The 60,948-nt window shown below is 41.8% G+C and overlaps 2 protein-coding genes and 1 long non-coding RNA gene across 4 annotated transcripts in view; all 3 read right to left on the bottom strand.

The window, feature by feature from the left end:
- Positions 1-936: 936 nt before the first annotated feature.
- On the bottom strand, positions 937-32,193 carry CYB5R4 (cytochrome b5 reductase 4). Of its 2 annotated transcripts, XM_083497563.1 has the most exons (16): positions 31,902-32,193; positions 28,758-28,911; positions 23,946-24,046; positions 23,238-23,322; positions 20,429-20,470; positions 13,501-13,555; positions 13,003-13,060; positions 11,978-12,071; positions 10,600-10,632; positions 8,893-9,015; positions 8,114-8,254; positions 6,877-7,029; positions 6,100-6,250; positions 4,465-4,551; positions 3,087-3,251; positions 937-1,543 (listed from the first exon to the last, which is right to left on the bottom strand). In XM_083497563.1, exons 1-16 carry the CDS (start codon positions 31,974-31,976, stop codon positions 1,489-1,491), a joined length of 1,572 nt encoding a protein of 523 aa, XP_083353689.1. In that variant the 5' UTR covers positions 31,977-32,193; the 3' UTR covers positions 937-1,488. The 2 variants fall into 2 exon arrangements, with proteins under 2 accessions (XP_083353689.1, XP_083353690.1); XM_083497564.1 differs by lacking the exon at positions 20,429-20,470 and having other exon boundaries at positions 31,902-32,113.
- A 2,535-nt stretch (positions 32,194-34,728) lies between these two features.
- Positions 34,729-38,464, bottom strand: RIPPLY2 (ripply transcriptional repressor 2). The gene is made up of 4 exons (XM_083497244.1): positions 37,984-38,464; positions 37,763-37,838; positions 36,350-36,408; positions 34,729-35,033 (listed from the first exon to the last, which is right to left on the bottom strand). The coding sequence occupies exons 1-4, from the start codon at positions 38,061-38,063 to the stop codon at positions 34,868-34,870; spliced, it is 381 nt and encodes a 126-aa protein (XP_083353370.1). The 5' UTR covers positions 38,064-38,464; the 3' UTR covers positions 34,729-34,867.
- Positions 38,465-51,815: 13,351 nt separating this feature from the next.
- LOC310704178 overlaps positions 51,816-60,948 on the bottom strand; it is a 15,025-nt gene continuing 5,892 nt past the window's right edge. Inside the window, exons 3-4 of the long non-coding RNA XR_014524626.1 lie at positions 57,408-57,471; positions 51,816-51,919 (exon numbers count right to left, since the gene is read on the bottom strand). This is a non-coding gene — a long non-coding RNA (uncharacterized lncRNA). The remainder of the gene's footprint in view (positions 51,920-57,407; positions 57,472-60,948) is intronic.

Genomic DNA, 60,948 nt, shown 5'->3' with positions numbered 1-60,948 from the left:
ATGCCATCACTTAAAATTCCAATGAAGGCATTTACCTTGGTGATTTTCAAGGTAGTGTCTTTAAGTGACTGTTGCTTGTCTGAAAAGCAGAAAGAAGTTAATCTTGCAGACCTATGTTGAAAATTGCATATTGTATTAATACAGGTTGAGGCAGCAGTGTGACGCAGCCGCAAAAAAAGCTATTATAGGCTGCATCAACAGAAGTATAATGGCCAGATCAAGGGAAATAGTAGTACTGCTCAATTCTGCCTTGGTCAGACCACACATGGAGTACTGTGTCCAATTGTGGGCACCACAGTTCATGGAGGATATTGACAAACTGAGATGTGTGCAGAGGGGACTGACCAAGATGATCAAGGTCGGGAACAGTTAAGGGAGTTGGATGCTTACCCTGGATAAGAGGATGTTGCGAGGAGATACAATAGCCATCTTCAAATATCTAAAGAGCTGTCACATGAAAGATGGAGCAAGCTTGGTTTCCCCTGCTCCGGAGGGTAGGATCTGAACCAATGGCTTCAAGTGACAAGAAAGGAGATTCCAACTAAACAGCAGGAAGAACTTTCTGGTGCTAAGAGCTCTTTGACAGTGGAACGGACTTCTTCAAGAGGTGGTGGACTCTCCCTCATTGGAGGCTTTTAAGCAGAGGTTGGATGGCCATCTGTCATGGATGCTTTAGCTGAGATACCTGCATTGCAGGGGGTTGGGACTACAGGGCCGCTTCCAACTCTACAATTATGCTTCTAGGTTAATAGTAGTTATGAGCATAGATAGCCACTTGAACTATGTGCTGATGACATTAAACTACCTGGGGAACAGGTGGGTGGAGGGTCAGTGGATGCTGGTGGGGAGGAGGCTGGTGTTTTTGAGTTCTGTACATTTTTGTGGTTGTTCTGAAATGCAATAAAATTATATTAAAAATAATAATGAACAAGTTGATGTATTTAAACGCAACCATCTTGTTTTTATTAACATGATACAAAAAGTGATTTAGTATATAAAACCAATATTTTGCGTATAAATTATAAGAACACTCGTTATTTACAATACTACAGTGTTATGACACCTGTAAGATTGTTTTCCTGAGTTAACTGTATAACATATAACTTCATATTATATTGCCGAGACTTTGGAAAGTGGTGAAGTTATAATTTAAAATAAGGTCTCTAGTGCCTATACAGACATAGTAACCAGTGCAAAGGGATGCTACTAAATCGTACTTGATGGAGGACAAAGTTCATATCTGTGCAATACATACACGTGCTAGTTTACTTACCCCTTAAAATATTCTGGTTAAGTTTGATATAGTAACAAAAATAAATACAATTTCAAAACAGCAGAATATAAAAGAACCCACTCTCACCTAAATATGATAAGAGTTCAAGTAATCACATAAAAAGAACAAGATATTCATGCATAATATTTTCTTGGATTTTTTTAAAAAAACCAATGTTTTTGAAGTGCACAACCTAGGGTCTTAATGCTGCATATTTAAGCTGTAAAACAGTGTGTTTCTTTAGAGGAATACCCAAGATCTTGCAGAAACCTGGAATGAAACAAACACATATACACAAAATAATGTACAGAGGGAAAACACGAATATTAAAGTAGCATTACATTATATATATATACATATACATATACATATACATATACATATATATATGAGTATTCCTATTATAAAACTGGGATTTGTTTGTTGATGCTACAAAACCTATGACCAACTTTTCCCCCTAGTGCTGTTGAGCCCGCCCTCACTTAAATATAGTGCACCCACCTCACAGAACACCAGTTCCACGAATTCCTACAAACTACCCTAGATTATCTTGTAGGGTACTTGTGTGAGGGAAAACTTAATAATTTGGAGTCTCAGGCAGGATTTGATCCAATAAACAAGAAAGATTTTATTAAACAAAGGAAATTTATGACACAAAGTGGGTAAAACATAGGATACTTCAGATTATAATGCTATTTCACTTCAGTTCTTTCTCAGCTGTTGCACAGCTGTTGCCGCTTAATACTTTGGTTCTTAAACAAGGTGGTATTTTCTGTCAGTTACACCCTCCTTAGACAACCCTACTCCTGAGATACTCCAAGTAACAGACCCAAGGGATCGCCACACCCCTCTTAACTGGTTTGGGAGACTTCTCTTTTGGTTGAAGAATCTCTCCCCTCCTGACTGGAATGAGACCTAAGTAGACTGTATCCTCACAGCTTCTACTTCTCCTGGCTCAGCCTCAGCGTCCCAGTTAATTCCTGGCTTATTACTCTTGCAGGACACCACACACTGTCCTTCACACTAAGCTCAGAGTCTCCTTTCTCTAGCTTGTGATATATTCCTTAAAGTGGATGTTTCTACCCAGAACCAACTCTCTCTCCTCTCACTCCCTACCTCCCACACTATTCTCCCAACCTACAAACTGTCTCTCAAAATCCTCTCCTTTTCAACTCCCTCTCCGGGAACCCTGGGCCAATCAGAGGCTGCCATTCGTTTACCGTTTGCTGGCAGGGGAAAAGAAAAAGAGAACATTTGGGGACCCAACTTGCCCAGCAAAACAAACTTTTCCATCACACCAACCCACCCTTAAAATTAGCCCACAGAAAAGCAGTATTAAAATTAACAAGTGGTATCCAATTTTAGTCAGGGCAGACCCATTGAAAACAATGGATTACTCTACCCTAGGTGGCTCTCACCAAGCTTCCCACATACAGTGGTACCTCGGGTTACATACACTTCAGGTTACATATGCTTCAGGTTACAGACTCCGGTAACCCAGAAACAGTGCTTCAGGTTAAGAACTTTGCTTCAGGATGAGAACAGAAATCATGCTCTGGTGGCACAGTGGCAGCAGGAGGCCCCATTAGCTAAAGTGGTGCTTCAGGTTGAGAACAGTTTCAGGTTAAGAACGGATCTCCAGAACGAATTAAGTTCTTAACCCAAGGTACCACTGTACACTTCACTGCAGTGACTGCTTTACTGCTTTATATTTGAACATTTTAAAATAAAATATCAATTATAAAAATTAAGGGCGGGGAGTGCACATGAAGTTTACAACATGTAACCCATCAACATTTCCTCTCTTACTTACTGTATTCCTTGCTCCATGAAAGGTGGTGGACCACAGATACATATGAGCACCTTAGAATCACATTTACTTCTTTTCAGAAACTGGGAAAGAAGAGAGGAAGAAATTTTTCCTTCTTTGCCTTTCCAGCCTTTCTTTGGCTCCGAGAGGACAAACTGAACCTCAAATCTGAAAGACAGAATGATTAAGTCACAGAACATGCACAATTTATTCAGCCATAGAACAAACTGGAACGAGCAAAAAATAAATAAAATTGGATTTTATTTGTATGTCAGCATATCAGGTCTTCTATAGTTTTGCAACACGGAGTTTGATCTAGAGCTAAGGCTAAAATCTGTTCCCTTCTGGTCTTCATTGCATTTGGGAAGCATGAAAATTACAGTGACTTCAGGATTTCTCCTACTCTTGTTTTAACAGTTATGCTTTCTAACTGGCCTCTTTTATTGCATATTCATTAACAATGCTTTAATGTTTTGATCAAATTGTTATTGTGTATTTTAATTGTGTATATATTTTATCATTGATTTCATAGCCATTTGGAAACCATTTTGGCATAAGTGGCATGCAATAATGATAACAGTGATGATATTGTTCTGGAATTTAGGGGACGAAAATATTATGAACTACAGCAGCAGCTCTGAACAATGAAAGGCATATTGCGATGATGGGAAATCACCACTATAGGCAGAAACAAGATTTCTATATTTTCCGTCAAAATCAATGTGAAAAACAATTTCCCTGTGATTTTTCCCCATTAAAATAATAAAGGAAGCCGCTTCCCCCTGCAGTGTGTAACGAACGCGGCAGATAAACAACTGAATAAAAGCTTTTTACATAGCCCCTTCTGTAACAAAAATAGTGAATGGTTTAGATATCAAGCAGTGATCTGATGTAGGTCCTGCAGAGATGAGGCACTTTGCTTTAAGCAAGATGAATAATTATTCAACACAACTGCACCCACTGCCCAAAGCACTTCATTAATATTTCAAAAAGTAATTTGGATGACTAACAAATGAATGCCTTGTAAGCTACACTACTGCAAATTCAAACCAAGCTTAAATGCAAGACAAGGGGTGCAAGCAATGAATGATGTAAACAGGGGAGATGAGTAACAGGAGGTAATATGATCATCACCGCATTAAATTCCTTTCTGTGCACCTATCCCTACATAGGATATATATTGTTCAAAGCTAACCTGTACTGCCCAATAAAGGTGCATTTCTATGTATTTTGTGCTTGCAGGAATAACATACTTCTCTGCATTGCTAGAACTGAGCAGGCACCTACTGCAAGGGAAGTGGGGAGAAGTCTCCATCCTCCTCAAGAACAATCAAGTTACCATCTTTCCCCCAATATCCAGTTCCAGGGTCTCCCCAGTTACCTTGCATCATTCAGGGCTAGTTGCTCCAGCTGATTTCTCCAAAGTATGTCATCTTCCGTCTTGTTGAAGAACATAAATTTCACTGCCCTTAAAAAGAAATTAGGGCTTCAATAATTAAAATCACAGCTGTTAGAAATATTGTACCCACGCAGGAGACACTGAATAATGCAACAAGTATTCCTCAGTAAGAACTCCCAACAGCTTTTAACAATGCCACTTTGTGTAATTTAATAGCAGTGACTCATGTAAGTTTACTTATGTATAGTGGGGTTGGAAGAGATGATTCTGGCCCCTCTGTAGCCCTAATTTGCTTTGCCCTCCTTATCAAACTCACTCCAAGCACGCCATAGCTGTACTAAGACCACTGCTCACCTTTGGGCATAACATATCTGCCCTTTGTCTGGATGGGTTAGAACAAGAAATACAACAATCAAATATTATAATCACTTAAAAAGCATCAGTTAACTGCATTATGTGGTCCAGGCATATTATATACCAGGGGTGTCCAACTGGTCGACCATGATCGATAGGTCGATCCCTGGGTGATACTGGTCGATTGCGGTAGATCGCTTGCTCATTTCTGGCCCCGTCCCCTCGCTATGTTGTGCATTTGTGCAGGATCGCTAAAACGGAAGATGGAGTTATCGCTGCCCAGCTCCGTTTTTGGTGCACGTACTTTGGCATTCCCGAATTAAGGAGTGCAAATTCTGTGCCTCCCCTAAAAAAAAAACTCAACAACTTTGAGCTCCCCCACCCCCGAAATGGGTAGATCACTACCATTTCCCCCCCCCCCCTGGGAGTAGATCGCAGTTTCTTGGGAGTTGGATGTCCCTGTTATATACAAGGGGTGTGGCCAAAAAAATGCACATTTTTAGTTGGTGTTGTAAAGCAGGCCTACCCTAGGGCTACCTATCATTTTGAAATTGCCCAATATCTATTTTTCTCCATTGTCTTAGTGGAGAAATCACATTAGTGCAGAAATCACTGATCCTCAATACACAAATTAAAGAAGAGGTCCCGTCTAGAAGGGTGATGGAAAAATTGGGATCCCTCGATTATACAGAGACTCCTACATTCTATGAGGGTGCTCCCATTTCAATGACATACTGGTAGTCACAGGAAATCCATGGTGGAAATGGAATCAGCTAGACCTCTGGCAGTTTAATTACCATGAAGAAATCAAACTTCATGAACCTTGACCCCACATTAAAACCTGCTTGTAGGAAACTGTGCGCATGTGATTTGAGAAACTTTACAACCACAACCAGGGAAGCCACCACTCTTGCCAAGTAACATTAGCAGAAGCCTTACAGTACAATCCTATACATGCCTACTCAAAATTAAGTCTGATTTCAATACGGATTACTCTAGGGACAGTGGGTGTAAGACTGCACCTGCAGATATTGCTAAAACAAAGTAGTAAGAAATACTGCAACACAAACATTATGAGCAATTTGTATTGTTTTGTCAAAACCTTCCTTCACAGCAAAAGACTGTTTTGTTTCTATCATCAAATACCTGTGCAGTGTTTTGAAACAATCTTGCTATTAAACACATAACCAGAGCAAGAACTACTTAAAATGACTTTTCTTGTCATTTATAATGCTTGCACCTAGTCATAAGCAGAGAAGATACCTGAGGCTGTTGCTACTGCTCAGAGCATAGCTGAGCAGCTTAACCATTGGGGTGAATCCTGTGCCTCCTGCCAATAGAAACAGATCCTCTACATCTTCCATTTGCGATTTCATGAAGTTACCTTCAGGATTACTCACAGAAATATACTCCCCTGTAGAAGAAGAAGAAGAAAAACATACAGTGCAGTGAATCTTGGAGAGAATGAAATAAGGGCACTCTCAACATCCACCCATTAAAAGAAACCTAAGGGTGCATTAGCTCACATTTTATACAACTATAAAAACAGTGGGCAGGATTCAACTTATGAGTCCTGTGCATGGAAGCCCTACACAAAGACCTCTGTTTGCACAACAGGGTTTGACTCAGGGCAGTTGGGAGAATCTCTGTAACAGCACCTTTGGGGGGAGGAGAGAAAAGAGGAGGTTGTTTTGTTTGGTAAGCCAAAATGCTTGCCCTGATGGAAGGGTTGCCTTAGTGAGGCATTGAATTCCTTCTAGTATAAAACAATCATTCATCAGGAAAAGATTGAGAAACAAAACACTTAAAAATAAATAAATTATATTTTATTATTTTTTTATGAAAACTATATTTTTTAAATGGTTTGCAACCAGATTTTTCGATAGACCAGCTTTCCCCCTTTTTTCCATTTTCTATTAAATGTATTTTCATATCATTAAAAAAATTTAAAATGGAAACTTTCACAAGATTTAGAGCAACAAACACTGTTTTAGAATATCCCAAAAGAGCGCGAGAAAAAGAAAGAAAGCAAACACTTACCTATTTGTAGGGCATCAAGTACTGGTGTGAATAGTCCACTTGGGTAAATTTTGATTATGAAAAATATATGCAACTGATCATCATAACAGGGGTTTTTGAATGTAGACACCAAGAAAGATGGCACCGGTGTATATGGCTTCACTATCTCTGTGCCTGAGGAAAAGAAGAAGAAAAGAAGAAGAAAATTCAACATTTAGTATACACAGAAACAATCCCTTTTAGTAGAGTCAACCGTCAATGTCAAATCACATATTCTTACAAATAATGCAATTACTTCCTGCTAAATGTGGAAGTCTTTTCTAGATAAACTGAATGTTCAACATACCTGACCACATGTGTATAAATGGGCTAAACAAAGAAGTTTTGAATACCATCTGAGCGACTTTTTAAAAAGAAAAAGCAGCTTACTGGTGTTTATGAAAAGAAGTCATGCTGTCAGCTGACTTAATAATTACGAGCTGATGGGCTGAGTTTCAGCACAGATGTATTTTATCCTGGTACTTGTAACAAATGCAGCTTTTAAGGTTGGCTATTATCTTTGTCTAGTTGCTGAAACCTATTTTTTTAGACTGTGAAAAGGCACAACGCTCAACGAAAATAGAATATCACCTTTCTTCCCGTTCAGAACTGCTTGCCATTTTCTCCTTGTAGCTTCTCCACTCGCACACTTCAATCCAGCGGGAGCCACTGATAACAGAATTGGGGGAGCTATTTTTGTTGATTCCCCCTTCCCACAGCAATCCCTCCTGAACACCCCCAATGCATTCTGGAGGTTGGGGGACCCTCTCAAATAGTGTGGTAGGTGGCATGGGGGGGGGATGTCTGTAGGAGAAATAAGGGATTTGCAAAAATGGCTTCTTTCCCTCTTCTGCATAATAAAGCCCTCTATGAGCAGAGGAACACAACTGGGTATTATCCTATTTTATGCAAGATTAACTGGCTGGACATTGCAAATTCTTTCTGGTGAGGTGTAAAGTAGTGGACATCTTCATACACAAAACACTGCTAAATGAACCTTTATAAAATAGAGTTTTAATTCCACAGTATATGGTTCCCTTTCAACATTTGAGACATCTGAGCATTACCTATTTAATTAGAGTGGAACATGTTTTTCATTTAAGAAGGTAAGTGATAAACTTGTGTGATCATTTGTGTGCCTTTCCTTTTTAAAACAACAACACCACAACAGAATTAGAATATATTCTAGGAAATAACAAAGGATCTTTCATTACATTACCTGTAATAGTTTGTCTGAGGTAAACATGGTGCCCAACAGGGACCAGGAGATGAGTTCCCAGTGGTAATGCTAAACAGAAGAGTTGGGTGTCATGGCTGACATTTGTCTTTGACAGCAATCTGCATTTTCTGTAATACAGACCTTAAAAATACAGAAACTGTAATTAATTCAATCCAGGCCGCTCAAATGTTCACATTCCATGAATCTAAAGAGATACTTCTGTGTGAATAACTCTTCTTCCATGACTGGAACAAAATACTCAGATCCTCAAACCAAAGTCATGCAAAATATCTACTCATGCCTTTATCACTTGAAAAGTCAACAACTTATGCTTCAACCATTAGTGGTATTAAAATTAGTTATTAATACAGCAACAACAGATTCCTGCTAATATGAAAATTTCAGCTATCATATCTGGTCCCATGTAAAGGTTATGGCATTTTTGAATCATTGCCTTTTTGGTTTCCAAATACATTATATAAGAATCTGAAACATAACTGAGATACTTTGCACTCTGCATAAAATTTTTAGGCAGCTAAGAAGAGGAGGGGATATAGAGAGGTTTTATTATCACGGACAGCACATTTTGCAGGTACAATGAAAACACAAAGCCATCATATTATACACAGCTATACACAATGCTTTTGCTAAGACTATAATACATCCTTAAACATAGTCATTCTGACTATGCTGCAGACCTTGAACAGCAATCTGATTTTGTCTCCTAAAGTTTGGGTGTGCTGAAAATCAGTCATGAGTATGGCAGCAAAACTAATTACCTCTCTCTGTGCGTTTGACAAAGGAGTTATGACTTTCCAATGGCTGTCCAAGTTTTTTCCAAGACATAATTTCTTTCTTCTTCAGGACAAATTCCACCTTTCCCACTTTTTCAGAGACCTGTACTAAAAATACACAGAGTGTTGTTCTATACTAATACATACATGTCATTTTGTACAAAAAATGTAATTACAGCGTTCACAACCTGCCTCTGTTCAATTTATTAAAGAGAGAGAGAGAGGGAGTAAAGCCCTTGGGAGACCCACTGAAAGAAATGGCCATTCGTTTCAATGAGTCTTCTCCGCGTATGGTAGTTGGATATTCTCCAGAGACAATAAAATTGCAGGGCAGCAGCTGAAAGAACGAAACACAGCTACTTTGCTGAAATTAAACAGATTTGGTCTAGTCAGTGCCTGAATTCCTTATGTACCAATATTGCCATGACCTGCTTGATACAGAGAGATGGAACAGAAATGTAAGCAGTAATAGTCAGAATGTGAAAAGCATTTGATTAAATACCACACTTGGCAGTTTTTATTTGAATGAGAGCAGATGAATGCTCAACAAGACAGTTTTACATATGGCAAATAAATAAATAAGGAAGGAAGGAAGGGACAAATTATATTCAAAGGACAACAGATCATTGTTACGGGACCCAGCATAGTGTAGCCTGAATCAAAAAGAACAGCAATATAAGGAAGCTTTTGGCTGGTTCCTTTTTAACAGCAGCCCTCATGCAGAATGACAGACTGTTTCTAAAGTAAAGTAAATTTCAAAAGTAGTTTGCAATATGGCACAGGAGTCTTTAACACGGCATTAAAGGTTTTTTTAAAAAAAAATCAATAGAAAACACTTCTATGAGCAGAAAAGCATTTCTTTCAAACTGTTTATCAGTAAAGAAGAGACTCAAAAGACATTAAGATAGTCATTCAAGAATCTTGACAGCTATAAAATGCATTACAATGAATAAGATAACTAACATAAAATGTAAGCTTTGCAAAGAAGCTGATGCTAGATGATACTCTCAGTTCTTAAGTTAACATGCTGCTACAGTAAGCTAAACCAGTTTAACTTCAATGGTGCACCATGTGCATCTAACATTGTTTTTATATAGGCATGCATCAATGTGTGGTGAACCATGCAAACAGACGAAGATTATAGTCCAATCATATGAACTGCTATGCCAACAAATACTTGCTAAGGCTCTGCAGTCTTGATTAGCACAAGAGTTAACATGATGTTAGAACAGGGAAAGTATTTCACATGGGGGCACTCTATTATAGATTAGCCTTATTTAAGTTTCTCAAACAGTCATCTGGAAGGTACGGGCAACTCTCAATTTACGCTTCTGCGGATGGCACTTAAAGTCAAAAATTGCATATAGTCAAAACACCCTGGGTTCAACAGCAGGTGGGATTCCAGATGCCCACCCCCTTTTTGCCCCCTCTTTTTAACTTTTTGGCCATGAGCAAAAAGCTGAATGTGCGTAAGTTAAATGTACGCAAGTTGCGAGTTACCTGTACTTAATATACAGCACAATAAATACATAGAAATACAAGAAATATGTTACATTTCTTGCACGATGTAAGATTTCGGAAACAGCACTAATAGTAATATTACTGAAAAAAGTGATCAGATACTGAATATACTAACAAGTCAGAGCAAAAAAAGCACAAATGTTTTGACTGTAAGAGGATATACTTGCTTACCTATCATATCCTCATGAACTGCATAACTTAGTTCTAAAACAGAAGTATATATTTTAATTTAATAAAAACCAAGTGTCTACATCGATTATTATGAGTAGCAATAAACATTAAATGTACAGGTGTCAGGAAAATGCAAAGCTTTAGAGCTTTGGGTTTCATCATTTAAATAAAGTTATGAGGTTCTCTACAATGGAAAACCCAAATAATTAGCTATACCACAAAGTTCCATTAAATTAATATATAGGCATGGCTTGGCAGTACATATTCAAGTCTTGGATGTGCATGCTCCCTTCTCCCCCTTTCCTTGCCAGGCGGAAATTCCCTCCCTTTACACTAAGCATATTTTGCTTTGAAACCAGAATTGGAAATACGCAATAGAATATTTTGGTTTGGTTGCAAACAGGAAGTGAGAGAAGAAACTGCAGCACCAGAGGGAAGGAGGAATTGCGCGTTCGAATTAAAGGCTGTTTTCATGTACTGCCAAATTATTGCTTGCTGTTATACTTCAACTGAGCCTCATAATGCAACCAATCTACTAATCACCTTATAAACCACTGTATCAGGGTGATTTACACATAAATTAAAAACAGAAAAACAACAGATACATTTAAAACAAAACTAAAACTTTTACAAATGAAGACTCGTGATAAAACTAGTCATAAATCAAGGATCCACGTATCTGGTGTGCGCACACAGCTGGAGCTTCATTCTATTAAGAGGAAAGGTCAAAGCTCAATTTTAGAAAGTGTGCATTACATGCACAGTGTCTCCAACATTTCCAGTAGAGGCTGGGGAAAGCTGTTGGAAAGCTTGGAAAGCCTCTATCACTCAGCAGAGACGATTCTGAGCTAGATGGAGCATCCTACACTTGCACTCAGTTGCTCTGTTTTACTAAGTTCAATATCTGACCATTTAATGGTGCCCTTTAATGGTGCCCAAAGTCTATCACTTGAATTTTCTCTTCACTTTCTGCTGGAGAGGAAAGATGCTTTTAAAAATGAACACTAGCTACACTTAAGGAACAGAACAACTGCATACAGGAATGAAACTCCAGCTGAATGCACAAGTCTCTCCCTCAACATATTTCACATCTTTGGAGTCTAGCCTTAACATAGAGATACCAGCCTTTCCCAACCCTGTGCTCTCTAGGCATTGTTGGACTACAACTCCCATCAACCCTGACCTCCAGCTATGCCTACCAAGTACAAAACATTCATGGGGTACCATGGCTTGAGTACTATACACATTCCACTCTTATCACTGCGGGATTTTAATGCAGCTGAGCTGCATTTATATATGAGTGTATATGTGCATCCATTACATGTATACAATTACATGCACACCTCTGCAATGAAGAATTTGCCAGTAAAGTCCTTACCGAGATGTAAAAGATACGAGTAGTCTTTCACAATCAGCTCTCCTCTCAGTTTACGTTCTTGAAGATCAGCTATTACCAATTCACTGTTCATATCCTTACAGAGGAAGGAAAATGAAGTCTTTTCAAAGTGGTTGTTAAAACTGAAGGGTTTTTTATTATAATAGTGCACCATCAATGCGCACAGCACTTTACAAAGTAACAAGAGTTCCCTACAGTGGAGAGTTTTCAATCTGAACCTATCAAGAGGAGCCAAGAAAGAAGACAGGAAGGAGGTGGTGAGGGTAAATGGATGAAGAAGGCACTTCATTTCCACATACTTAAGCTTGGTTTTGGTACAGAAGGAGGACAGAGGGAGGAGGAGGAGGAGGAGGAGGAGGAGGAGGAGGAAGAAGAAGAAGAAGAAGAAGAAGAGGAGGAGGAGGAGGAGGAGGAGGAGGAGGAGTTTGGATTTGATGTCCCGCTTTATCACTACCTGAAGTAGTCTCAAAGCGGCTAACATTCTCCTTTCTCTTCCTCCCCCCACAACAAACACTCTGTGAGGTGAGTGGGGCTGAGAGACTTCAAAGAAGTGTGACTGGCCCAAGGTCACCCAGCAGCTGCATGTGGAGGAGCGGAGACACGAACCCGGTTCCCCAGATTACGAGACTACCGCTCTTAACCACTACACCGCACTGGCAAGTGACACCACACAGGTGTCCTCGGAGGCAGTTTCAAGCATATGGAAAAGCAAGAAACAACTCTGGACAGCTGTTAGTGAGGGAGCTGGAGAAGCAAAGGCCAAGGTGACCTGAGTTCAAATTCCCAGCTAGCCATGAAACTTACAGGGTGGCCTTGATCTAGTCACTATTTCTCAGTCTATCCTACCTCACAGGGTTGTTATGAGGATGAAATGTGGGGGGAGAACAAGTATGTTGCTTTGAGCTCTTTGGGGCAAAGCTTGGATACAAATGGAGCTACTAAATGATATATTGGAAAAACAAGCATACAGTTTTCAAAATTATTTAATATAAAAAGCAATTCTCTACCTTTTGTTTAGTGTATATGACCACGGTGATGGAACCATCTGTCTGGAACCAATCATAACTGAAATATTAGGGAAAAAACCTATTAATCTTTTTGAAACAATGCATGTATATATCTGCCTCCGTACAAACCTGTCTTCATTTGTTTGCTGAAGAAATATGCCTAAAAGCACTTGAAAACATTCCACTATCTAACAAAGCTTGTGAGCAAAATTCTGGCAGTCGCACCAAAAGATTGATATTACCTTTGTTTACTTTAATCTGAAAGGCACCATCACATAGAACAAACGTTGAGTTACTTTGTTTTTGTTTATAATTTGAAATTAGTAGAATTTAGCTGCCCATTTCCCACTCCACCAAGTGGTGGAGTGGGAAATGTACCAAGAATCCCAGCCCCCTAGAAATTACTGAATTGTTATTCATGCCATTAAATAGTGTAACTATGGTCACCGTACTTTACAAAGATTTTATAAAAATGATAATGGTGTCTTGGAATAGTACCTGGGAACTGCTTCTTTGGAATAATTATCCGGGACTTTCTTTTTAGAAAACAGACCTGCAAAAAAGAAAAAGAGAGAGAGAGAGAAATGACATGCATATATAGGGACCTAAAAAGCAAATGTTATTCATTAGGTAAACCAATTGACTTAGATCCATGGTTCCCATGGGCAGAACTCCACTCATGGTCTGCTCCTGTGGAGGAATGGCAAAGGATATTTTCACTGACCCCCGCAAAGCCGGAGGAAGTGATGGGGGGGGTGGGCCTGGGGAGAGCAGACAATAACTGCTTCCCTTCCTCCTTCTACAGTGGCAGCCTTCACTGGTCGGTCCCTTTAGAAAGTGGAAGGAGTTTATAGAAGGCATAATCTGCATCCACCCCCAAGTATACAGATATAACCTTAGTTTCATTCCATTTTATTAGCATGAGTCATGTATCAGCCCAACCTACCTCTCAGTAGGTTACAATAATATATGAGGAGAACATGCATTTATCTGAGCTTCTTGGACAAAGGGCAATATAAAAACATAGTAATAATAACTTTTTCAAATAAAGAACACTGTCTACCTGCGACATATCAGGCACTTGCTGAAATTAGTTCAGAACGTTCAGTTCAGAGTTGATTGTCCTTAGGTACCTGGAAGCACTCAAGTTCAGGATACATGGTTCATGCCTCCACAAGTTTAAATTGTCTGAGGCACAGAAACACCCCAATCCAAGAGAAGGGAGGGGGAAAAGGCAACCACGTATCACTTGTCAAAGAGCAAAGCGTAACAGATGGGACCCTGGTTTTAATTCATTTGTTTTGTGCTCAGATAAGGTTTCTGTCAGGATGCCTAACATGCTAGTGTGATGAAATTTTAAAATTTAGTAAATACAGCGCAGACACACACACACACACACTACTCGTATCAAAAACACAAAGAAACCAGCTACCATATAAGACTGTGGAAGAGTTCCACAGCTGCTAGCAGCTGCACACACCTTTGAACATAGCCTGAACATGACATTGCTCAAGAGCAACGAAAGTTGCTCTTGAGCAATGTCAAATTCTGCAGAACAGCATTTGGATGTGTTTCTGCTGTTTGCTTCAAATTCATTTGTTTAAGAATATTTATATACTGCTTCATATTTTAAAGTATCTAAAGAGGTATGCAGCGCTGATTATACCACATAATTAGAGCCATTATCCATCTGATCACACAAGGGCCCTGCCTTGAGTCTGCTGCATGTGAAAGCAAAACGAATCTAGACAGCTCTCAACTAAGTACAATTCAGAATACTGTGAAAACAACCTTTAAGTCTGTTTTTGGGTGGTGTGTTTGTGGGGGGGGGGGAGTGTCATGCAAAGCACTCAGCTTCACCCCATAGCCAGCAGCTTGTTGTTACAAGCATCTCACCTCACTTCCAGAATACCTGCTGCCTTTGGGCCTGCCCCAGTCGCCACTTAGGAGAGCACTACTTTCCCCTTCATCCACACAAGACACTGCAGCGGAAGACTATGCATAAAACTGGAGTAATCCGTACTTTAATTAAACTTTATTTGGAAGTAGGGGGTGGATAACTTCCCCGCCCCCCCCCGCCCCAGTCCAATGACTGCAATTCAAAAATGGAAAACCATGAGGGACACATGCCTGACTATGGCCAAAGTGGTATCTGAATGTGCAATTACTGTTGCATGCATGCACTTTACTCACCACAAACTCTTGTTTCAAAACACACACATATAAATTGTTAATCCAGACATGCATCATCCACAAACTGCAACTTCCCCATCCCAGCACTAGGATAACCTCTCCTCTTAGCCCAGAATGATGAGAGAGATTTCCAGCTCAGAGAAAGGACTATTTCCATCCAAAGCACAGCAGTCTTCTACTCTTGGTGGAAGCCAGCCTCATGAGGGGAAGTGGGCCACATTTAAAGGCTAGGCAAGTCAGATCCAACTCATAGGCTGTAGGGTTCACCACTCCCAGTGTAAAGGATCAAAATGAATTCTGGATCCACTGCACATAGTTATATGGTGCAAGAGACAGTAATATTCCCAGCCATAAGAGTTTTGCAATGTTATGAGAACCAACAAAAGAACAGAGACAACTAGTAACTCAAATCCAAAGAAAGTCACACAAAGTCCATAGACATAAATTTATGTCAATGTCCTGTTGCTTTTCATGGGTTTTCTCAGATTTCCCAAGGAAATATTTTCCAAAAGGTTGGGAAACTCTCAAAAAGTGTGTGAGAGTTGGGGAGACATGGGGCATTTCAGGGAGGAGGGGAAATTGATGAGAATCTGCTAGTGGAAGCTGCCACTAGATGGAATACGCTTCTGTGAACAGAATGGACATGTAGGATTTAAGTCAAATACCGTTAAAAGGTGAGGATAAAGGATCCAGGTAGCCAGATGAAAATCCACACACCCCAATACCACTAGGCATTCTGTCTAAATTCTACCATCTAAATATAGCTCTTGTTATTTGAAAAGATGTCCTTCACTTGGTAATGGAAATGTCATTCAAGAATGCTGACCTTAAGGTTCCCAGGTGTCTAATACAAGTCTGAACAGAAAATGAATCAAGCAAAGCCAATACCAGAAAGAAAGAAAGAAAGAAAGAAAGAAAGAAAGAAAGAAAGGAAGGAAGGAAGGAAGGAAGGAAGGGAGGGAGGGACTGGAACACTGCTGATTTCGAACAGTGGAAGCTCCACTATGTGGTAGCAGTTTCTAAACCTTACCAATAACTATAATAAAATATTAAATGGTTAAAACTGGAATATTTTCCATTAACTATCTCTTCAGGATGAGGAAACTCGGTATTATTCAAGAACTATGACCCTAAATAAGTAGAATCAAAGTTTGCTATACCTATAGAAGCACAACAGAAGAACAAAATCTGCCCTCTTAATGAATTGTCAATAATACACTATGAAGACTTCCCAGGGGAAGGGATTTTTAGAATGCCCTTTAGATACTCTCTGTAAACAATGCTTATCATTTCTTTTATTGATTAAAATTGATCTCTTCCTGTTTGTCTACAGAAAATATATTTAGAATTATACTATTATACTATAACTATGGTACAGGGTTGCTGTAGATTTTTAGTAATTCCTTCGTTCATTTTTTCTCCTATATTTACATGTTACAGTGTTCTAAGAGTTCAGGAATATCATATTGCTTACGGGGACCACATATACTGAAACTGTCACTACTGGAAATTCACAGACTATTTTAAAGTTAACAACAACAACAAAAACAATCCAGTTTAATGCAGCAAGACTGAATTTTCAAGTCTTGACAATTTATTTCCCAGCTTCCTAAATGCTGCAAGTGACCTTTATATTAAAGTCTAAACTAGATTCAACACAGGAAACATGGGACACAATAAAAAACTCAGTGAAAATATCAACTGTCTGCTATAGCACAGGGGGGAAAGTACTGCGTGACCACATTCTAATTGCATTTGAAAGATAATATTTCCGCTTAAGGTACGATCAAGCATTTTGCCCAAGCCTTTTCCCTCTTATCTGGAAAAAGAAGAGAATAGGTGGCATCCAACTAACATGTCCTGTCGGCGCAAGGATTTTCTATAGTGCAGCAGAACATCCCACCCACCAGAGCAGATTTGGGGAGGGCATAGGGCATGTGCAGGGGGACAAGGGAGAAAGTTCTGTTGTTCCTCTCCATCGTCTTTCCGATGCAGTCGCAGACTGCATCTGCATACAACCACTTTCTGCTCTTCCTTTTCCATTTCTCTAGGAGAAATGGGCTCTAGGAGACCAGGAGAGAGGGCAGCTGGTCGCAGAAGGAGGGGGATACTACTCCTTGGATTTTCACCAGTCTGCCTCATTGCTGCTTTATGGTCCCCGTCTTTTCCAGCCTCCACTTCTCCCAGAGTTTGAACTGCTCTCTGACGCAGCCTCCTCCTGCTCACTAAACCCTGTTACCACTTTTGCCTCCGACTGCTCCTCCTTCTTCCTCTGACCACTAATCGTCACCCCACCACCAACCCCCTGGCTCTCAGCCTTCTTCCCCTGGGGGTTCCCTGGAGGGTTCTCCAGCTAGTGCCTCCCACCACGCCTCTGCCTCCAGCCAGTCCATGACATTTTCACATATTCAGACCCCATTGGCACAACTGCCTTGGCCCTCTACATTTACATCTCAGTACAGTGGTACCTCGAACACTTCGGGTTACAAACACTTCGGGTTACAGACTCTGCTAACCTGGAAGGAGTATCTTTGGTTAAGAACTTTACCTCAGGATGAGAACAGAAATCACGCCATTAGCTAAAGTGGTACCTCAGGTTAAGAACGGTTTCAGGTTAAGAACGGACCTCCGGAACGAATTAAGTTCGTAACCAGAGGTACCACTGTACAGTATATACAAAACAGAATATTATGCTCGATAAGCTTCCTATTACAATAAAGCTTTCCCCCCAGTTTCATCATAAACTTACACTGCCCTTTAGTGTTGCAATATTAGATTATTTCTTACATCCACCCTCACAAGGCAGAGCATAGCCTGGGGAAAACTGATTTTCCCAAAGTCCCATAATAAAAAACTGTTCTAAGTCTAATGCAATATACAGGGAAAGATTTGGCCCTTGTGGATTTCTCTGCATACCAATTCTTCTCTGGTTCTGCCACTATGCTAATGAACTCAACGAACAGTGGCAACAGAAAATTGGTTTCATGGCAGGCTTTTTAATTATAGTTTTGTTCCTGTTCTATTCATAAATTACAAGCAGAGAATATACCTGCTTTTTAGGTGAAGGCATGGTAGATTATCTTTATAAAGAAAGACAGATGAGGGGGAGTTGAGTCAGAGGGCTTATTTACACAAGGTAGATGACTCATTGTTGTTTTGCTGCTCTTCATATCTGCCCACACTTATTTGCAATGAATTTCTGATTCAGTCCATTTTTACATGCCCAGTACAGTGACTCTGGTATTGTTCAGATATATTTATCGGCTAATGAAGCATATTATTGAAGCAGACTTTGATGGTGACTTATTCAGCTCAGTCACCTATTAACCCTTTCAAACAAAAAACAAATGTGTTACTCCATGATAGCTACTGATAATATGGTATTATTTTTTAGCCAAATATAATTGCCGGTCCATATGTTCTACAGGTATTTCTCCAAAGCAACAATTTAACAGCCTTTCCTCCTTATTCTCAGCAGATACAATAAGCTGTTATTCCTTACTATAGCTCAGTGGATCGTTTTATATGATCAGCGTTATGCTGATACAGGAAGGGGTGGGGGAAAAGAGAGGGAGAGAAGAACCAGTTTACTGCCTTTTTAATTCTTCTCCACAATACTCTTAAAAACTAGAATCCGTATTTTGGAAGAAGCATTTTACTCTTAACAACAAGAAGTGACATGAATTGTGGCAGGGCTAGCACTGTAGAGCCTCACTGGGGTGGGAGAGTGGGAAAACTTCATCTCTAATTTTGCTTCTGAAATGTATTTTGATCAAAACTGCAGACATCCTTTTGTTAGCAGCAGTCAACCCTGCAGGAAGCAAACCTAAAAACAGACTTAAAGAATAAATAAATCTAAATTCTAGTTTCAGTTAACAAACTCACTGCTCAGTTAAGTAGCCGACTTCTGATTAGGACATAAGCAACAGAAACACAGAAACTTTTTCATGATCTCTTCAGAATTATCTTTTAAATTGTTTGGCATGTGTCAAATCTAGATCAATCAACTGTAGCAAGAAGCAATGGGTAGGTGTTGTGTGTTTCCTCTCCCCGCTCTTCCTCTGTTGCAGCCACAAGGAGATTAGAAGCTTGTGTTTCTGTTTCCAATTAACAGCAGTCTGTTGCTATGTCCATTCTCTGGGAAACAGTGATTAGTCTTAAGTATGGTTTAAACCAGGCATAGGCAAACTTGGCCCTCCGGGTGTTTTAGGACTACAACTCCCATCATCCCTAGCTAACAGGACCAGAGGTCAGGGATGATGGGAGTTGTAGTCCCAAAACATCTGGGGGGCTGAGTTGGCCTATGCCTGGTTTAAACTAACTTCAAACTGTGGTTTGTAATCCCAATTTGCTAGTCTAAGCTAGGTATCCCCAAACTTGGCCCTCCAGATGTTTCTTGGGACTACAACTCCCATGTTCCCTAGCTAACAGGACCAGTGGTCAGGGGTGATGGGAGTTGTAGTCCCAAAACACCTGGGGGGGCTGAGTTTGGGGATGCCTGGTCTAAGCCATAGGAAAGACTAACAACATTTTGAATTCAGACATAACACACTACAGTTAGTTGAAAACTGAAAATTAAAGCTTCTAATACACACCTCATGACGCTAGAAGAGCAAATGCATTAGCCCAATGCTTGAGCACTATGGTTTCATATAACATCTCAACTCAGCCAAAAGACTTCGGCAATCACAATTTCTACAACAATCCACTATGAAAAATTTGACCCAATGTCTAAGCACCACATATATGCATAGCAATTTGCTCCAACTTGTTCTTCCCGAAACTCCTGTCACCATCTTTGAGCAGGCTTCAATATAATACAATAATATGAAAGCAGAAAGCAAGAAGGGAACTCAAGACCTGTGCTGTTAATAAGGGCACACAGGAACAGAGATTTCATCAAGCTCCTGCAAGTTTTCCAACAACAAAAACTCCTGAACTATTATTGGCAACAGATCCGAGGAGCATTTTTCTTCCCCTATAGCTGTCTTTCTCAAGTAGCCCAATGCTCTATCTTCTCTACTTCATTTTCTGCTGTGCCATCTTATTTCTGACGGTAGCACATGACAGTACAGGCAACTTAGATAGAGAGTTGTTGGAGTGGATGGTCCTTTGTTTAGTCAGAAAAAGATATCTATATGAAGTTCCACTAGTGATCTGCATGTCTCTGATTTGTATATCTCTGTGTTGTTGTTTTTAAAATGCATGCGATACTGTTTGCACAAATACTTACCATTTAAGATTCTGTTTTCTTCAGATACAATGGGGCAAGGTTCTGCAAGTATGCAAGAAGAATGCTGTGATCATGAGAGCAAAAAACTCCCACAAGTTATGCTACAATATGCAATCATTCTGGGCAAAACAACACAAAACAAAAAAACTGAGGAAAAATAAAGAAGGCTCATCAAAGCTGAAGAGAAGAAAAACAAAGCATGCAAAAGAATAAAATGCAGTAAACTGAAGAGAAGAATATATCCAATTGTAAATAAATGCAATTATTTGATGGGCTACTGGCATATATGATGAAAAAGTTAGTACAACCTTAGGAATTATATATTTAAAGCCACGGTTTCCCCAATCTGGATACATTCACTGCATAACATATAAAAGTGGCAAATCGAAAACTGGATTTCTTAGAAATGCTGCAAACCATGTTCAGCATTATGCTCCCAACATGTAGGAGGCTGTACTGCTAATGACACAACTATCTGCTATATTTTTGGATAATGAAACAATCACTATGAAAACCACATGGAACTGCCTCATTGTGCTATATCACCTATGTGTAGAGACTAGAATGATTCCCCCCCCCCCTGCATGCCACTGTGCAATGTTTGTGGTAGTGTGAATAAAAGCCACCCAGCTACTATGGCAAGCCACTGTTTGCCACATGGCAGCACTTGCTGCAAGAAGCAGCTTAAAGCGCATTCCATTTAGCGCCCATTCACGTGCACCAGCCCTAGGACTTGCTGCACCAGTGCTGCTTCAAATGGAATGCATTATAACCCTCTCAGTGGCAGTACTCTGGACAATTCATCTTTGCCCCTTTCACCTGCGAGCAAACTGCAGGAAACACTAAACTAAAGTTTACAACCATTTCTGTAACTAACAGTGCATTTTAATGTTGTCATTCCTAAGTCGGGCCTTTGAAAATGTATAGTACTTTGTATAGAGCTGATGTCCTATCAGCAGACATTTTTAGGAATGGAATGATCTCCATATGGAATACTGAAAGCTTCGGATACTTTGTCCTACTCTTTAAACCTTGGCTACAGCACATTCATTTACATGTTATTTTTTCATTAAAAAAAATAGATACCTTTCAAATATAGTATCAGGTACCAACAACTGGGGATAAATTAACTGTTTAACTGCTACTTTGTCCTCAAATCTTTCAGATAGTCTTCACTCTAAATGTAAGTGTACCAAAAATGCCAACAAACAGCAAACTATGGCCACAAACCAGATTGCTCGAGTCTCTAATGTGCTTTAGACTTGTGGGTTTTTTGGTGTGGTTTTTTTTCCAAATTGCGATAATCTCTGCCACATAAAGACCACCTCTGCTTTTTAATATTTTTAATGGGTTTCAAAAGCAGTGGTGAGTGGCAGGAGCTCATTTTTTCAAGAAGCACCACAAGTCCCATGGGATGCATATGTAAGCCCCAGAGATTGCCTAATGAAGGACCTCTGGAGATTGTATCCAAAATTTCCCCCTTAAGATTATTGCTCCCTGTCTGTCATCATTAGTGTTTGTTCTCAGAGCTAGGAAAGACAAACAGCTGAATTACGGTACAATGAACTATCTTAAGTAGAAGAAATACTGTAACTATTAACTTAGCTTTGTATATGAAGCTGGCTTTTGAAAGGAGGCGATACTCAGTATCATTTAAAAGTGCCAAATAAAATGAAAGGATATTGATCTATGTCTATTACACTGAAAAGGAAATTTTCGTAGCTCTCCTTTATAAGACATTCTAAAGAGCCTCAATTTCCTCACTGAATCCAGGAGTTCAATATCATTATAGAGTGTGCAACAGAAATTAGAGGAAGAAAACAAGCTTACAGCATCACACAAGTCAGCAAGAAGTCATGAAGAAGCTACTACCCTGGAGCGAACAGAAGACGTAGAGCAAAAGCTGGCAGAGTTTATGGGAGACGGGGAGGAGGGATCATTCACAACCTCAAAATTGCCTAGGATGCCCAATTCTTTAATGCTATTTTAATCACATAAAAGTTATAAACCTGCACCAAGACCATTTGTTTTCAAACCCTGTTCTTGTACTTAAGAGATGCCCTAGCCAATCTGGATTCTACAGATTCTGCTCGACTAGAAGACTACTCTTGGTTACGTTTATACACAGCAGCATCCTAGTATAACTCACAGTGTCAGCTACATAGCAACAATAAAACCCAGTCTCCTGAGCTCTCTGTTGTGTCGACACGGCAAGCAAATTAAAACAAGAAGCTAGAATATTGCCTTTTAAAGCTGAACCAACACTTGGCAAGCATTAAAAATAAATTTTAACAAAACTCTGCTACTCAGGAGTATGTATTGAGGGAAGGGAACCATGGCTCTGCAGAGGTAACACAATGAACTAGTTGTGCACATCCAATAATTCAATCTAGCAAACGATGCTTATCATAAGCAAGCCTGAGTTAAATGAATGGGTCTTTAATAACAGGCAGATCAAGAGCGGACTAATTTGCCTATGGATTATCATTGCATCCAAACTCAGGTGCTTAACTGGACAATGCTAAGGGCCTCAACAAAAGACAACTTAGGTGTGCACATACACTGTAAAGTGTAATGCAGCAATGTGTTTGAAAATTCAGGTATCACTGAGGAAGCCAGAACTGGCTACGTCTCTCTGTCAAGTTACACTAGCAAGGGAAATTGATTTTGGTATGGAATGTGTCAGTGAACCTTACTCCAACATAAATGGGATTAGGATTGCACTTAGGTTTTTTTTAAAAAAAAAATAAACAAATTATTAAACACACACACAGAGAGAGAGAGAGAGAGAGAGAGAGAGAGTGTATACCTTTCAAAGCAGCAAAAGGTTTGAGTGCCATTCTTCCAACCATACACTCTTTGAGCATCGATTCATAATTAACCCAGCGATGAACCTGCATGTGGAAGAAACCAGGACTACTTTAGAGGATTCGGGCACTTATAATAACACTTGCTTCTAAGCAACTGTAAAGGCATAGTAAAAAAATAATCATGAAAACTTGTTACATAGAACTTCTGAATGAAAACAAACACAAGCAGAGATAGGTCCTAATCCACCATGGGGACAGAGGTGCTAAGGTAGCATAATATGCTTTTCATTTTTAAGAAATGTAAACTCAAAATAGGAAGAATGCAACTAACACACGGAGTAGCACTTAAGCTTCCGATTTAGCTATTTAAGAGGGCACCTTGCTGAGGTTGTACCCAATTCCTCAACAAGTGCATGATATAAATGAATTTTCAGTTTCTTTTTGGAGTGGACTCATGAACTTCTCTCTTTCCTTTCCTCTCACTTGGCCAGGAGGAACACAATGGAAGCTTTTACTTCAAAACAACACATCTTACAACTCAAAACATCAAAAAATTGTTGTTTATCATGATACACACATTATACACAATTAATTTTAAAATATTGTAAATGACAGAATAGTGTCTTCTTCAGGCAGCAGAATACTTTATAGTGTGCAGCTTTCAGATTAAGTTTTGATGAACTGAATATGACCTGTACTCTTTTTACCTGATCAAATAGCTCTGTGCCATCAGCTCCTGCTGCTTTCATCAACTCATCTTCACCACCAGGATGATATTCCATATACGGTGTGATATTATACACGAGACCTACAATTTTTGTAAAAAGAATTTTTAAAAATCCAATTAAAACATGCAGCATGCCCTCTATGAAAAAAAAAATATTAAAAATATATCTATCGATCTGCATTGCTCCTTTATTATTTTAGCAACACTGAAACAGGAAATTGTACAATGAAAGCGGTTATATTCAGAAAAAGATAGGAATATGCCATGCTAGGTAAACCTAAGGCACAATATTAAAGCACACGTGATAGCTTATGTTCTGATGACTAGGCATCTGAGAGTCCAGAATCCAGAGTCACATCTATCCTTGCTTCAGTGGAAGTGGTAGATCCAAGCATACATCCCTTCCTATGTGCATGGTTACCCTTTCCCCTGATCAATGGAGATGTAGTCACATTGGGAAGAGCTCTGTGCATGCACTGCAACATGCAAGGAACCAGGAAAATACATATATTCACTTTTGCAACCAACTACTGAATCCCCACAGAACAAAGTCCTGAAACCATTTTGTCTCTCCCAAACGACCTCAAATATTTCTCTGCAAGGAGAAAGGAAAAGGGGAGCCTCCCCATTGTCTCTTTGCTTACAAATCCTGTCTCAAGGGCACATTTAATATATGAAGGGGGTGAGCCTGTGACTTGGATTCAGGGATTGAGTAGTTATTATAACAAAAGAGTTGCCAGGATGCCCAGGTAATCCAATCAGGTAACCTGGAAGACAGGATAAAAACAACTCACTCAGATTTCTGTTGTAGTCCGCCCCTTCTCTGATGTATGTATGATGTATTTGGGGTAGTGGTCTTGGGCTACACCCTTTCTGTGATGCATGCATGATGTATGGAGTGGTGGTCTTGAGCTACAGGGTGGAAAGTTCAAAAGTCTATAGAAGGGCTTGCATACCTTTGTCCTGGGTCCTCCTCCTCTCTCCTGCGTGTGAGGAGCACCCTGTTGCAACAGCTTTAATAAAAATCAGGCTTACTAGCTGCTTTGTTTCTCAATATTCTCTGGTTGGCCTCTGTTATTTTCTCCTACTGATGGAGAACCTACAAAGGACTTTATAAGGGCTCTTGTGGACCCCATAAGGGAAAGGGAACTGTTTTTGTTTACAACATAGACAAGGGATCCACTCTAAGAAAAGTATTTGCTGATAAATGGGTTAATCAGAACTGTGGGGTTCTCTCTCATTACAGACTTGCAAAGCTACAACAAATCTACTAGGTTTCAAAAATGTCCCAAGTGTGTGTATAACACTGTCTATTTAGCAGTAGCACAAGATACAGAGAATAATGCTTTAGGGATTCACAAACCACTTGTCCAAATATCTTAGCTCAACACAGATGTCACATAACAAAGCCTTTCATCCAATATGCACTCAGAATGCCATCTAGTGTAAAGTGCTGAGCACTGCATATCAGAAAAGGTATGTTAACTCTGAAAGCGGATTCAGACACCTTTTTGTTCATAGCTATCTTTGCAGAGTGTCCTGGGCAGACAGGTGAATTTATAACATCACTGATAAAAAATCAGAAGCGGGTATTTCACCACTCACAATGGAGTGAGTGCCATTTTAAGGCTATCACAGTGTAGCTGATGTCATAGAAAGGATCCTAATTTGTTCATAATGTATGGAAATGCTTTTGTTTCTCAAATCATGTGACCCACAGAAAATGTAGGTGATGCCAGAAAGTCAATACATACAAATTTATATAAGGTGTGCTTCCCACTATCACTTGCACAAGATTTTAATTACAGGTAGGTAGCCGTGTTGGTCTGCCGTAGTTGCAACAAAACAAAACAAAACAAAACAAAATAATAAAAATTCCTTCCAGTAGCACCTTAGAGACCAACTAAGTTAGTTATTGGTATAAGCTCATACCAATAACTAACTTAGTTGGTCTCTAAGGTGCTACAGGAAGGAATTTTTTTTTTCTTTTTTCGACAAGATTTTAAGACTTGGGGGGGCATGTCAGTTGTACAGTGGCATTTAATGGGTGTGTGTAAATACATATATTACTTCAATTAATGGTACTCTTCATAGTCAGGCAACTCAGTGATTATTTTGGTATATTAGATTCCTTATTCATGTACCAACCAAGACCTATAACAAGCAATTTTGCCTTTGCATTTAGTGCTTTCCTAAAGCACAAAGCAATTATAGCTATTACCATGCATTGCATCTGTGCAGCTTGGCAAAATACTATCTACTATAGATAAATGTTTCATATTTTCCGGAGCATTAAAACTACAGCTGAGAGAGGAATGAGTTCCAAGCTGGCCAATGCCAGCAATATACTCCACCTGGAGGTATTTTTTAAAATGAAAAGCAGCATCCAAGAGCACAAAAATAAACAGTGAAAATGGAACAAAGATGTTTACAATGTTTGCCAGACTCTGTTTGTCAAGTCCAAGGCCAACAGGGGAAAAAATACACTGGAAGAAAAGTAGAGGTTAGTAGAAGGGAACGCATGTGGTATTAAGTCTTCCAGGGAAATCTAACAGTGTATTACCTTGAATTCATGAACCATAGCTCTATCAACAGCAATTCACTATGACGACAAATATGTAGAGTCAACATGTACAAAAGTTCTACTTTCAGAGGCATCAAGCCTTTCTCTACTAGAAGCAGAATGCTGGCCCTTGGTCGTCTCCAGCAAGGCAATTAATTTGTCCCACAAACCTTGCAAAAGCATTCTGTAAGCACAGTCTGTGTGTCATTTGGCTCTCAGCCTATTAGTGTACTGGTCAGGAAGCAACCCGGAATGAAAAGAAGAATCCAGGGAGTCAAATGATGTTACAGAGAAATACAGGAAGCTGCCTTATACCAAGTCAGTCCACTGGGTCCATCTAGCTCAGCATCATCTACAGACTGTACACTGATTGGCCATGACTCTCAAGGTTTTCAGACAGGGTTCTCTCCCAGATCTACCTGGAGATGCTGGGGAAATGAACTTGGGACGTTCTGCAGGCAAAGCAAATGCTCTTCCATTGAGCTATGGGCCCTCTCCAAATATTATTCTTCCATTTGAGGAAAAACAGGTGTTTGTTGGTTCATATCCTGTTTGTCTCTATTTCTAGCATAAAAAAACAAGGACTCAAACCTGAACCAAAACTTTTTTTTCCTGAACCTGAACAGAATTTGATTGCTGATCTCAGGATTCTTATAAGACAGGGCAGACAGTCCAACTTTTCATACCAAAAGGGCCACAAGAATACTTTGAGACGGAGCCTAAGGGCTGCACACTGTCCTGTTGCGTGGGGGAGCAAGCCCAAAATTTCACACACCCCAGCCTTCATGCTCTCTTCTTGAAGCCAGCTAAGTGAGGTGCTGGACTTTGGAAAAGAGGCACAAGGCTCTGGAAGGGTCCTAGAGCCCCTCACACAGCTGGGAAAATGCTAACTGGGCTTTGGGAAGGAGGCAGGAGGACTCTAGAATCTGGTCAGAGCCCCCATGCCCCCTTCCCAAAGGCCAGCACCTCCTCTCCTGGCTTTGAGAAGGCAGTATGAGGGCTGTGGAGGGTGTAATCAAATGTTGCCATGGTCACCAAAAGAGGCCCCGAGGGCCACATGCAGTCCTTGGGTTGTGTGCTGTTATAGGAGAAAGAGAACCTAGGCCAGGGGTCTGCAACCCACGGCTCCGGAGCCGCATGTGGCTCTTTTACACCTTTGCTGCGGCTCCGGGGCGGATACTAGCGAGGGGAGGAGGCGCATTGTGCGCCCCGACACTCCTCACTGTGGCGGGCGATGTACTGGCTGTGACGTTGCATGGGGGCGGTGCATGCGTTAGTCACGCACCGTCCCAACGTCACCTTCCCGCCCGCTGTCAGATCATGGCTCCGGAGATATATTTGTTTTAAATGTTGCAATGGTTTTGCGGCTCCCAGTTGTTTTTTCTTCGGAAACGGGTCCAAGTGGCTCTTTTTGTCTTAAAGGTTGCAGACCCCTGACCTAGGCCCTGGAGCACGGATACCAGCTGCTCCTGACTGATCAATGATCTGAGAAAACCGCTGGGGCAGATCCTGCCCCACCTTCCCTTGGACATCCCTGAGGGAGCCCAGGAAAGGAAGAACACATACCATCAGCTCACAGTTGGCCTGAAATGACTTTGTGACTCTTCATTTTAAATAACGTATTTGTTTTAATGCTTTAAAATAGTAAACCACCTCGGGTGCTTTGGCAGAAAGGGAATTGCAGTCCAACAACCTCTGGTCTATTGTCTTTACTAAAGGGGCATCCACCCCCCACATCCTCTAGTGGGCATTAAGTTTCAAAAGCACTCTCCGCACCCCCATTGAGAATTCCACAAATCTGTTTCTACTTTGCTTATGACAGAGGATAAACATTAGCAGTATATTTTCAGTAAATGAAAGGCAAGGATAACTCTTTGGAAGGTGAGTGAGAGAAAAAAGAATATGCTCAAAGCAAAATTTTGGACAATATAGTTACAGGTGTTCACTTGCTGCTATCTAAATGCTAAATAGCATTGTTATTAACTAATCCCATTACCTAAGCTCTAATAAAACTTTTAAACCACTTATGCATATTTATTTTGTTATATTTCTTTCCTCTATATAAGAGTGGCTGGGGAAACCCAGCCAGATGGGCAGGGTATAAATAAATTATTATTTATTATTATTATTATTATTATTATTATTATTATTATTATTATTACATAAAAGCTTTGGGGGGAAATAAGTAGCAATAGCACATTCATAAGAAATGTCAACAGAGCAGCCTACCTCTTATGCATATCCAACAGTCAGTCCTCTTATTATGCTTAGCAAGCTCTTCTTCAGTCACCTCTATTAATCTTCCTTTTAGACCAGTTAGATCTTTCCCACTTTTAGTTAATCTAATCCAGTCCATAAGACTTCGGCCTGGTTTCAAAGGTACCTAAAAAGAAAGATAAGTTTGTGGAGGAAGATAAGTTTATTAAATAATTAGCAACAAAAAGCAGAAGTAGATTGGTTTCTTGCCATCCTTTATGGTGCGCAGCAAAAATCCGCATTTAATTCTGGCACACAAAGACAAAGCTATAGAAAGCAGAAGAAAATAACCTTCAAACAGAGCCATAGCAGACAATGGTGAGGAAAGTTAGCATGCAGGACTACTCAGTGGCGTAGCGTGGGTTGTCAGCACCCGGGGCAAGGCAAGTAATTTTTGCCCCCTAACCCGTGGATTTGCGCCCCCTAACCCTAACCCCCAGATGTTGCGCCCGGTGCGGCCGGCCCCCCCTGCACCCCCCACGCTACGCCACTGGGACTACTTCTGAGGTAAATACAAATATGTAATCTAATAATCAGAAGAATTGGGGGAGGGGGAGGGAAGTTCAATTTATTCCAGCCAAGTTCTCCTATCCAAACACATTTCCCTGAACAGTTTCTTGGAACGGGGTATAGTTTAAAGTTTTTTCAGGCTGTGTGTGTTACTGTTATTAATATTCACTTTCTGTATCTTTATTTTAGATTTTATAATTTATGTGGAAATTGTTGAACTTGATTGTGTACTTTTGATATTTTTGTTATTATTTATGGCTATTTTTGTTATGTTCGCAATTAGGGATTTTTTTCATGTTGTTGGCTGCCTTGAACATGATTTGAACTATGGAAATGTGGCATAAAAATAAATGTATGTAACCAAACCCCATGAACATCATTACAGCTAATGGTCTAGGCTCTTGAATTAATTTTTTATCACAATTTCATATCCTGGCTTGTCTGTAAGCCAGTAACTATAGTTTCCTGGTTCTGATTACGGTTAACTGTGGCTTTGTGCCATATTTCACTGCTCATGGGAGAGGAGGAGTACCGTATTTTTCGCCATATAGGACGCACCAGTCCATAGGACGCACCTAGATTGGGGGGGGGGAATAAAGGGGGGAATTTATTTTTTTCCCCCAGGCGTGGGGCTGGGGAAGCCCGAGCTTCCCCCTCCCCCAGCCCCCAGAACGGGACCCAGAGCGATGCCGAAGCTGTGTGCAGCTTTGGCATCGCTCTGGGAGCTTGCAGGGCTGGAGGAGGGGGAAGCCCTCCGCCAGCTTTCTAACCAAGTCTAACCGAGTTTGCGGGGCTGGCGACGGGGAGGAGCAGGCTTCTCCCCCCCCCCCGCCAGCCTTCTAGCCAAGTCGGGGGACAGCAGGAAAGGCGCGCTGCACCTCTCCCGCTGTCCCCCGAGTTTGCGGGGCTGGCGACGGGGAGGAGCAGGCTTCCCCCCCCCCGCCAGCCTTCTAGCCAAGTCGGGGGACAGTGGGAAAGGCGCGCTGCGCCTCCCACTGTCCCCCCGGGCTTGTGGGGCTGGCGGTGGGGCTCTGCTGAAGCCTGGAGAGGAGAGGGGTCGGTGCGCACCGACCTCTCTCGCTCTCCAGGCTTCAGGGAAAGCCTGCATTCGCCCCATAGGACGCACACACATTTCCCCTTCATTTTTAGAGAGGAAAAAGTGCGTCCTATAGGGCGAAAAATATGGTAACTACTTAATAAGCCAATATTTTATAACATAAATGCAGTCATTGTGCATTTAAGTGCTCTAAGTGCACAATTTAGGCTTGGTCTTTACTTCTATATGAAATTAAATCAGAGACAACATTGGGCCCGGCAGTGGGAGGAGAGAGAGAAGATATACAAACTAGAAAGACAAGCATACAGCAAATCTCTTGGTCAAGGAGACTATGCTTTAAATGCAATTGAGAACATGTAACATAGGGGATTTTGAGGAAGGCTATTGTTTCCCCAACAGAATTTCTATCTCCCTACAATAGGGAGATACTTATGCTGGGAAACATGCAACTTGTGTATGCATGAGGAACACAACATTGCATCAGTTCCTGCTTCTCCTGCATCTTTAGTCACTCTAAATTTCTATTAAACTTATCCTTAGATCTTCAATATGGGCAGAACTTCACTCCAATTACTACTGTTATTTGTGACACACTTAACAGCTGCGTGGTTATTAAAGTGCACATTCTTCTCTAAAGCTCAAACAGCACTGTCTGCAAAAGAGCTGTACCATGAAAAATTCATTGACTCTACTTGTTGAGGACTCCACAATTTCCACAGCCCATCACATTACTCAACAGGAATCAGCTGACATACCAACACTGTTGCCACATGGCTTCAGCCTTATACTACCACATGATAGCCCACTAGTTTCATAATCACAGCAATCAGCTTGAAGACACTTTGAAACCAGTCTTCCTTTATGCAAATGTTCCTCATACCCTTGCCACTATTATAGTTTTAACCAACCACCACACCGGACTTAAGTTGAGTCCCAAACACATGAAAGGAATAGGATGCACAGAAGCATCTATAATTATCCACAGCCCTAAAGAACAAAAAAGTCAGATACTGTCCGTCAGCTATTAGGGCTTCCAGGATAATAAGCATATTCTGAAAGCAAGCTTGAACCCTGGAGCTCCCTTCTCTTTTAGAAACTACGTGCCCCATAATTACACAACGGTCCTCAGAAAAGAGGAAACTGCCAGATGCATCTGTGTTGCCTGCAAAACACACACACACAAAACACAAGAAAAGGCAGCACGGACTGCTCTTAACCTAAAAGCACCCCTGAACCTCATTCCCTCAAGAACTGACACCATCCTCTCGCCGGGCAGAACTTTAGGAACTACGTAACAGACAGAAACCAAACAGCTTTTCTCACTTCCTAAATCTCCGGGCCAGGAAAGGCTTCACCTGCCGAGTTTCCGCCTGTAACACCCATCTGGGTTCCAGATCTCTACCCTCAACGAGCAAATGAAGCGTTAACCCCCATTCCGCCTCTGCAGGTGCCAATGCGCAAGGCGACCCCTCTCACACCGCCAGCTTGCCCTGGGACCCAGTGGCAAGGAGTACCACAGACCCCCCCCCCGGGCCCAGTTCCCGCCGCACCTTGCTGCGCCCTCCCGCGGCCACCCGCTGCTGGGAGCCTGGGGCAGGGAAAGCTTGGGAGGGGACGTTGAGCATCCTGCCGGCCGCAGGACAGCCGCCGCCGCCACCGCCGCCGCCTCTTCTTCTTCAGAAACTGCAAGCGGACGGAAAGAGCCGCTTCCGGGTCCGGCCCGGCGCCGAAGCAGCCAGTAGCCTAGTTGAAAGGCAGGCGGAGACTTAAAAGGCCGTACTGCGCAGGCGTGAGGTTGAACCGGGGCGGGTGGTTGGAGCTCTCTCCACAGACGAGGGCGCGTGCCTAGGCCCCACCCACCTGAGTTGACTGACGGCGGCACAGCAAAAACCCACGGCGGGGGCGGGATCTTCCGCCCACGTGGTCCACAGACGCTCCTAGCTGGCCGCTTAACCGCTTGCCTGTGTTTTGTTTCGCGCGCTCGCTGCGCAGGGATTTGTTCCTTTAAAATGCTCGCATCCTGCTTTTCGAGTGGCGCTTGCTCCAGGTGGCGGCAGAGGATCGTACAACCATAACATCAATAATAATAACAACAATAATTCGAAGTATTATTATTATTATTACCATAGCTGTCAACTTTTCCCTTGTTTAAAGGGAAATTCCCTTATTCCGAATAGGATTCCTCACAAGAAAAGGGAAAAGTTGACAGCTATGATTATTACTAATAATAGTAATGCGAAGTATTAAAATAGACGTCAGTTTTGCATGCCTGGGGATTCCTGCCTCAACAAAAAAGTATTCAGTGCAGTAAAGGTTGCCTGCCTAATCTCCCAGCCTAACCTACCTCACAGGGTTGTTGTGAGGTTGAAATGGAAAGAACCACTTACACCACCTCACCTGTCCCACCCCCATTCCTGCATTAAGCAGGAAGGTCTTATGAGGGCTTCTACACGTGTATAGCAACCCTACTCACGTTTGCATTGCCTATAAAGGCATAACGCCTGAATACAGTTATTGTGGATCTCCATGAGCCGTAGCCGGGATTTGGGGTGTGTGTGCAGAACCTCAGTTTGCTATGTATGCTATGCCCATGTTGATCTCACTATTTGATAGAGCACAGTTCTGAACCATTTAACCCATGGCAGTCCCTTCAAAGCCAATGGAGTTACTTCAGTCATTATTATTTATTTATTTATTTATTTATACCCCGCCCATCTGGCTGAGTTTCCCCAGCCACTCTGGGCGGCTCCCAATCAAGTGTTAAAAACAGTACAGCGTTACATATTAAAAACTTCCCTGAACAGGGCTGCCTTCAGGTGTCTTCTGAATGTCAGGTAGTTGTGGACGAGTAAGCAATCTATGCTGTAGAAAAGTCCTCAGAATTCAGTACATATTTAGAAAATCTATGTGCACCAGTGATTTAGGACTTTTTAATGAAACCTACTTTTCTTATCTGGAAAGTGTCTCTGTGTATGGAGATCATACCATGCAACAACATGTTACTACTGCCTGTAAACACACTATTTATTTTGTAGATTTATATTCCACTTTTCAGAGAAACTTTCTTACAAGGCAGCTCACAATAATGTATAAAAACAATCATAACAACGAAATGAAAAAATACAAAAAGAAAGCCTAACTAAAAAAATTGTTTTCACACATCAGGATACACAAATAAACTAATAAGAAGTGTTCCTGAGTAAAAATGTATTCAGAGTTCACTTAAAGGAAAAAGATTTCCATTACTAAAGCTGAAATTCTATGCAGCTTACTACAAACACACTAGCAGTATATGTGCTTGTGGGATTTTCATATACAAGGTCCTACACATGGATCTCACTTAGTTCCCCTGTAGGAGCAATTTCTATATATGAACTACTGTATATTCTGAGTGGTTCCAGTTTCACACACATGGAACATTGTTTGAGTTTATGAAGTGTAAATCAGCATTGAGTTAATCCAGTTTATCAAGTCAGATACATTTTGTACTCCAGTTGAGTCTGGTTTTAACTCTTTATAGAGATTTCAGTAATCAAAAAAGGCAATGTTTACTCAAAAGCAAGCCTCATTGTATTCAGTGAGGCATGATATCAGGTAGGATAAGTAGATGCAAAAGAAGATGGGTTTTCCCCACCTTTAATAGTTGTGGAGAATAGGAAATTTCAGCAGGGGGTGTACCTTGCCTGACAAGCTACACCTGAAATTCTCTATTCTACACAACTATTGAAGGTGATGGAGCTCCATCCAAGTAAATGTACATAGGATTACAGCCCTACAGTGCAATCCTACACTTGTCTATTCAGAAGTAGGCCTCACTGAGTTCAATAGGACTTCCAGGTTAGTGTAGGATTGCAGGCTTAGATCCTTTGTTGACTTAAGAATGTAATAATTTAAGAATGAGCTGCCTCTTTCATTTTCTAAGGGCAGCTTCCAGAATGACAATATTTTCATATGTGATGTGTGACACACAACATGGGAAACACAAATTCACATTTCTCTCTCATGCCAGTTTGTATGCTTCTCTTTTTAAACCTTGAAAAACAATGCAAGGCTGAAATTCTTACATGAACATCAGTTCCATTGAAATCAATAGGGCTTCTTCCGAATGAATATGTTCAGAATTAGGGTATAGGGCATATAATTTTTTTTACAAATGTTTCTTTTTAAGGGATATATATCTGGATATATACCCAGATTCCAATATGCAAGCTCACCCCCTCCTTATTTCTGTCCCCTGCCACAACGCATCCAACCACCTCTGCAGCTGTAATTCTAATTGATTCTGCTGCCCTATGGTACTACCAGCATAAAAGAATTGCTATTTTCAGAGGAACAGAGGAGTGTAGCAGGCATAAAATGAAACAAAACTCAATACTGTTTCTATAAAAATGTAAAATGCTTGATTTTAATGAAAAATAACTTACATATAAATTAGCTTAAAATACTATGATAGCATGTTGATATCAATATTAAGTAAAGGAATGAATGTGAACAGTGATATTAACATTCATTATAATTAAGAATCCAATTCTGCTCCAGAATTATGTTCCGAGTCATCACTATCTTCCTCATTCTCTGAATCTTCATAGAAGGAAATTGTGGCTTGGACAGGAAAGTTCTTCAGAAGTGCTTCAGCTTCTTGATACAAGTAGTCAAAGCACCTTGATTTGGGCCAGAATAACCTAAAAACACACAGAGGCAACCTGTTCTGTTAATTTAACATTTAAGGGATTCACTTCAGTTTAGTTGACCTAGGGTTAATGTGAAATAACTTTTGCTGAAAATTACTTCCTTAGGTTTTAGAGTACATGCGTAAGAGATAATTGGTGGAAATTGGATACTTTACCTTAAGCAAGTGGAACATGGTGGGTAGCACTGGATGCAAACCAGAGTTAGGAGCTATAATATGTGGCTGCACTCTGATACTCCATTTACTAAAGTCCAGCAGGAAATGGAAGTTTAATGAGAAAACAGGCCCTACTTATGCCTAAATGAAATTAGGGGCATTTCACACCTAAAGTTTCCCTACAATTAAATATTAAATGATGCTGCAAACCTTTCTGAATGGTTTGGTACTGGTAATAGCTCTGCTCTTGTACTGCAAAAGGTGTAAACGTACTACATTCTTAGAGATGACACAGAACTTTGGTTCTGCAGCAGCTGCTTAGTGGGCCCATCACTTCAGTCTGCAACCTAGTTCCCCATCCTTGTGAAAATTTCTTGTTCTTGGCCAGAATACTTAAACACATATTCTGCATAACTCTATAATTAGTAAAACAGAAGCTATGTAAGCCCTCAAATACAATTATTGTTGTACAAGGTCAGATACCTCTGACAACTCCAACACCAGATATGGTTTGATAGCATCTGATGGGAAATTTAACTATGCATATCTGAATTGCGCCTGGGCACATATAGTGAGTAGGACATACACACATACAAGAAAGGTTAGCTTTGCACTGGAAACTGCCATGATGACTTGATACTGACATCTCTGCATAGTAAATTTTCCCGTTCCCCTGGGTGAAAAGGCCAGAAACAGTTATACAACTGGGGGGGGGGGGGAGATGTACAATCTGGTAGAGAGTTTTTCAAACTCGTCTCATCCTGCCACACAAACTATGTAGTCCACAGTTCTCTGGTGCAGCGACTGCAGGGTCGGGAGAGAAGAAGAACATCTTTCATGTGGAATTGTAATATACACAATAGGAATCATGGTCTTCAATAGGTGGGCCATGTGCTATTCTATGACCACCAGGAGGGGCAGGTGTGCAATACAGGCAGCAACCTCATAAAGCCTTGTGGGTCAGAGGGACAGTGCAATGATGTAGCTGCTGCCTGAAATTAACAAAAAGTGTCCACTGTTCTGCACCATAACCATTTCCACCTGTTGGTATTCTTCCCACTAGGCAGCTGTTAATGATTCCCTGCTAGGAAAAAATAGTGAAAATGGCCCTAACAGAAACTGTAAATAATAATATTAATGCTTACACCTTACCTGACTGGATGTATATACTGTGTGAGTTTTGCTGAGTCTGTCTCAGAAGAGCTGCACAACTAGGAGTAATAAACAGGAGACACAGATCAAAAACAGAATGATTAACAGTATCCAGAAAGGGCAGTTTCAAAAGTAATATAAAAACTATTCCTGAGCATGGAAAATTTGTGGAATGTAAGGAAGCTGATTTCATTTTAGCCATCTGCGGTCCACCAGATGCTGCTGAACTACAACTCCCATCATCTCTGACCATTGGCTAGGCTAGCTGAGGGTGGATGAGAGTTGGGAATTCAACAACATCTGAAAGGACCACAGGTTCCCCAGCCCTGCATGACAGATAGGACATGCATATTCAGGTATCACCTGTGAAAGAAACGTAAAGCAACATTCCAGATACCAAAGAAGAGTGTCATCCTGTTCAATTATTGACTTGGCATTTTTAAATGACCAAAGCTCTATAATGGATTCTTATTTGTATTACTTGGTTGTATTTGCTGTATTTCGATTTTACAGTTTCTGTAACCTGCTTAAAGTAAAGGTAAAGAGGCCCCTAACCATTAGGTCCAGTCGTGGCCGACTCTGGGGTTGCGGCGCTCATCTCGCTTTATTGGCCGAGGGAGCCAGCGTACAGCTTCCGGGTCATCTGGCCAGAATGACTAAGCCGCTTCTGGCGAACCAGGGCAGCGCACGGAAACACTGTTTACCTTCCCACCTTCCCAACCTATTTATCTACTTGCACTTTGATGTGCTTTCGAACTGCTAGGTTGGCAGGAGCAGGGACCGAGCAACGGAAGCTCACCCCGTCGCGGGGATTAGAACCGCCGACCTTCTGATCGGCAAGTCCTAGACTCTGTGGTTTAACCTACAGCACCACCCACGTCCCTGTCTGTAACCTGCTTAGGGATTTTTATTTTTGCCAAAAACATATATAACATTTCTAATTAATTAATTAATTAATTAAAGCATGCCATCAAAATAAGCATGACGTTGCCCTCACTATTGCCAACTTGGGCTCTTTGGGAAGAAGGGTGGGATATAAATTGAAACAGCAGCAGCAGCAGCAACAACAACAAAGACATAAAAATAATGTCAAATCCCAATATGACTTCCTTGGAGGTTTTTGAGCAGAAGTTGGCTGGCCCTCTGTAATGGTTGCGTTGGCTGAGATTCCTGCATTGCAGGTGGTTGGACTAGATTACCCTCGGGATCCCTTCTGACTCTACAAATCTATGACTTTTCCCGAATTGTGTTTAACTGACAGCCTGAAAAGGAAAGGACGACTTTCCCATTCTGGCTCCTGCACACCCACAAAGTTAACGATCCAAGGACCATCTTAGTCAGGAGAACACAACTCCCCACTCCAGCCACCCCACGTGGGATTGTTGCCGCTTTAATCAGAATGGACACACTCACCGCCCTGTAGTTTCGCCTGCGCTGCCTTTCTGCATCTTTGGGGGTGGGAATCCAAGGTCTCCAGAATCCTCCGGACCTGTAGAATCAATAGAAGGGAATACAGCTTTGCGTTAGCTGGGCGACACAAAAAAGCGGTCGGTTGTTGGAAAGGAGGGTGGAGGAAAGGAAAGGAAAACACTCGAAGCCTGTGATTTCTGGGGCTGGAGGAAAGCGCGGCTTACCTCGCTTGTCCTCTGCAGCAGATCCGGGCGTTGTGCGCGCCAGGTGGAGAAGCACAGAGGCGGAGCCGAGAGCTGTCCATGCTGCGTCGCTGGCAGCAGTCGAGGCAGCCCAAGTGGCGCAGACGCCGCTGGCGCACCGCTTCCTCTTCCTCCTCTCCTTGTCGTTGTGTCTCCCCTTCGGGGGTTTAGCCTGGCCTGGGTTCTGGTGCGGCTGCCGCCCGAGGGGTTTTTATAGCTCTCGCCGCGCAGGGTCCCAGCCGCTTTCTCTCATTTGCCGGAGAGGTAAACAAAAAGGCTGCGCGTGAAAGGCGCGTCAGGGTAAACAAGGAGCGTGGACGCGTGCGAGCTCCAAATGGCCCAGGGAGAGGTTTGGCGAGGGAGTGTGAATCGCACTTGAGCAGACACATGGCTGTGTTGTCCTTCAGAGGGGAGAGACCACGCTTGGGCTCGGGCTGCGAAGTGTCCAGCGTGAGAAAGCCAGCGTGTGTGTATCTGTGTCCGAGTGTGTGCAGTTTTGCTGGGAGAAATGCCGCTTCCCGCGTTGGAAAATTCCTGCAACTGTATTTTTAGTTCATTCGAATATTTAGTCCTCCCTTTCCCAAAAATCGTGTCCAAAACAACTTCTAATGATGAAACAATCAGATCCAACGCATGGGAAAAACAATAGAATTGAACAATAAAAACAAATATATAAATTTCATTCTCTCTCTCTCTCTCTCTCTCACACACACACACACACACACACACGGGCGTAGCCAGGATTTTTGTGGGGGGGCAGGACTTTTGTTAGGGGGCAGAACCAACGCAATTTGTCTGTTAAGTATTTCTATTTTTTTACTTTATGGGGGGCAGCTGTCCCTTCCTGCCCCCCTTGGCTACACACAGACACATGTATGTATATAACAATTTTATATACAAATATATATATATAACAATTTAAAATACAACAGCAAGAACAATGAGCTGAAACAAAACACCTGAAATACCTAAAGGCATCCATAGAACACCATAGAATAAATGACTGAAAGTTTCAATGGAGCACTATCTAGTTTCTAAATGTTTTTCAGAAATTGCCCACTCCATGTTTATTTTTCACACAGAAGGCCTCCCCACATGGCCTCCGCATGGTTGCAGGAAGGAGCACTTGCATCCTGGCCACATTGCATGGGAAGTATATGTGCCAGCACCACAAGCTTTGTGCCACTTACAAAATCATGGATATTGCTTTAGCTCCTAAAGCTGGTCTGTGGTGTTGCAATAGAAGGCTAGAGTCAAAAGCTTACAGATTTGAAAGCACATTCCATGGGAGTCAAGTGTTTTCCATCAGGGTGCCAATTACATAGACCTAGTGTGTGTTGTTTATGATGCATTTGGCTCCAATTTTCCACATTTATTGGGTCACTAGGAATATTTCATCAGTTCGGGGGTAGCTTGTGTTACCTTTGAATTGGAGCTGTTGATTAGCTGCAGGAGGGTTTATGAGCTAAGCACACAGTAAAACAAAATACCACTCAAGGCAAGAGCAGGGGTGATCTATACTGAGGGAAAAGAGTGTTAAAGGTTTGAATAGTGGACTGGGAAACTGGTATTGCATGATAATATGCAGAGGAACTTTAGGAATATTTTAGTCATAAGAAAAGTAATACTATTTGAAGTGGTAGTTGTCACTTCAATTATTTAAAGTAGTCTGAATGGGGCGCACAATGTGTGCACACCTATAGAATGCCTATAGGTGTCATGGGAGAAAGTAAGAATGCACAGTGAAAAGCTGTGTCCCAGTTATTAGTACCGTCATAAGCCAAGCAAATAGCAACTCTCCCCCTGCCAAGTTAGAACAGTAAAGGTAAAGGTACCCCTGCCCGTACGGGCCAGTCGTGACTGACTCTAGGGTTGTGTGCTCATCTCACTCTAGAGGCCGGGAGCCGGCGCTGTCTGAAGACACTTCCGGGTCATGTGGCCAGCGTGACGAAGCTGCTCTGACGAGCCTGCACCAGCGCAGCACACGGAAACGCCGTTTACCTTCCCGCTATAAAGCGGTACCTATTTATCTACTTGCACTTAAGGGTGCTTTCAAACTGCTAGGTGGGCAGGAGCTGGGACCGAATGACGGGAGCTCACCCCGCAGTGGGGATTCGAACCGCCGACCATACGATCGGCAAGTCCTAGGCACTGAGCTTTTACACACAGCGCCACCCGCGTCCCTAAGGTAGAACAATATCATATAGTTAATGTACAGTGTTTTTAATGGTCTTAAAATGATCATTATTATGACTGGTAGGGCATATGTGAAGTTAGGGCTTGTATATTACAGGGCCCCCTCTGCAAGTTTAGTGTATGTGTGGTTACTGTTCCATGTGCAGAATGTACAGAGACACATCTGCCAAGATAGGCTTGTCCATGTAATATATTTACATAGGAAGTCTAGCCTCCTGGTGAAGTGATAACCTGGGTGATGAGCCATTAAGTAGTCCACATTGTTGCATGTCAATCCAATCTCTGAGCGGTGCAAAATTCCAGGGTTTCCAGGAATGCTTACCCAGGGTTTGTGTTTCCTTCAGGAATGCAGCACAGTGGAGACTGTGGTGTCTTTATGGTATATGGTTTATTTACATACATATGTACAATGTGAGACTACACTGGAGGGTTCATCAACACCCCAAGAGGGTTTTGCTTCCCCCATCATCAGAGCCTTGGATTCAAACAGAAATCATACATTGCTCTCAAATGTTGCTCTGACTCTCTCTCTCCAGTTTGCTTCTTTTGTTCTGGTCCACAGCACTGCAAAAAACTCTATTCTGGCTTTGTCTGTTGAGGAAGAGGCTCCACCCATTTGCTTTCTCACACTGAGCTCCTTAATCCCCTAATAGCTCATCACCCAGGTTATCACCTCACCAGGAGGCTAGCCTGGCTATTCCAATAATTAGAAGCCTTGATTAAATTCTAACACTTGCTGGATCCAGGGATTAGAGGGGTCTGCCATATACATAGCGTAGCACCCCAAACTCTTAGAGTGTACATGCGGCAGCAGAACTTCAGTTAAATGAATCATTGCTTGGAGCACACATTAGGTTGTAAAGTATTCAGACTGAGACTTGGTATAAAATAAAAAGTTTATATTTATTAAAGGAAGTACATTTTTTATATACCTAACTATCTAGTTGGAGAAACAAAGATGTTCTACTTGCCTTTTTGTTCTTAGAAGGTAGATCAAGATGGCCTTTCACTTTTAGGTCCTGTAAAAGTGTGAGGAGGAACAAGTTGTAAACAGGATGCAACCTAAGATGTATCAGTCTAAACTGAGCATCAAGTCAGCATAGAGATAAAGGTAGAGGGATAGTCTAGGAATCCTGAAGTTCATCAAGCTATCCATGCAAACTCCATGCAAACTTCCCTCATTAAGCTGAGTTGCACCCAAACTTCCAACAGGAAAGTCATTACTGACAGCAATTTCCACTTTGATGACATAGAAGATGCATAGTTTGGTGTGAGTAGACAGCAGATGCAGTTGGCATACGTCTGCTCCAGCCGTTCTCCAAAATGGCCTGCAACCATCCTCTTGCAGCACTTATCCCATCAAACATGACTCCTCCATTCATAAAAAATACATCAAACTACAAGTTTGGGGGTGTTTTAATACCAGCCCATTCCATTCTACTCCATTCAATTCCATTCACTTTATTGCATTGCTATATTGCCAATAAAAACCAAAATATGTGGAATAAGGAAGGAAATAAGACTTGAGCTACCGCAAATGACATACATGCACCTCCCAGAGAGTGTCCTCCCTGAGATGGCCCTGAATCACATCTGTCCCAGTGCTTTGTTTACGCACAGGACACTGCCAAGGATTGTGCTCTAAAGTCATTAATAGGCAACACTTATAGAACAGAATAAGATAGTGGAGTTGTGCACTCCAAAATAATCTTGGGGTCAGTCACTACAAATGACACACCCACTCATGCAGGACAGTATCCTCTGGAAGTTGATGTTGCATCACATCTAACACAGTGCTTAGTTTAGGTGCAGGGCATATGCCTCCAATGCAATAATAGTTAAAACTATTAACTATGACTAAGATGAGTAACTGGGGATGCACATCCCAAAATAAGCTTCGTACCATTACAGATCATACAGTCATATCTTGGAGAATGTTGTCTACAAGGTGGCAGTGAATTGTGACCTGTCCAACACTTTGGGTGCAAGACACTGACAAAATGTGCTTAAAGGTAGAAGAAATAAATGGGGATGTGCAGCTCACAGTAACCTTTGTGGTACCTCAAATGATGCACCCAAATGTTGAGGAGAGTATTGCCTATGAGAAGCCATACAATCATGTCTGACCCAATGCAGGGTAGGTGCACATGATGCTGACAGGTGTGTGTGCCCCAGCCAATATTAAGGAAAGATTTCTATAAATGAATAATGAACTGGGGGTAACCTTTCGACCACCCCAAATCTTATCTCTAAGAATGAATTCATATATATAGGCAATTGTTGCAACAATCAATGAAGTTGGGGCTATCCAATATCAAACTGAAGGGCCGATTATGTAAGACCTCACTGCCATTGTATTCCCAGGTGTAACACTTGCCTTTTCTCCCTTAAGAGTAAATGGCAGCCATAAACTTATATGGAAGAAACAAAAGGGGTGAATGTAGGGTTGTGGTTGACGATTTAAAGTGGTATGTTACTGCTTTCAGCAACTGGTGCAGATGAAGCCAAGGCCACTCTGCAGTTTGACAAAATGTTGGGAATTATATACTTTATGAGTGTTAAAATATTTATTCGTGGTATTACAACTTACAATGGTTCTGCTATCATATCCAATACTGATTACACCCCCCCACAGCCAAATATATAAAAAGTATAAATTTTGCTTATCCGCCTCTTTGTGTACATATGCTGCAGCTAATGTCCAAAGTTAAATGAATATTGATGCTGACAATTCTAGACACGTTTTGTAAATGTCTAAAGAAAGATAGATATAGATACTAGATATATGCACACATTTAGGAGACTGTAAATTTGGACATTTAGGGGATTAATTTGGAATTGAGCTATTTTTGAACATTTGGCTTAGTATATTAATTGCAGCTTTATCACTTAAGTAACCAGGCATTTGGACTGAATCCGTCTTGAGAAATGTTTTCATTGTCCACAGTGCAACACTGGGAGACAATGCCGTATAACATGGACACACAAGAGTAAGCACTGAGATCTGGGCAAACCTGAGTGTGTTAATCCAAACAAGAAGGGTGTTCACAGATGGCTCAGGGTGAGATTTGGCAGGGTGGTGCTAATGACACTTTTACATGGGAATATCTGGATGGAAAACATTCCACTCTTCATTTTTACCTCTGAATTAACAAAGTTTGAACAGAGCTCTTGCTATCACTAGAACAATGCTGCATTGTGGACCTTCTATTTGTAAACAATAAGCAGAATTATATCTCTATTTTACATATGCAATGTTAAGGGCTCAGTGTGTGTTACAGATCTTACTTTTACAGCCAGGATTCTGTTCTGCTTCACTACGGATGACAGGAAAACACCCAAGGTAATTAGTTTGTCACCTCTTTATCACTAATGACTTTCTGAGGTTGAGAACCTCTTATTACAGGAGATTCCACGGTCTTGAAAACTTGAAGACAGAACCAGTCCACAGGATTATTTTGTTTAATGTGATGTAGTCAATCTGAGTTGACTCATCCAATACATATTAGCTAGGTGTTGAGTTGGACTTCTGAATATTTAGCATAGGATGAGCTGCAATCTGGACACACTCGGGGCTGCTACAAACATGGCAAAATTCCAACAGAGAAAGCTCATCTGTGTAGGAAATAGCATTACTGCATGAACTGAACATTAGTGTGATTGCATAAAGCAATTCACCGCTGGGAAATAAAATGTTACTGAAATTATGGGGAATGGGGCCTGATGTAACTGTTATCATAGATTCATTTCACAACTAGTGACTCTGCATATAGAATGCTGGTCAGGTAGATAATTTCTCTGGGAATAATCTCTGATGGGTGCAACTGCTACGTGTCCTCCAAAATACTTTTGCACATTGAAAAGTTTAATACTGCAATCACTACTAATTGCACCAGCAGTACCACCAGCCAAGAAAAAGAGAAATAACACTGTTAAGAAAAGCAATTCAAACAGCCCAATTTAGTAATCATCTCAATAGTAGTTTTTATCATTTTTGGTGTTTCAATCCAATGGTAAGACTTTGTATTTAGACTGCAGTTCTATGAACACTTCTTTAAGAAAAAAACCTTTTGGAATTTAATGCAAGGTACTTCTGAGTATATGCCTATGATGGGCTGGATATTTCTGAGTACTGAGGAACTGTGAACATCATTCAGATGAACAAAACAATGTGGTTATTCCAACTGTAAACAAGGAAATATTTTTTTTAATCAAAATATACTGATTTTCTATTTTGATATGAGGAAGGGTTTTGGATTATAAATTGAAAGTAATGAATCCTTTTAGAAGAAACACTACTACTACTAAAAAAAAAAAAATTCTCAGCAAGCTAATTTTACTATATAAAAAAGGTAAAGGGACCCCTGACCATTAGGTCCGGTTGTGACCGACTCTGGGGTTGCGGCGCTCATCTCGCTTTATTGGTCGAGGGAGCCAGTGTACAGCGTCCGGGTCATGTGGCCAGCATGACTAAGCCGCTTCTGGCGAACCAGAGCAGCGCACGGAAACGCCGTTTACCTTCCCGCTGGAGCGGTACCTATTTATCTACTTGCACTTTGACGTGCTTTCGAACTGCTAGGTTGGCAGGAGCAGGGACCGAGCAACAGGAGCTCAACCCATCGCGGGGATTCAAACTGCTGACCTTCTGATCGGCAAGTCCTAGGCTCTGTGGTTTAACCCACAGCGCCACCCGCGTCCCAATTTTACTATATAAGCAGAAGGAAAATGTTCGTACTGAAAAAATGAGTTCTATCATACTGTAGTTCCATTAGCAAAACTATTTTTTAAAAGGCTTGTTAGCTCTGAAACAAATCTCATGTGTATGTTACATTTATTACATTTTAGAAAATGTAATTATGAAATGCTACAATCCCATACATGCAGAATTTAGTAAGAATGTCACAGCGTATGCCCATGAATGTCCATTCAGAAGTAAGGAAACCTGCCTGCCAGTTCTGATCTTCTTTGCTTACATCCTACTAACATTTGAAATGGGTTTGGCTGGGATGCAGGAAAAGACATCTTCCGTGGCCATGCCCACACCTTGGAACACTCAGCCAATGGAGGCCCATGTCACTTCTCAGATGGCCCTTCTGCCCCTGTGCAAAGACATTTATTTTCCAGCAGGCATTTGGCCTGTCAAGGTGTTAATTTTAATCTCCCTGATTTGTTAACTGGAAATGTTTTATTGGCTTCCTCTTTTATGGTCAATTTATTTATTGTTTTTCACATTTATTTCATTTTATTTGTCTAATGACCTTCTGTCCTTCCAGAAAATTTCTCGTGAGGCAGCAAACATTAATATGTGAGTTAAAGCAACACATAGGGTAACATCTAGAGTGCCTATCTGCTAGCACAATATACTTGTGCTATGTGCAACAAGGAGCTCCCCACCCTCTTATAGCTTCCTGTATACCCCCAAAATCTGCTCTGGGGTGGTGAACCCTCTTAAGAAAATGGGGGTGGGGGTTGCAGGAGGCTGCAGGGGGAAGAAAGGGAGGGAAAGTTTCCCTGTGCCAATGACGTCTGCTTGTACAGTGTGGATATCTCCCATAATAATAAAGCACAGAAAATCAGTACAAAATGCCTATAAGTATAATATCAAGTACCAAAAAAACCAAAACCCAAGTAGGCAGCTCCAAGATTACAAAGATATAGCTAACCCAAACATGTTGATAATAAGATTGGAAACTGCCTTCAGCATGTCTTTTTAATGAATAAATATGCTTGTAAAAGAAAATGAAGCCCTACTGAGTTCAGGGGGATGTACTCTGGCTGTAAGTGAGTTAAGATGGCAGCATCAATTTGAGAGGCAGTGTGAGTCAAAACAGGTTCCCACCTCTTAAGCAGTACCACTTCAGCTCACAAAAAATTAACACCTCTCTCTTAACTCTGAACAAACAAGGACCTTCCTTCATTGCAGACAAACCTTTCAGAATACAACTGAAAATGGCAGCTGAACTCTCTTTCCATTGTCCTCCAACTCAATGACTATGAAACATTTCTAACCAGGCAGTGTTGATTGCACTTCTTATTTTGGTAAACAGTGTTCTGCCTCTTATCACTACAATTGTTAATATAATTGCAGCTATGTATCCTGTTCAAACGCATTGGTGCACTTATTTTTTATTCAAAAAAGCACTTTTTGTATTTTCCTATGGTGGAATCTTATAAATGATAATGATGATGATGATATCTTAGTAATTGAACTAATAGGTCACATAATTTAAGGCAGTTTCCATGCATCAAAAATATACAGATTTAAAAACCAATAAAACAAGTACTGTACTGTAGATAACAGACCATTAAAAACAAACTAACTAGGGTAGACAAGACAAAAAATGAAACACACAGAGGAGACCAGTAATTATAAAGCATCCACACACACACACACACACACACACACACACACACCCCTAAAGCAGCCAGCAAAATTGTCATGGCAGGCTGCCAGGAAAATCAGAGCATTGATGTCTGGGCCAGATGACAAAAGTCCATTCACCACATGGAAAAGCTCTGTGCACACTTTCTTCACTGCTATCATTGCCACATAATAGGTGCAATAATGCATGTTCGGTCAGATTTGCACCACCTACCCTTTTTCCCATTTCATCGCATGCAGGTCACTAAAGGACCAAGGTGACCTACACACTCCACAGCGTTGGCAAAGGAGGATGGAGGTGCGCATGTGTGTTGTGTGTACAAACTTTTTACTTAACTGGAATGTAGTATGCTGTGCAAAGAGTCACATCCCTTGCTCCATGCTCTTTTGTGACTTGTTAAGGTATTGGGTAGAATCCTAGTCATCAATTCTAGTCCCAAACCATCAGCAGATTCTACCCTGATAGAAGAGTCTTGGTGGAAGTCTTTCTCCAGAAGCCATAGAGCTTCTAGCGGTAGCTTTAGGATAGCCACCTCTGTAGATCAGCATCTTCGGGGGCCATAATCCTTGGCATGACTCTGAAATGGTTTCAGCCCTCTGGCAGGAGGCTGGAACATATACACACCCAATGCCTGAGCCAAATTACTATCTATGTTTGTTATCAATAAAGTTGTGGCCATTTTTAATGCAGATCGTTGTCTGTTTGAGTTCATCTCATCACCCCTTAATTTAACCACTGCCAGGGTGTGGGTGATACTGCAACTGGGACCACAAAGAGTCACATCCCTTGCTCCATGCTCTTTTGTGACTTGTCATGCTCACTTTTGCCTCCAACTCCACCTACTACAGCTCTCGAAAATTGCCCACAATAGTATGCTGCTCTTGGGCTGGAAATAGTTATCCCTCTGCCCCACCCCTCTAAGCCATGAAGAGATTAAAAATGCTAAAGTGAAATGTTTATGTGGAAGCTTATCACAAAGGCACAAGAGAACTTATATAATTCATTTCTACCTCTTTCAATTTGGAACCAGTGAAGGCGGTGAAGGTCCTGTGTGAGTGTCTGGAGACAGAAGTACTGTTTTTGGGGGACAGGTGTGTGTGTGTGTGGAGGATTTCCTGGTCCTGAATGGGGCAACTGTGCCCGTGAAGGACCAGGTGCGCAACCTGGGAGTCATTTTGGACTCACAGCTGTCCATGGAGGCACAGGTCAATTCTGTGTCCAGGGCAGCTGTCTACCAGCTCCATCTGGTACGCAGGCTGAGGCCGTACCTGCCAGCAGACTGTCTCGCCAGAGTGCTGCATGCTCTGGTTATCTCCTGCTTGGACTACTGCAATGCATTCTACGTGGGGCTACCTTTGAAGGTGACCCAGAAACTACAACTAATCCAGAACGCGGCAGCTAGACTGGTGACTGAGAGTGGCCGCCGAGACCACATAACACTGGTCTTGAAAGACCTACACTGGCTCCCAGTACATTTCCAAGCACAATTCAAAGTGTCGGTGCTGACCTTTAAAGTCCTAAATGTCCTCGGCCCAGCATACCTGAAGGAACATCTCCACCCCCATCGTTCAACCTGGACACTGAGGTCCAGCGCTGAGGGCCTTCTGGTGGTCCCCTAACTGTGAGAAGCGAAGCAGGCAGAGGGCCTTCTCGGCAGTGGTGCCCACCCTGTGGAACGCCCTCCCATCAGATGTCAAAGAAATAAACAACCATATGACATTTAGAAAACATCTGACAGAAGCCCTGTTTAGGGAAGTTTTTAATGACTGATGTTTTAATGTATTTTAATCTTTTGTTGCTGCCCAGAGTGGCTGAGGAAAGAAATAATAAATTATTATTATTATTATTATTATTATTATTATTATTATTATTATTATTATTTTGTAAAAAAAGGAGGGGGGGGGAGTCTCACTTCCATCAGTATGTCATTCCAATATTGCTACCATTTTGTTGACCAAGAATAACATGGTTGCTTGGCGGGGTGGGAGTGGGGGGTGGAGAATAGATAAAGATATGTCACTTCGTTAATTAGGCATGGTAGGCATCATGGGGTTCTGCATCAATATGCTAACTGGTTAGAAGCACACATCAGAATCATCACCACCATACCACTGTCGACCCTTCTCAACTAGGTATTTTCAAGACAATGTGGCTTTTGCTGTCATTAAACAATGGATTAGGCCTATAATTCTGCAGCCACTGAAACTGATTAAATTTAGGCAGAGTCAGTTGCAATCTTATTGTACAAATAATTGTGCAGTTGGGTAATCTTAGGCTCTGGACTTAATAGTCTTATGGAGGGCTGTGTGGTATTTCACTTATTTCAAAGTGCAGATACTAATTCCTGCTGCATTTGGGGATTCTAATTTTTGTCTGAGTGAGCAGAAGCACTGCTAAGTCCTGCCTGGGCAGGCAGCACTGACTGCAGTCATGAGCATAGTTTCTTGGAAGTATGTGCCAACACAGCTTATTTTTGAAGAAACATGTCTAAGATCAGAATTTTCATTTGGTCCAGCTTTTGTTCACCCCTTTCCTACTCTTTATATTTTACAATCCTGTCATCTGTTTGACAATTGTATCGAACTTTTGTGGGCAGCATATCCCCAGAAGATTAGCAAAATTGTGACTAGTAAACCTTATTGTTGCAACCAAAATAACTCTGACTTGCTATTGGAAAAAAGCATTTTCTTCCTACAATGAAAAAGTTCTGGAAGTAACAGACATGGACAAGCTGATATGTAGAGTTCATCAGATAAATGGACTGATAGATTGGACTTAACTTTCTTATTTAGTATTAAAATCAAAATACTTTGGGCAACATCAACATCTTCTATTTGTGTGATGAAACTTTCCTCTCCTCTCCTCTCCCTTGCAGTCCCCCCCCCTTAAAATCTGTTCCAGAGGGTCTCCCAACCCTCTGAAACAGATTTTGGGAGGCTGAGGGCCTGCAGAGGGAGAAAGAAGCAATCGATTCCACTGGTGGATGGACAACTTTGGGTTTCCCCCTTTGTATTTATGAAAATGTCTCTCTTCTGTGTGCGCCCCTCCCCTTTAAGCATTAACTTCTCCTAAAATACCCCAGGACTCTTGCTTGCTTTTGGTCTAGAGTTATAGGGCCTCTACTTGGTGATTCCAGCTACCTGGTGTGCATATAAAATGCAGAACAACTCATTTATATTTCCCATCCCAATATAATTATTTAGCATGATTTACTTTATATTCACTTTGAATGCTGAGCAAAAATATGTAGCCTTCTTTGGTTCTCATGAGCTCACCAAGAGCAATTGCAACAAGCCCAAATTGAGCTACATGCTGAATATATATGTTTCACAGGCATTGTTAAAATGCTCAGCTTTCTAGAAACTTGAGCAGAAACCTCAATAGTCTTAATGTCTTCCTTACTTGCCTATGACAATTTAATTACATTATACATTATCCCATTCAAGCTTTCCCCTCACAGTACTCTGGTGAAAGGAATAACACTTACAGATTGTTAGGTTTATACATTAAGCTCATACAAAACACAATGGATCTTTCCTATCCATATTTAATTGTGCAAGAGAACAATGATGCATTAATAAGGAAGAAATAAACAAATAATAATACCTATATTTCCTAGTTGAATAATTTTCCTGATGCTTAGCAACAAGTTGATTCTGATAGCCAAATGACAGCATTGTGGTAATATTTTCCCAGTGAATGCCTAGAAAATCTGTAATTGTTACTGTCAAGGGAGGGATTCTGGTTAGTGTCCAACTAAGAACAGAGGGACGCGGGTGGCACTGTGGGTTAAACCACAGAGTCTAGGACTTGTCGATCAAAAGGTCAGTGGTTCAAATCCCCGTGACGGGGTGACCTCCTGTTGTTCTGTCCCTGCTCCTGCCAACCTAGCAGTTCGAAAGCACATAAAAGTGCAAGTAGATAAATAGGTACGGCTCTGGTGGGAAGGTAAACGGTGTTTCCGTGCACTGCTCTGGTTCGCCAGAAGCAGCTTAGTCATGCTGGCCACATGACCTGGAAGCTGTACGCCGGCTTCCTTGGCCAGTAAAGCGAGATGAGCGCCGCAACCGCAGAGTCGGTCACGACTGGACCTAATGGTCAGGGGTCCCCTTTACCCCTTTAAGAACAGAGGAGCCCTTTAATGGCAGCTATACAGTGGCAGATAAAGGACTAAGGGCTGTGGCTCAGTTGTAGGGCATCTATTTGCATGCTAAAAGTCCCTGGTTCAATCCTTGGCATCTCTAGGTAGGGCTTGGAGAGACGTGTATCCTGAAACCCTGGAGAGCAGCTGCTAGTCAGTGTAGAGTGTAGACAATGCTGAATTAGATGGACCTATGTTTTCTGAGTTGACACATCTTTGATTCTCTGGCAAAGTAATGGAACACCAAGTTGTTTGGATCCCCAAAAGAGTGAAGCTACACAAATAGCCTCCACTTCATTTACTAGCATACTATCTAGAATAAGGTTACCAGATGTCCCCGTTTCCCGGGGACAGTCCCCGGATTTACAAATCAGTCCCCATACAAAATCCATTGAAGTTGAAAAGTGTCCCTGGATTCACTGAAAAAAATCTGGTAATCTTAATCTAGAACTGTGTGTGTAGGTTCTCAAGCTTTAACTACAGACTCATAGTCTCTTCCTGTTCTTTCATATCAACAATCTAGTTTTCAACCAGACTGTACATAAAGCCTCCTGAACTCTTAAATCAACACTTCTATCCAGGGTAGGTCACCATTTAATTAAGGCCTCTAAAAAAAAAAAATCCTCAGTACTGGGGATATTGTGCTATTAATTATACACACTGGGTTCATGTTTAGTTTTTCCCACTAGTATTATATAATGTCTTCAAGACTGCTGGGTTCCTTAATGGGAGAGAGAGATTATACATGACTGCTTTCTTACGCTGAAAATGGGCTAACCCCACGTCCTGCAGGATTACAACATTTAAATTATGTTAATTTAATTTAATTAAAAGGACAGTGTCAGGTACTTTAGGACCCAAGTGCAGATTTTGTTAATGTAGCACCATCATTTAATCAATCTGATTACATCATCTTCTAACAACTGGGCAACTGAGACTGTATGCATTGTTATGGGGTTAGGGTTGGACCAGATGTCCTCTTGGGATCTCGAATAGCCTTGTGATTCTTGACTGTAATATTGGGGCTGGGGTGGTTAATAGAACCAGAAAGACCAGTAGACAATATCTTTATCATTCTGGCAAATGGCCAAGCATCCTCCTTTTGTTAGGGATATTGGGGGCCTTTAACAATAGCCAGAGACTGTTAGGGAAGGGGGCATGTCTTTCTCTCTTCTAAGGAATATTGTGGTCCAGGTGTCTGTGTGAAGAAAATGAAGACAGAGTTCAGACTGACAGCAAGACAGACTAGGGATCTGTAGAATGCAGAGGGAGTTGAGGAAGCACTGAGCTTTGGGGATATTTCTTAGCGTGTTTAAGCCAATATTACAAAATACCAACAACCCTCCAGTGAGCTCATTCGGTGGAAACCAAAACTAGAGGGTTGTATCCAGTATCTTAGCACAGTAGACCCACTGAAATGAAAGGAACTAAATTAGTCATTGTGATGGGTCTGCTCTGAGTAGGACTTGCACTGAATACAACCCAGTCTAGACACTGAACTCCTGAAATCTCTCACCACTCAAAGAATTGGCGTGAATGCATTACAGTACGATCATAATACTAGTAAAACAAGCAACAGCCATTTCTGGACCACAATGGCCTGGCCACTGTCATCCTTGCACTGGTAACCTCCAGGGAGAATTACTTCAGTGTGCTCAGTATAGGACACAAAAATGGAATCCTTTGGCCTGCAGTGCTCCTCAAGACAGGGGTCAGCAGGGTTGTTGAAAAGAAGCCTAAGCCCACACAATACAACCATATACAACCAGAATATTGGGAGAAGGTGTCAAAGTGGCCTCTGCCTTTAACCATGCAACTTGACTGCTGCCAGGCAGGAAAGGTTTAGCCCTTTAAATGCTATTCTGCAACTAAAATTATTCCTACAGCCAAAGAGGGAATCACTATAGTTTATGGATAGACTCTACATAGTATGTACATTGACCTGAATCTGGCTCCGTGTGTAGTGGCAACCTTCCATGTGCAGAGCTTATGTTTTCAGAATGCAAACCATAGGAAACCTCCTGGGACGTTCTGCTGGGTGCAAGCACAATATCCTGTTTCAGATTGAGATGCACAACGAGTGCCTGGGCAGCTCAATCGAAGTCCAAGCAGGACCACAGTCATCTCAGTGTGGAGCTGGGTAGATGCAGGCTAGCTAGATGCACATTAACCAAGAATTTGTAGATTGTACTCCAGCAAAATTTGGAATTAAGTGAGACTTACGTCAGGGGGAGCCAATGTAGTGCTGCCCAGATGCTGGGCGCCATTCTCCATCAGCCTTAGTCAGCATGGCCAGAGGTCAAGGCTGATGGGAGCTGTAGTATGTCAAAACAAATTCAATACCTTACTATGCAAATACAGTAATCACAATACACAAAGCGCACCAGGCTGAATAATAATAACTGCAAACTGTATTTTTTTCTTCTTGTAAGTTCCTCTATAACACAATCCTTAGGTAAAAATAGAAAAGTCCTCAAGGTAACGAGAACAACACAGCTGATGTAGACTGATGTAGAATAAACAATAAGAAAAGGCAAGGAAAGACGAGAGCTGGACCATAAAGAAGGCTGATCGCTGAAGAATTGATGCTTTTGAATTATGGTGCTGGAGGAGACTGCATGAGAGTCTCATGGACAGCAAGAAGATCAAACTTTTCCATTCTTAAGGAAATCAGCCCTGAGTGCTCACTGGAAGGACAGATCCTGAAGCTGAGGCTCCAATACTTTGGCCACCTCATGAGAAGAGAAGAGAAGACTCACTGGATGTTGGGAAAGATGGAGGGCACAAGGAGAAGGGGACGACAAAGGACAAGATGGTTGGATAGTGTTCTCGAAGCTACCAGCATGAGTTTGACCAAACTGCAGGAGGCAGTGGAAGACAGGAGTGCCTGGCGTGCTCTGGTCCATGGGGTCACGAAGAGTCAGACACGACTAAACAACAACAACAATGACTGTTTAAAATGGTATTGTAGTCCATTGTATGGTGTGAATGTGGCCTATGTTTCTTGCTGCTTTTTATGACTAAATAATCTGAGTATTAGAAATGATATATAAAAGGAGGGCACAATGGATGTAATATTAATTATATGGAAAGTTTGTCAAATACCAGTTTGCAACTCCACCTCTCTGCTTCTTTTGGCAATTAGGAGGCAAATGTATCAATGTGACATGAAAAGGATTAACCGAAAAACGGTGCAGCTGCAGGTCAAACAAAACCACCAGAGCGCTGAATGATACGAGAATCAAATGGCTTCTGATATCTGATACGCACAGCCATCAATGGACAATTTATTCCAGGAAAATATATCAGTGGCACTGCCCAACTGTCATTGACTCAGCCATTTAGATCTTTTCTGATATTTAAATAATCCATCCCAATAAATCCAGTTAAATTGTTTTAGATAAGGGCTGCAAATTAATGACTATTGTCTAGTGAGTTTCCAAAAGCAATAGCCTTGATGATGAGATAAATGCTGCTATGTCTCTCCAGAGGAAGGAGCAGGAATATATAGGCTCAGTTTGACTGGCATTACAACCGTAATGAATAATAGCTATGGCTCTGTGGGGAAACTGGAAGACAGACGGAATACGAGACACAGCAAATGCATGGCAGCGCCATCCAACTGTGTGTAGGTTAATGGCGGGACTCATTGGCATTTTCTGAGGGGAACAAAAAGCCACAATCCCCTCTCCTTTACCAAACATACATGTAGGGAACACGGGTGCTTAACTGGAGAATCAAAAAGATATCTCATTCTCCAGTGGGTTTTTTAAAAAGAAAATATTGCTATTTCTGATATCATTTTGAGCATGAGCAGTTCTTTTGGAGGGGGATGGGGACTAGGGAGAACAACCACTGCAGAAAGCTCTACAAAGGGGCTGGGAAACCATCCTGATTCCTGAGGGCTGCATTTCCTTCTGGGCAAACTTCTGAGGGCCACATGTCAATGGCGGATGGGGCCAGAGTCAAAAGTAGAAGAGCCACAAATACAGTGGTGCCTCGCAAGACGAAAAGAATCCATTCTGTGATTCTCTTCGTCTAGCGGTTTTTTTCGTCTTGCGAAGCAAGCCCATTGAAGGATTAGCGGATTAGCGCTATTAGCGGCTTTTAGCGGCTTATCTGCTGATCGGATCAGCTGATAAGCGGCTTAGCACTATTAGCGGCTTTTAGCGGCTTATCTGCTGATCGGATCAGCTGATAAACGGCTTAGCGGCTTAGAAAAAGGGGGGGAAGGAAAAAAACCAGCAGGAACTTGCAAGACATTGTCATCTTGCGAAGCAAGCCCATAGGAGATTCGTTTTGCGAAGCACCTCCAAAACGGAAAACTCTTTCGTCTAGCGAGTTTTCCATCTTGTGAGGCATTCGTCTTGCAGGGCACCACTGTATAATTTTTACCTATGTATCTTAGGCTAGTTGCTACAGATACTCATACACCCCTCTCTATCTTGCATCCAGGCAAGCAAGAGTCATTATCAGAGTTCAAGGATGCATTCTCCCCCTCACGAAATTAGATATGCCCAATAGAATATGTTGTGGCATGTGCTTGGTTGAGGCGCATGTGTGGTGCCTGCAACAGTTTATCCTGTACGCAAATGTGGCCACAGGCTGGCAAGCTCTCCCCTACGGATTGCAGATTGGCCGAGTTAAACCAATGTCACAGTGGAGAAAAGGAGGCAGGTAGGCCTCTGGCTGCCACAAACTGAGGGCCTCAGATCCCAAGAGGGGAGAGCAAGGTTTAGGAGGTAGAGAGGCAGGGTACTGAGATGGTTAGAGAAAGCGAAGGCGGGGTGGGGTGGAGGACAGCCTAGGAAAAGGGGCTGGGGAAGTGAGTAGCCCAGAAGCAGCCTTCTCTGCTCTGGTGCCCTCCAGGTGGCCCCCCAGCTCCCACCAGTCCCAGCCAGTATGGCCACTGGTGGTCAGGGAAGAGGGAAGTAGTTGTTCAAAAACATCAGGAAGCCACGAGGTTGGGGGAAGGTGAGCTCAAAGGAACATAGAGGAAACTAGAGGGAGAAAATACCTTGTAGTCTAGTTGGCCTCTCAGCAGTTGTTCGGGGGGGGGGGGGAATAACAGCAAGCAACACTTTGTATTTGGGAAGATGCCAGCACAAATACATTATATAGTGTAATAGTATATAAGGAGACATTAAGTAGATAATGTAGAACAAACAACATGCTGCAAAGGGGAATACGGCTTCAGAAGATTTATGGTAACTGTGGTATTTCTGATACATATAACTGCACCTTAGATCTGAACGGTAATGCAGTGGACTTAATGCGTACTACACACTCCATTTGATATTTTCAGCACCATTATAAAAAAGGATGTAATTTCTCTAATGGATATTTGGCGCCATCTATAGACTGATAACAAAACAGTATCCCTTTGCTGTAAATTATATGCAGCCATTGTGACTTTTAGAAATCATGTGCCAAACTGTATCAAAACGTTAGGGTTGTTATCTACCTACATTCTACTCAGAGTAGACCCACTGAAATTTACAGACTGAAGTTAGTCATGTCCATGAATTCCAGTGTGTCTACTTTGAGTAGCCTAGCACTGGATTACGATTACAACCCATAACCAGGCGAAAAAAGGCCCTTGAACTCTGATAATGTTTCTTGATTGTCTGGATGGAGAATAGAGAGGAATATGTGAGTAAATTAACATTTGTTGCTCTACACAATTTTGCTTCTGGCCCTGCATCTGGTTTCTAGAATATGACCCTTGGAGTGAAAAGGGTTCCCAACCCCTTCTGTGTTGGAATGCAGCCTAATACATTTTTTTGCAGGGCTGACATTTTGAAGAACTGTGGATTTTAGGCTGTGATCCTATACACATTTACCTGTGAGTAAATTGCACTGAACACTGTGCTACCTGCTAATCCTATACATGCATAGGATTACACTGAGGAGAACTTAGGCACCCCCATGCTGTCACAGTTGATATATACACCAATAGACAGCTAAATAGACAAAGATATATAGATATAGATATAGATATAGATATAGATATAGATATAGATATAGATATAGATATAGATATAGATATAGATATAGATATAGATATAGATATAGATATAGATATAGAGATAGAGATAGAGATAGAGATATAGATATAACTGTGGGAAGCAGTGGAAGACAGGAGTACCTGGCGTGCTCTGGTCCATGGGGTCACGAAGAGTTGGACACGACTAAACAACTAAACAACAACAATAGATAGATATAGATATAGATATAGATGATATAGATATAGATATGTGAGAAGAATGTCTTGGCTGTCAATAAAAATCCCAAGATTAACTTGTCCAGAGTATTTAAAAGGGAAGAAATATGATAAGAAATCCCATTATCTGCAACTCAATTAGCCACATTTAATTTCTAAACAGCCCTTCATCCAAGAATCACAGGGTGGTTTACAAAATAAAAACACCAAATTACATACCATAGTAACAAACAATACCTTCCCACACACAGTTTAAACGGCCATAGATTGTTGAATTAACCAAAGGCCTAGGAGAAGAGGGATGTTTTTGCTTGACGCCTAAAGATATGCAACGAAGGCGCCAGGCGAGCTTCCTTGGGGAGAGCATTCCACAAGTGGGGAGCCACCATAACAAAAACAATTGCCAGTTTTTAGTATCTTAGATTATTCAAAGTACTTTATATAAAGATCCAGGGTGACCTACCTCACAGGGTTGTTATGAGGATTAAATAGGTAGGTAGGGAACCAAATGTGCCCCCTTGGTCTGCCTGGAAGAAAGGTGGGATATAAATGTGATAAATAAAAAAATAGATAGATAAATAGATGCATCACCTCAGTAACCTGTAGAACAACCCCATAAGGCAGATGACACTTATTATATGTGGAACCTACAATAAAATGTTGCACTTCTACCTATTCAGGGTCTACTTGGTCATTCCCTCCTGTTGGAATATTCTGTTCCACTCCTCTTCCCTTTCTAGTGTTCCATTTTTCTTTTCCAACTCTCATTCCACATTGTGTAGCTGCTGAGCATGCTAAATCTTCAATTGGCTGGGCTTTTTTTGGTGGTGAGGTAAATTTCCATCTTCACACCTTGGAGTCCTGCACATCTTGGAGTTCTATAAAGCATGGGAATAGTTCCCTATTGTTTTACGTGGCCCCATTTTGAATACTCACCACCACCTGAGCAATGAGGTAAAGCTAAAGGGACCCCTGACCATTAGGTCCAGTCGTGGCCGACTCCGGGGTTGCAGTGCTCATCTCGCTTTACTGGCAGAGGGAGCCTGCGTACAGCTTCCGGGTCATGTGGCCAGCATGACTAAGCCGCTTCTGGCGAACCAGAGCAGCGCACGGAAACGCCATTTACCTTCCCGCCAGAGCAGTACCTATTTATCTACTTGCACTTTGCTGTGCTTTCAAACTGCTAGGTTGGCAAGAGCAGGGACCAAGCAACGGGAGCTCACCCCGTCGCGGGGATTCGAACTGCCAACCTTCTGATCAGTGGGCAGGCCAATAGAGTGAAGCCAGCCATGAGCAGGACACTGTCACCAAGCTAAATGGGGAACATAAGCAGGGCTCTACTGGATCAGGCCAAGGCCTGTTTGTAGCCCTCCAGGTTTTGTTGGACTTTGCATTGCCCCTTCTAGCACAGCCAATGGTCCGAAATGAGGGGAACTGCAGTCCAACAATATCTGGAGGGCAACAGGCTTCCCACCCCTGATACAAAGGCTGTTTCTTTGCAGAAATTAAGTATGGAGCTCTCGCATGTAGAGCTTCTCCCAGCTAACCCTGCCACCACAGAGACCTATATAGGAACATAGGAAGCTGCCCCACACTGAGCCAGACCACTAGCTGAGGGATGAGGAAACTTTGGCCCCAGCCAGCATGGCTAATAGACTGAGGGGAGTTGTAGTCCAGCAACATCTGGAGAGCCAAAGATTCCCCACCCTGGAACACATCCATCTGCCTTGACTGGCATCAGCTCTCCAGGGTTTGGGGCAGGGATCTCTCCCAGTTCTACAGAGATACCAGGGATTGAACCTGGGCGCTTCTGCATGCAGAGCAGATGCCATGGCCTTCCCAGTTTTGCATATGTGTGCAACCTTCACAAATGACAAGAGTGCTTACTGTATTTCTATTCCACATACAAAACAATAGCACGAGTTCCTTCCATCTTAGAAATGGGCTTTTTTTTGGTACGGATTAATTCAAGCACCCTGTCTCTGGAAGACGCCACTTTGGGTGAAGATGCTTCTTTTTGTGCAAATGGATTTTTTCTCTGCCCAAAAAAGAGAGGCACATTTGCAGACATGCAACATTTAAATGTGATTCTATTAAACAAAAGTAGTCCACAGCCAGAAGCTGCTCTGCTGGCAAAGCATCGAAATTCAGCTTTGCTAGTATGCCAGTATCTGAATTTAAAGCAGTAGTCAACTGTACTGAAGCGAAAGAGTCTATCATTTCATTTGGCTCTCTGACAAAGATGCAGTCATAAATGAAGTCTAGAATCATCCGGTTTATTATTCCTGTTTGTTTCTGCCAATGATGTCCTTTTTCTGCAGCACTCACACTGTGGCTCTCAAGTCCTGAATGCATTTCTTTTAAAGATAACGAATTATGCCATCCTGTATGGCAATTTCCTCTCTTATTCCCCTCTGAAATTTAGGGGGAAAGAGTAAGATGACTTATACATCAGCTGACTTATGCATCCAGCAACGATTTGAGTACTGGGCTAGGGAGATATTTGTCACAAGTGTGTTATAATTAGAACAAGCCACACAGATGTGCTTCAATATGGGTGAGCAGTTCTGACTTCAGAAATCATAGTTAGCATGATATACCAAATCCTTCACTACAGATCCTTTTGTTGTGCCGTAATGTTCTTCACTGCTGGGAAAAGAGCCATGCAGCCCCTTCTTCAAAGGTTATAAAGCACAGGAAAATAGGAATCTGCCTTACACCGAGGCAGACCAATGCTCTTTTTAGCTCAGTACTGTCTACACTGCCTGGCAGTGATTCTTCAAGGCAGCGTTTTCTCCCAGTCCTACCTGGAGAAGCTGGGGATTGTACCTGGGACCTTCTGCATGCAAGACTGATGCTCTATCACTGAGCTACGGCCTTCTGCAAGTCGGGTATGGGGAGTTTGTTGCCCTCCTGGTGTTGGACTACAACTCAAGTAATCCATGATCCTTAGCCATGCTGGATGAGGCAGATTCCCCATGCCTACTATGAGGCCTCAGCCCTGCAGGTGTACTTCAGCACATGTGAACACAAACATGCACACATGCACAACTTTGCCCCTTAGTCCTGAAAGAGGAGTTAATTGCAGCTATATAGGAAGCTAGCCAACCTAGCAGTCAAAGTGCAAGTAGATAAATAGGTACCGCTCTGGTGGGAAGGTAAACAGTGTTTCTGTGAACTGCTCTGGTTTGCCAGAAGCGGCTTGGTCATGCTGGCCACATGACCCAGAAGCTGTACACCAGCTCCCTCGGCTAATAAAGCGAGATGAGCGCCGCAACCTCAGAGTCGGTCACGACTTTACCTTTACCTTTTTATATAGGAAGCAGGGATGTGGGTGGTCTAAACCACTGAACCTCTTGAGCTTGCCGATCAGAAGGTTGGTGGTTCAAATCCCTGCAACGGGGTGAGCTCCCATTGCTCTGTCCCAGCTCCTGCCAACCTAGATAGCAAGCACAGGGTATCAAAAAGGGACTCTGCACTTTTGAATTTGCCACTGCACTACTGAGTCAAACCATTGGCTTAATGCTAGCTCAGCACTGTTTACAAACAATGCAAACCCAAGCGCTACCCTCCATCTCCAGGATTTCAGCCCTACCTGGAGATGCCAGGAACTTTTACATTGCTCTGTTACTGTACAGGCGTCTCCCCACTTACACGCATTTAACTCACACACAGCGCCGGGTAGTAATTAAATAAACTGATTTAAACTATAAATAAAGTGCAAAAAGGGCCTCGAAACAGCAGGAAAACAGCGAAAATGACAGGGAAACAACAGGAAAACAGCTAGCAATCCTAGGAGCCTTTGCAACTGCAACCCCATGAGGTTTATAAGGTGTTTACAGGCCTTTTAGATGGTGTTCCCCACTATATGCAATTTCACGTAAATGTGCGGTAACCCCGGGAATGTAACCCCTGTATAAGTGGGGAGATGCTTGTACTATGCCTCTTCCCCATACCATAAGGATCAAGTGTGTGCTACCAGCTTGGAGAGAAAATGCTTCTGC

This window comes from Podarcis liolepis (assembly GCF_965112155.1).
Source record: "Podarcis liolepis genome assembly, chromosome: 3".
NCBI lineage: Eukaryota > Metazoa > Chordata > Lepidosauria > Squamata > Lacertidae > Podarcis > Podarcis liolepis.
The sequence above is the reverse complement of the archived record's forward strand: the minus strand, read 5'-3'. Positions and strand labels throughout refer to the sequence as shown.

Excerpts from the sequence above, each read along its gene's own strand:
- RIPPLY2 (XM_083497244.1), bottom strand. The coding sequence starts at position 38,063 with ATGGACAGCTCTCGGCTCCGCCTCTGTGCTTCTCCACCTGGCGCGCAC. Across the intron at positions 36,409-37,762 it reads GCAGGCGAAACTACAGGGCG|TTGTGCAGCTCTTCTGAGAC; the intron begins GTGAGTGTGTCC and ends TATTACTCCTAG. Across the intron at positions 35,034-36,349 it reads CAGTATATACATCCAGTCAG|GTTATTCTGGCCCAAATCAA; the intron begins GTAAGGTGTAAG and ends GTGTGTTTTTAG.
- CYB5R4 (XM_083497563.1), bottom strand. The coding sequence starts at position 31,976 with ATGCTCAACGTCCCCTCCCAAGCTTTCCCTGCCCCAGGCTCCCAGCAG. Across the intron at positions 9,016-10,599 it reads AGTTCATGAGGATATGATAG|TACAGGTCTCTGAAAAAGTG; the intron begins GTAAGCAAGTAT and ends GTGTATTTTTAG. Across the intron at positions 8,255-8,892 it reads TGTCAAACGCACAGAGAGAG|GTCTGTATTACAGAAAATGC; the intron begins GTAATTAGTTTT and ends TGTATTTTTAAG.